At 49.6% G+C, this 72,089-nt stretch overlaps 1 protein-coding gene across 2 annotated transcripts; it reads right to left on the reverse strand.

The window, feature by feature from the left end:
• Positions 1 to 6,341: 6,341 nt before the first annotated feature.
• Positions 6,342 to 39,874, reverse strand: LOC144933391 (ETS translocation variant 1-like). Of its 2 annotated transcripts, XM_078858111.1 has the most exons (13): positions 39,446 to 39,874; positions 37,424 to 37,482; positions 36,603 to 36,666; positions 36,421 to 36,468; positions 33,862 to 33,915; positions 28,966 to 29,095; positions 28,364 to 28,678; positions 27,359 to 27,681; positions 22,666 to 22,731; positions 21,051 to 21,119; positions 19,870 to 20,048; positions 18,472 to 18,573; positions 6,342 to 9,511 (listed from the first exon to the last, which is right to left on the reverse strand). In XM_078858111.1, exons 2-13 carry the CDS (start codon positions 37,466 to 37,468, stop codon positions 9,269 to 9,271), a joined length of 1,638 nt encoding a protein of 545 aa, XP_078714237.1. In that variant the 5' UTR covers positions 37,469 to 37,482; positions 39,446 to 39,874; the 3' UTR covers positions 6,342 to 9,268. The 2 variants fall into 2 exon arrangements, with proteins under 2 accessions (XP_078714237.1, XP_078714245.1); XM_078858119.1 differs by lacking the exons at positions 36,421 to 36,468; positions 36,603 to 36,666; positions 37,424 to 37,482; positions 39,446 to 39,874 and adding an exon at positions 34,578 to 34,876.
• Between the last annotated feature and the right edge of the window lie 32,215 nt (positions 39,875 to 72,089).

The following is a 72,089-nucleotide window of genomic DNA, read 5'->3' on the forward strand; positions in this document are numbered from 1 at the left end:
TTTGCATATCCCTGGGGTGCTTTCAGCGTACCGGATGACGCCGCATGCGGCTACAGGATATTCGCCGTTTTTTCTAATGTACGGTCGTGAAAACGTACCGCCGATTAATGAACAGTTGGGAACCGGAGCGAGGGGACCTGTCAAGCCTCTTCCTGATTATATTCAGGACACCGTTCGTCGAGTCACTGAGGCGCGGGTGGGGGCTCGCATGGCTACGGCCAAAGCCCAGGCTCGGAACGAGCGGTGTGCGCGACGTTCAAAAGGGGAATGCCCCTGGAAAACGGTGGACCTGGCCTGGCTCCATTGTCCACAGGTGCGGCCAGGTACCTCTCCTAAATTACATAAGCCATGGCAAGGGCCGGTTCGCCTCATCGAGGTTCCAAACCCACAGTCGGCGCGTGTTCGGTTTGGTTCTCGGCGTTGGTTCGTCCATACATCTCGGTTGAAACCATACGTGGCCCCTCGACCGGATGCGTCATCTCCTGAGGTTGCCTTGCCGGGGTCTGTTGCTGCCGACTCGCCCTTGCCTGTGCCTGCTGACTTTGCTAGAGCGCCTGTCGTGCCTTTCCCAGACGAGCCGGCCGTGACGCGGCAGGGGAAAGAAGACCCAGCTCGGGGTGCGCCTACTACGGCTGCGGAACCTTTGAGGCCCGCAGCCCTTCCAACCCCGCCGCGGACCCGATTGCGGGACGCCTCTGATGCTGCGCCTTCGAAAATAGGGGACCGGGACGTTGCCAGGCCTCCAATAGTGACAGACGAACTTCAGCCTGTCGCTCTTAAAACCCTGCCACGTTCCCGCTCGGCGGGAGGGCCACCGACCGTCCGGGACGGCCCGGCGACCCGCACCCGCTCGAAATCCCTCACATTTCGTTAATTATTGTGTTGTGTTCTTGTTCTTTCGGTATATTATGGTGTGTTCTGTGTCCTTTTTCGTATTCGGTCGTGTTCGCTCGCATTGCTTATTGGAGTTGTGTTCAGCCGAGGTCGGCTGGATTTTCTCTACGTGGGAGGGTGGTGTAATGCGGGCGTAAACGACCTCCCGGAAGTGACGTCATGGGGGGAGGAGTTACGTCACGTGGGGGAGAGGGTAAGGGTCTATAAGGGGGGTAACCGGAAGCAGTCGGGAGTGATCGGAGACTGGGAAAGTGGGAGGCCACGCAGGGCGAAGGGTGAGGAGAGAGTGGCGAGATCGCCACACACCCGAGCCACGAGGATCGGCACCGTCGGCCAACGGTGACCGACCCCCGGGCAGCAGGAGCAGCGAGGAGGCTGCAGAGAGCAGCGGGTCTGCAAGGGAGGAGTCGGGCAGCAGGGGTCTGCACGACGAGACAGCAGCGGGTCTGCTAGGAGGGAGTTGGGCTACGTGAGCGACAGCAGCCTGGGGCTGCAGAGCAGAGAGTATATAGGGGAGTGCCGTGAGGGAAAAGAGATCGAACCCAAATAAAGGACACAGGACAGAGAGAACCGTCCGAGTCTTTTATTACACTCGGAAGGATTTCCCTTAATAATCAATGCGTATTCGATCAGAAACAGGAGGACATATCGAAGACTCTTGTGGGCTGTGCTACGTGATGGCCAGCAGAGGACAGCGACATATATACATTGTTGTTGTGTACTTCTTGTACTCCCCCCGCCTTCACAAAACACCACGGTGACCAGCGTGGTGCAGTTTGGTCGAACACCAGCCCCACGTCACGCGCACTGCGCGTGAAGGCCCTTATCCAGAAATGGATTTGGCAAACATGACTGTATAGACATACTGTACTCGCCAGTACAAACACAAAAATCTCCCGTATAGCTTTAACAGACCGGTTCAGATAATCGTCACTGGTGTTTGCCGTGAGCGGGAATCGAACCCGGGTAGCCAGGTCCGTAGTGCAGCGCGCTAACCATTGCACCACCGCTCCCCACGCATTCACACACACGCGCACGTCCACATTCGGGTTATCGCCCGTTCGTTTGGGAGCTCGTGTTGACGTGCGATTGAGGCTGCCCCCGGCTGACAAACATTACAAACGAGCGAGCCGCAAGGGGGAAGACAGGAATGTTATCTAATCACAAATCCTTGTCGCCCATCATAACAAACATTGAGCCAATTCACCCGCTCGGGGTGAGGGATGGAGGGAAGTTACGGGTGGGGGGTGGGGAAGGTTGCGTGGCAAGAATTGAAAAAACAAATAACAATCTCTCCGATGTGTTTTCAGGTTGTACTGCGTGTTGTTTGGCAAAATGTCCGACGTTTTGCTCCACTTGCTGAGAGCCTTCTGGAATTCAGTCCCGACAGTTCTTCAGAAACTCAGCTCGCCAAAATGCTGAGGCTTATTTCTTCCCGAACAAGCTTCCCAGCACGTGGAGCGAAACGTCGAACGTAGTGCCGAAAACAACGCACAGCCTCTGAAACACACCGGAGAAGCTGTGCAGCACGATGCGAAAACATCGACGCACTAAAAAGTGCAATTATTTCACTCTAAACGAGTGAACGAAAGCCGTGTGCGTTACAAATTCAATAAGAATATCATTATTGCGAATTGCACCACCTTCACCGGTGTTGTTTTTTTGCTGGCCGCTTGGCGGCTTTTGTGTGTGTGTTTTTAATACCCAGTCACGGCAACCACGTTGCGCATTTACGCCGCTGTGAGTGTCCGCTCGACTCTATACAACAACAAAAAAAGCCACGGCGAGAAGAAGACTTCCTCTCGACCCCTTTGACTTGCAAATGAGCCATCGCGACCGGAGAGACGCGGCGCCGCTCACCCCAGTCTCATGCTAATGGCTGGAGACACAAGATCGCTTTCCTGTCGCCTTCGCTCGCCCATCACCCACGGGGAACGGGCGCGGGGAACAACCCCGAGCCACCGCGGGGGGTCCCCTCCGAGTTCGCCGCCGTGCTGCCGGGCAGAAGAGGCTTCCAAACGCATCTTGTTTGCTGCACCTTCCTCGCTGCTTGCTCGTCGTATGGCCGACGTTGACGCAGAGGAACAGCTGCAACTTTACATGGTGATTCTTTTTCGCGTGCGAATGATGGCAATACGTTCCAGGGACTGCCAATGTCACAAGGTCTGCTAAGCCACGACGAGAGGGCTACAGGAAGGAGAGATGGTTCATACTCGTTGGTTCTTTCTGTAAAGTCACGTAGGTATAAGATAAAACGAAATAAATTATATCACGACGTTTCGGGCGCAACACAAGCGTCCGTCACCAGGTGGGACAACCACAGCAAGAAACAATTGCTGAAGTGGGCATTTATAAAAAAAAAAGGGATCTTTTGCCCACTTCAGCAATTGTTTCTTGCTGTGGTTGTCCCACCTGATGACGGACGCTTGTGTTGCGCCCGAAACGTCGTGATTCAATTTATTTTATTTTCTAACTACGTGACTTTACCGAAAGAACCAAAGAGTATGGATCCCTGCAGTCACGAAAACTTCAGATCTAGAGAGATGGTTCGTGTCTTGTTGCTGTTCCTGCCTCCGCTGAAGGAGCGCATGCTCCAGTGGTTTACTATATGGTGCATTCTAGATTTTAAATTTTTGTGACTGCAAGAATTCATACTCTTTGGTTTTTTCGGTAAAGTCACGTAGGTAAAAAATTTAATAAAAAAACAACTAAATTTAATCACGACGTTTCGGAGGCAACACAGACGGAAGCAGATAATTGCGTCAGGAGTCGTGGAGTGTATCGATGTGATGCCTCCTCCTTTCGTATTTGGGAATCGGGCATCGAGTCGTTGTTATATGTCCCATTGTCTGGTCAGGAAATAAATAAATATTACACATTCGTCAATAACACTCATGCCTTGAAAGGGAAAAATATATAATATCCAATGTTTCTACCAATGGTCCTTCATAGCACGTAAATAATTCACGTGCTATGAAGTGTCATTGAGCGAAATGTCGCCTATTATATATTTTTCCTTTTCAAGGCCACAGTGTTGACAAAATGTACAGTTTTTATTATTTGTACTTGTGCACCACTGCTAAATCGCAGTACCACCAAACACTGCAATCCACAAATAAAATGTAATTAGTCGGAACGCTGATGAGATACCGACTGTCAAAACCAGGCCAGAGTTTAACTTGAATCGATGCGACTAATATTGTTTGCGCACTCCCAGAAGGCCGCATTGCTGATTTGTAAAAAAAAATTTCCAGTGGAGAGACAGGGAAGGCGGCTTGTTGTTTGCTTATTTAGTCATTCATAATTTACAACTGTGCTGTGCACTTTTCGTTCACTCTCAGAGAGAGGGAGATTACAGGAAGTGGACAAGCGGACCGGCCCCAAGCAGCGCAAGGGGATCCAGATTCATTAAAAACGGAGCTGCATAAAATAGTAACATTCTAACCGCGAATAAACTAACAAAAAAAACTATAATTAAAAACAAAAACTATCAACATAACATGAAAATTATTCCGTCTTGTCATCTCACGACATCTCTACTACGTGTGCTAGTATCATATTGCAATACATCTATGGCTCTTGTCTATGGCCTTTCATTAAGATTTTATTAAATGCAACGGCGAGGGGTGGGGTGGGGTGGGGGGCCGGGCGGCACATGATAAGGCAACTTTGTTGAGCTATCATTTGTGGCCAGGTCGCTTCTGAATCATAAGTTAATGCCTCACTGGGCTTTGCCTGGTAGGATGGAGATGGTTTCGTTGTTTTTGTTTGTTTTGGGTGATTTGTTTCCCTTGCCTGTACGTTGCACTACGATCGTGTTTTCGTACTGTTTGATATTGTAACGTTCTTACCCGCCCCTACTGTGAACAAGAGCTTTATAGCTCATCACATTCCTCCTGCAGTATAAATATTCGGATTCTGAAAACACAATTATGCCGAGTACCCGTTCCACAGTAGCCTATTATAGCACCATCACTGATACAGCCATGCAAGTCACTAGCACTGGGTTTCCCCATTGGTGCTTAATCCATTGGGCCAAACGTTGGCTTATCAGTAACTAAGTGGGGTGGGGCAAAAGCTATCGGCAATTTTTCTTAAGGCACTATCTCCAGATGACGAATGTGCCATGGAAAGGTCACCCGTGGTGTTTGATACCGAACATGGTTTTGGAAATGATAAAAAAAAAACCGCGATATGAAACTACTTAATATAAAAATTAATATTAAACGTGCATAACATCAAAAAAGCGGGTATACACGCGAAGCTTTCCGCTCATGAGTGGATACTTGCCCACGGTGTATACTTGGGAGCATTTGCCACCGCAGGTGGTTACAACAAAGCCCCCTTGGCTCGTGGGTGGTACAAGCAGAACCTGGCACTTAGTCATGCCCCGCCTTGGCTCTGTTTCCAGGCGCTGCCTTTGCGTTGGTCGCCTGTCAGCGCGCGCGCGCCCCAATCGACGTCGAATATCGTGTCCGTTCACTAAAACTGCGTTGTTTCTCTGCAGTGACCGCTCCTGGAGTCGTGTGTGTCGATTCACGCGTTGTTTTCACGATTCGAAGCATTTTTCGATTTAAAGCTTTCGTGACTGCAGGGATTCATCTTCATGGTTCTTTCGGTAAAGTCACGTAGAAGGGATATAATAAAATAATTAAAATAATACAATAATACAAATACATCCATAAATATGATAAATTCCTCTGTTGATATGCAAATTCCTTTGTCAAGGCGCTCTTCCTCCCCTAACCCAGCTTAAAATAACGCTGCCAACCTTGGTGGTGTTCATTCAGACGCTGTCTTTCCGACAGACCTGTTCTTCACCTGAGGACAGCTGCTTGCGTTGTGGCCAAACGTCGTGAGAATTGTATTTTATTATGTTTCATTTTTATTATTTTATTATTTCCCTTCTACGTGACTTTACCGAAAGAACCAAGAAGATTCGAAGCATCTACGATTAGATGAGATCTGTTACGTGCGGCTTTATTGAAATGTAATTTGTTGCATACTTAAATTTACGCCGCAGATTATACAATACGTGTGCACAGTTTGGACCGATGGACCAAAACAAAAATGAAATTTTATTTAAAAAAAAAAACCCGAATCAGGTGTTCATTTTATTTTGGTACCGCATTATCCAATTCGACACACATTTCTCTTTTTAAACAAACTATGGGGGGCAGAGGGTGGGGGGTCTTTATAATCCATTCGCCGTGTGTGATACCATCTGTATAACTTTATTGACACGGGCACAAGTTTGGGTGGGTGAGTCTTATTTTCCAGTCGACTGAAATCCGGGAAAATATGGCAACTCACGATTTCTCCACGTCAAACGGTTTCTGTTATTCTTCAATGGCAATTGGAGAGAAAAAAGCCCGTGCGAGGAAGAGAGGAGAGGGCCCTAGCCTCGATCACAAATCGCAACCAATAAAACCACAGAGACGATTCGATGCTGCGTAACTCATACTTTTTTTTACTGTAAAACAAATGTACGGAATGAACAACAGATGTACCCAAGGCTACACAACAGAAACGATACAACGCACTCGCATGTAATGCGGAGTGTCTGTTAATCATGTATGTACAGAATACAAAACAAGCACTATCAGTAGCATCATTATGGAATATGGTCAGAGTAAATATAACATAACGCGTACATACATAAAGGCCATAATGCCGCTGGTTATGATTATGCTGTTAATACGCAAAAGCCAAGGAAACGCAAGCAGAACAGATATCAACGTCGTGGAATTTAAAACAGGACAGCTATGAATTTGGTAATTTTACGTTGTTGTCGTTATACGTATAAACTTGATAAAATATTGAGGATGAAAAGCGTCGGCGTAGGTGTATGTACAAAATTACGAAACGTTATGTTATATATAAAAATTAGAAAACAGTACAAATATTTCAAACATTCCAACGTACCTCAAAACAAATTACACTTTTTTTTAAACGTCGGGCAATAGTGTAAACAATCGAAATAAATGCGGAAAGTATACACACCACCCCACAACGCTGCGGACAACCGTTACTGCCTGACCCCTCACCCTAAAAGTCCATGGGGCCCAGGGAAGCTTTAAGTGAATGTTGGTCTCACACTCGGCGAGGCAACTTGGACGCGTTTTTGTTTGGTCCAAATCCCACAGATGAAATTTAGATGTCATTCACCAAATGTGTGTGGGGGTAGAGTGATCACACAGTGGCGAGCACACCGTGCTACAAATAGAGGGACCCAAGTTCGATTAGATTCCTGGCCCACGGCAAACAGCGGAGAGTAATATCTTAACCGATTCTGGGTCAGGCCCCAACTTTCCTCCCTCCTAACTTGACCAACCCACATAGACCAACCTCGTCGAGAATGGTCATACAGATCCATGACCGACACAGTGCGGGAATGCCTTCGACCAATGGTGGATTGACGGTTGAATGTTATTCGGATGATTTAGTCTCACAGGGCCCATGCAATCGTTTGCAAATTACATTTGCAAGGTTTGCAAGTTACAATGAAAAAATGTTAATTCAAAGGTTGTCTCGCAAATTCACTTTATTGTGGTTTTAACGGCCATATTAAGGCATAGGTATCATGGGACCTTAGTGTCAGAATCAAAGTATGAAAAATAGTAGATTTTACACTTTATGGCAATAAAACAAGTGTTAAGATGGTCAAATACCAAGGGTAAAACCTATTATAATTATTGATACTTTGATACTGGCAAAAGGGTCCCATGATATAGCTACTCACCTTAGCTATAAATGCTCTGATACATGCATTGTCTTTGTACTGTTTGCCTTTTTGCGTTCTCTGGTCTGACACAGGTGAGGCGAGGCCATAGAGAAGGCCATCTCTGATGTGGGCCAATCAGTTTCAAATACAATGCATATATTATCAGTTTGTTTGCATGTTCACCACAAGTACGTGTGATTCATACTTGAGTCCTTTATAAAGGAATAGGTATCACCACTAAATCATTACCAGTTCAGGTGGTACCCATCTCTGCTGCATCCAACGTTTAAACAAATGCTGCTGGTTAAGTCTGGAAGGCCAAGAAGACCACGAGATATTTAATATGCGGAGACACAGGAAGGCAATATATTACCCAGAATGCGTAGGTATTTTTAAATAAAATTCCGCAGGGCTGTTCTATCTTCATCATAGCAACTGTGAGGATACATGCCGACACAGCTGTCCATATCCAAGGGGTGGCAAAAACAATGATAACAAAGCTATTAAGTGGGCAAACGCCAACTTAATTTAGCGACTAAAAAAACCCAAACCTAAACGTTTATATATATTTTTGGGGGGGGGGGCGGTGGGTAGGAAATGTGACAATTTATCCAACCGTAAAAAAAAACGTGTTTAATAGCTACTTGAACTAAATTACAAACACTTTCTTCCTGTTCTTCGGTGAAGGCTGCGGCAGTTCCACCTGCTCGCTCGTTAGGAGCTTCGCGTTACAGCGGCCGCGACGACGACGTACAAAACGGGCGGGACTACAAAGTTCGCTTTACGTTCCATGCGCTATACAAAACAAACATTTTGCTCAGCAAATTATGCAACAGATTGTCGTTAGCTTTTATTTTATTTGCAGGCTGTGTGCAAACGCACACTCATTCAGTTGGCAGAGAGAGCGAGAGAGAGAACGAGTCGTCCTCGCGTCCAAACCCATCCATTCCGTCACGGTTAGCAGCCGAGGAGAGGGGGGGGGCGTGATGAGTTGAGGGGAACACGACGCACGACTGGGTTGGGGGTTTATTTCAGCGATCGCCTGAAGACAACACTGCAAGCCGCGTGGTGAAAGAGGGCAGGGTGTGCCGCATTAGCCAAGACACGCGTTCAGTTTATGAGCAATATATTTATTTATTCGGACGGCCGTCCCCCTGCTTCACCCCCTCTTCCCCCTCCTCGTCGTCCTCTTCGGTGGGTTACGCATATCGCTCCGCTAATCGTGCTTCTAGCGGTCACGTGAAGCACCGTGAGAAAACTCCATCGATGCATCGACGCGGGCGACCGTACCGTCTCCCCGCCGTGCCCCCCCCCCACCAGCAGTAGGGAGAAACCCTCTTTCTCCTACGTGAGTGGACGGGGCCGTAGGAGATAGACCAGTCAGGTGGCGGAGGGGTCGGGGTAGGATGGACCCACGGAGGGACCTACAGACCGAGTGGTTTAACGAAATTTGACGTGGGCCCTGATGCGAGGAATGAAATGGGGCCTCTCCCTTACTGTCCAATATCCCAGAATCTTCATATCCTGGCACCTGGGCCCCACCACCAGTGCAGCACGATGCGCCGCCTACACCGCTCGAGATAGCGACACCAAGTGTACGGAAGAACCTACGGACGGAGAGACCCATGGAGGGGACCCCCTGAGCGCATGTCAGTAGCTGTAGGCATCTGCGTAAGTGGCGGCGCTCGCCAACTCCCCGACATACGTGGGGAGGGGCGGCGGGGGCGGCGCCGTGGTGGAGTCGTCGAAGTGCGAGAGCGGCATGGTGGTGCCGTCGCTGGGTGCTCTGCGGCACTCCGACTTCACGAGAGGTCGCTGGCCGTCCAGGAAGGCCTGCGAGAAGACCACCTCCGGGTCGCACACGAACTTGTAGACATACCGCTCGCCCGCCACCTGCGATGGAGGGGGGGCGGCATGAGGGGGAGGGGCTTTAGGGGCTGCAGTACAGGTACTTGGAATTTCAGAATCAGAATCATTATTTAGGCAGGAGGAATCTGATGAGCTATGGAAGCTCTTATTTTTTTATATAGATGTCGAGTATGGGACTGCCCCCCCCCCACACCTACAAAATGTGTGTGTACTGTATATATACTTCTTTGGAATGGTTGAAATATAATAATGGAGCCCCCGTAATATATATCCTATTGGTAATTCGCGACGCTACGGCTTCATGTGTAATGTTACCAGTTATACAGCGAAATGAAATCGTTTGTTATTTAAATGTTGACTTAGTCTTACAATTCACATAACCAAGGTCACTTCATTATTATTAGTGTTTGTTTAGCCACGGAAAGCATCACGGAGCCTCATGATTCTTATTCAGGAGGGTGTTGTGGATTAATCGTGTACCTGAGATTTTGACAAATTAATAACTCATGAATTTTTCCTTAAGCCCAAATTAGTAATCTAAAAACCAGTCATACATTCATTGTTATTCTTGGAAATGCTTATTAAAAGTTACGTGCTTAAACCGAACAAACGTGCTCTGGTTAATCCGAAATTCACGTGATCGCTCTATAGTACAGTAGTTACATATCTTTACAACAGTGGGTGGCGTTTGATTGATGTTCATTGGAGTGGCTCTTCTTTAATCCACTTCGTGGGCCAAGCCTTCTGCGTGGGAGCAGGAAAGTGTTATCACTGAGCACGCGCATCATAGACCGGCCGGTCGTTCGCATTCGTTCTCAATCGAAAGAGTACCAATCGAAATCGTCAGTTGTGCTTCATTTCGAGTAATTTATCCGATCAAGTTTTAATTCACGAAGCTGCACGATGGCAGAGAAAAGTAAACACTATTGATACCTACATTGGGAATTTGGCATAGAGAGATCCGCGGAAAATAAATAAATAAATATATATTTGGATTGTTCGTGATTTTTAATTATTCACTGCAGTCCTCCTCGTCATTCGTGTGGACAATCGAGTCAACTGCACTAATTAAGCACAGCCTACATTATTATTTAAGCAGGAGAGGAAATAAACCCATTGAGACACGTGGAGCAGCATCGGCCCTCTTTTTCAAGGGAGCGAGATCCTGGGTCAAGACATTTTAAGTACAGGAAGCACTTGCAAACGTCTTAAATGTAACCAAGCTAGTCCAAGTGTTGCCAATAATCTCATACACAATTTTAACAAGGCAAAGTAAAGAAGGGGCCAATAGCACTTCAATATTATGAATAAAGAATGGAAGGCAACTTGTGGAAAGGAAAGTTACTCGATGGGACAATTAGGAGGTAATGACATTTTAAGAAGGTTCTGAATCTACAAAGAGACCATCCCTAAAACGGTAACACCCTCGGGCCCCCCCCTTCTCCACCCGCTCCTCTCCCCTCCATAAAAAGTAACATGGCCCAGTGTGCAGGCACGACGCGTTTGAGCAGTAATCTCGCGGGAACTTTCCAATTACGAACACGGAGTGCAAAAAAACATTTAAGCTGAGAATTACAAAATATGTATTACAAGTCGACATTTTGCACAAGACGAAAAGGTGCCGTAACAACTTCTAATTAGTGATACAACTTAACCAAATCACAACAGAATTATCATTATCATCGTCATTTTTTATGAAAGTATTAGTGGCAGAAAAATAGCGGAATGCCTCTGGTGTCGCCGTCAAGACGCACTGGGGAGGGGGGGGGGGTTCGTATTCTCACCGAACATATTCTGGGTCGCTAACACTCCAGGTGGTTGGTGACTAATAACAGCGGTCTACAACTTTTTAGACGTCGTCTGCTTCAGAGATGAAATGTGCTGTTTATTATGGATTTTGACTTGCTGAATTCAAATATGACAATTAAAACAAATGATTGGCTACTGTTCCCAAGATATTTAAGTTTTTACATTTCACGTTTATGTATATTTTGTAGAGTTTTACTCATAAATTGTAAACCTAGGGCTTTTCATCTGTTTATGCTTTACATGATAACATGTCACCTGTCCTATTCATGTGACACTTTAAAAATCAGCAAAAGGGTTATATAAATGAAATGTATGATGAAACAAAAGGCAAAAAACTATTATGTATATGTAGTGGGTTCGAATTAGGTGCACACACACGCAGCTTGGAGGCAACACTATTTATTAAACGGTAAGTAACATAACGCTGTACATGAGGTGGTGACCACCTTCCTCAACTCACTAACACTCTGGAACGCGACACAGACTGGACCAGGCAGGCAACGGCCTGCCTGGCCCAGGACGACGACTCGGGACTTGACGACCGATGATGTCTTCACTTTGGAGTACAGTACAACCCCTAGCACGCGTTCACACCACGCTTATATCTGCTTTGGCGTGGCCGGCTCCGCCCAGGCGTGGCTGGCTCTGTCCAGGCCACGCCTCCCTTCCCAGGCCACGCCTCCCTTGGGGCCCCCAGCCCTCGTACGGGCCGACACAGTAGTGACCATTCTATGTCACTACATCACCCCCCCCTGTATAAACACACAGCCGTCCCCGGCTGTAACACAACTGTGAAACATCGAAAAGGTGTGCCTCCGAACCAGCAACATCAATAAATGACCGGCGACCGATAAGAAATACAATCACGTAATATATACAGAATCGACGAGGGTAAAAGGGAACCGCATAGAAAACGGGGAATTAACAACAAATATACATGAAAACTGGCTAACCCACTTACGCTCCAGCACAGCCTCCCCGTGAGAATCACTCATGCACCGACATGTGAGTGTGGCCATTGGAACGACGGCGTAGGCAATGAGCAAGGAGTCTGAGAGGCATGTAGAGCAGCCAGTCTTCAACGGCCCAAAAGGGCACGGCCCCTCCCCCCCAGGAGTCAAGAACAGGAGGAGCAGGAGTAGCTGACGCAGGCTCCACTCCCTCCCCCCCCAGTCCGTAGCCGGTCGGCATAACCGGCGACTCCAAGGTGCCAGGTAGATACTGCCTCCTGTGACGAGAACAACTCCTCCTGAGGCATCACTCAACGAACACTCGCATCCACTCTTCGGACATGACAGTCACCCGTTAGCACCCCCCCGCTTTTCCGACGTGGCGTCTCTATCCCAAACCCATGCACGTCGGCCCTATCGTGGGGGGAAATTCCATGTTACCACCCCACCGCCTTTCCGACGCGGCGTCACAACCAGTAGCACGCATCGGCCATATCGAGGGGGGAATTTCCATGTTACCACCCCACCGCCTTTCCGACGCGGCGTCACAACCAGTAGCACGCATCGGCCATGTCGGGGGGGAATTTCCATGTTAGCACCCCACCGCCTTTCCGACGCGGCATCACAACCAGTAGCACGCGTTGGCCATATCGGGGGGGAATTTCCATGTTACCACCCCACCGCCTTTCCGATGTGGCATCACAAACCAGTAGCACGCGTCGGCCATATCGGGGGGGGGAATTTCCATGTTACAACCCCACCGCCTTTCCGACGCGGCGTCACAACCAGTAGCACGCGTCGGCCATATCGAGGGGATTTTAACCCAGTCTCTCTCCAAGACTCGCATCGCAGCATATAGCTGTACCGACCGAGCTGAGACGACCCATCGTTCACTCACTGCACAACATGCACCCTAACAACTGAGGGATACAGTCCCAACGTAACGGGACAACTCCACCTGAACACTACGAATCTCCAGCTCACTTTTTAAACGCGCCTCGGAGTGTCTCACTCTCCGGGCTGTCAGGTCAAGCCATCAGACACAGCATGATGGGACCACACTCTCTGAGCCATGTGAGCGCACAGCACACTAGGCTAGACAAGCCACGGAGTGTCTCGATCTCCGGGCTGTCAGGTCAAGCTGTCAGGTCAAGCTGTCAGACACAGCATGACGGGACCACACTCTCTGAGCCATGTGAGCGCACAGCCCACTAGGCTAGACAAACCACGGAGTGTCTCGATCTCCGGGCTGTCAGGTCAAGCCGTCAGACACAGCATGACGGGACCACACTCTCTGAGCCATGTGAGTGCACAGCCCACTAGGCTAGACAAGCCACGGAGTGTCTCGATCTCCGGGCCGTCAGGGCGAGCCTACAGCTCCAGACGCACCACGGAGGGTGTAAACCTCCGGGCCGTCAGGTCAAGCTGTAAGCCATTACATGACGGGACCACACTCTCCGAGCCATGTGAGCGCACAGCCCACTAGGCTAGACATGCCACAGAGTGTTTCAATCTCCGGGCTGTCAGGTCAAGCCGTCAGCCATTGCATGACGGGACCACAATGTTCGTGTTAGACACGCAACACTCACTGGGCCATCCTGGTCAGGATCTGCGCCCCAAGATAGGTAACAGCCAGCACCACAATTCCAAATCCCTGGCAGCATGTCACCATCGCAATTTAACAGCATCACAACACACAATTTGAATTATGATCCCCCACTGAACTGATCCAATGCCGAACAGGTACGCACAATTTGTGACGATCCCGAATATTCAATGGTCACAACAATACACCTCACATCCCGTATCCGTACACATCATCTCCGAGACTCGCATTGCAGCATGAAGCTGTACCAACCGAGTTGAGACGAGCAACGCAATTTGACGGCAATTAACGGAAACGCACCCCCGATCCATGTAGAACACAAGGGGCATTCCCGCACAAAAGACATCATCTGTGCAACAACGGACAGGAACCAACCAGTGAGTTTGAAACACACCGAACCTGTCATTTCAAAATCCCCTTCAACATTAACCATGGGACTCAGGGCATTCGAATTTTGAGAGCAAAAAACTATACACAAACCCCATCGCCGAATTGATTCATACAGTATATGCAGTATACGAAGTTCGTACAGTCAATCATATGGAGCAATGCTCCCTCCAGTCCCCACATGGCAACACACCCAATCAATACTCCAGACAATCCGTACATAATAAATAATTACAAGCAAGTACCCAACAGTCCATACACTGTTAACAATTTCAAGCAAAGCTCCATTCGGTCTGTACCTTGGCAACAATGATGATTAAAGTTTCTGACAGTTACACGTGACAATCACGAGCAAAATTCCATACAGTATACACAATAACAATGGCGATTTCGCAACAAAACGATGTAACAACACGAGTCATTAACATGGCCACCTACAGGATATCAACGGAGCTCGGGACACCCAACAACGAATTAATCATTAACTACACCCAGAAGATACCGATCTCGACGCCGTAATTAACAACACTGTTACAAGCAGACACCCGCATGGAAGCCGCGTCAAATTATCACGCACACAACCGGACGAACACGCTCCGCAAACCAGCGAGTTAAAAAAAACACCCGCGATCGCAACCCGGCGCACGCAAGATGGGTGAAGTTATTATTATTTTTCTTGGGGCCGGGTGCTCGTCATGTCACGACTCGCCTGGCAACTGTGAATAGCGGAGGGCGGCAAGGTGGAGCACTGGGACGGCCCGAAGAATCTTTCATGGTGAACACGGCCTGCTCTTGCGAACCCATCCACCTCTCGCGCTCGAGCAGAAGACTGGAACTCCCCCTCCGCAGGCGTTGATGTCGGCGGGAGCGGCATTTCGGCAGCAGGAGCGGCGTTTTGGCGGGAACCGCGCCCCAACCAGCCGCCGAGTTGGCGGGAGCGGCGTTTTGGCGGGAACCGCGCCCCGACCAGCCGCCGAGTTGGCCGGAGCGGCGTTTTGGCGGGAACCGCGCCCCGACCAGCCGCCGAGTTGGCCGGAGCAGCGTTTTGGCGGGAACCGCGCCCCGACCAGCCGCCGAGTTGGCGGGAGCGGCGTTTTGGCGGGAACCGCGCCCCGACCAGCCGCCGAGTTGGCGGGAGCGGCGTTTTTGCGGGAACAGCGCCCCGACCAGCCGCCGAGTTGGCGGGAACAGCGCCACGATCAGCCGCCTAGTTGGCGGCCCCACCGCGTGGCCCGCATGCCCAGGCCTCCCCCGCCAGCCCCCGCAGAGACGACGGTGTCCTCTCCCCGCGGCTCCATCGCTCCGTTCCCGATGGCAGCGAAGCAGCGGTGCAATGCCAGTCCCGCCCCTCCGCGTGCAGCGCCATCTCTCTCTCTCTGTCACCGGGGCTGCCATCCCCGGGGCTGTCCGAAGGATGGTCGTCACACCGTCCCCGTCGTACGAAGGCGTCCAGGTGAGTTTTGTATTTGTTTTTCGTGTGCCCATTTTACTTCCCTAGGATAACACCTAGCAATATTTATATTTCCACAACTTCTGACACCAAATGTAGTGGGTTCGAATTAGGTGCACACACACGCAGCTTGGAGGCAACACCATTTATTAAACGGTAAGTAATATAACGCTGTACATGAGGTGGTGACCACCTTCCTCAACTCACTAACACTCTGGAACGCGACACAGACTGGACCAGGCAGGCAACGGCCTTCACTTTGGAGTACAGTACAACCCCTAGCACGCGTTCACACCACGCTTATATCTGCTTTGGCGTGGCCGGCTCCGCCCAGGCGTGGCTGGCTCTGTCCAGGCCACGCCTCCCTTCCCAGGCCACGCCTCCCTTGGGGCCCCCAGCCCTCGTACGGGCCGACACAGTAATGACCGTTCTATGTCACTACATATATATAAGTACATAGTTTAGTCCTTATTCAGTGTCTACTCGGCACTTCTTGGCTTGTCTCTTGTATTCATTAAATGGAGCATCTCTTGTTACTGTCCTGTAATAGTCTGCAAGCATTGATAGGCTCCATTTGCCCTGATAGCGTTTCTCCATTGTTGCAATGTCCCGGTGAAATCGCTCGCCATGCTCGTCGCTCACTGCTCTGCAGTTCGGTGGGAAAAAATCGAGATGAGAGTGCAATAAATGTATCTTTAGTGACATGTTGTAACCAAGGCTTTTGTATGCATTGAGGAGGGTTTACACCAACTCCCTGTAGTTGTCTGCCTTGTTGTTTCCGAGAAAATTTGTTGCCACTAACTGTAAGGATTTCCATGCCGTCTTTTCCTTGCCACGCAGTGCACTGTCAAATGCATCATCTCGAAGAAGTTCACGAATCTTAGGACCAACAAAGACACCATCCTTTATCTGAGCTTCACTTAAGCTTGGAACTTTTCAACGGAGGTACTTGAAAGCTGCTTGTCGTTTGTCCATGGCTTTGACATAGTTCTTCATCAGACCCAGCTTGATGTGTAACGGTGGTAACAAAATCTTCCTTGATTCAACAAGAGGTGGATGCTGAACACTTTTCCTCCCAGACTCCAATTACTGTCGGAGTGGCCAATTTACTGTGATGTAGTGGGAATTTCTCGCACAACTATCCTATTCGCAGAGAAAACAGCAGTACTTTGTGTATCCACTCTGCAGACCAAGCAAGAGAGCAACAACCTTAAAATCGCCACATAGCTGCCACTGATGTTGATCATAGTTTATGCACCTCAAAAGTTGTTTCATGTTGTCATAGGTTTCCTTCATATGGACTGCATGACCAACTGGAATTTATGGCAAAACATTGCCATTATGCAGCAAAACAGTTTTAAGACTCATCTTCGATGAATCAATGAACAGTCTCCACTCATCTGGAGCATGAACGATGTTGAGGGCTGCCATCACACCATCGATGTTGTTGCAGGCTACACGATCACCTTCCATGAAAAAGAATGGGACAAGATCCTTTTGACAGTCACAGAACATGGAAACCCTAACATCACCTGCTCGGAGATTCCACTGTTACAGTCTGGAACCCAACAGCTCTGCCTTACTCTTTGGTAGTTCCAAATCCCTGACAAGGTCTTTTAGTTCACCTTGTGTTATGAGGTGTGGTTCAGAGGAGGAGGATGGGAGAAAATCTGGGTCATATGACCTTGATGGTTCAGGACCAGAAGTTTCATCCTCTTCCTCTTCCTCGCCTGACTCAAGTGAGAATTATTCTGCTGCATTAGTCCTTCTCCGTGGGGTACTGGGTGTATAGTTGATGGAATGTTTGGATAATGCACAGTCCACTTTTTCTTCTTTGACACACCTTTCCCAACTGGAGGCACCATGCAGGGGTAACAATTGCTGATATGATCTGTTGGCTCTTTGCTAATCATTGGCACTGCAAAAGGCATAGATTTCCTTTTCCTGTTCAACCACTGGTGAAGATTTGTTGCACAAGTGTTGCAGCATATGTGTGGGGCCCACATCTTGTCCTGATCTCCAATTTTGCAGCCAAAATAAAGATGATAGGCTTTCTTCACCATAGTGGTTTTCCTGCGCTTTTGTGATGAAAACGTCACTTCACCACAAACATAGCAGAAGCTATCTGCTTTGTTCACACAAGTACGAGGAATCTCTGCTCACTTTGGCTAAACAGAAATGTGTCCCTTTGCAAAATCAAACACTGACAAATAAGAGAGCACGACACTGCATGATTTCTAGAGCTGATATAGGGCAATTTGTTCAGCAGAGGGATGTAAGCCTAGTTATGATTGCATCATCCATGACTTCTAGGAATAACATGATGCAATTCATATCATGTATGACACAATACCAGGTTCAGATTGCATCATTCATTGTTTTGCTCAAAAAGCAAGTACTGTCATAGATTTATTCATAGATCCAGTCAAAGATATATTTTAGTCATTTCTGGTTGAAATTGCGATCCCTTCCCTTTATAACTCACTTATTCTCCACCATTCCCAAGTTAAGGGTCGTATATCCTGACCCAGTAGCATATCCTGAAAACTAGAGACAATCAACAATTTTAAGCATAATTTTCATTCTTAGTGACTCAGAATGAGTAAAGTTGGACTACATTTATTTCGGAAGCAGTTTGGCTGTAGATCAGTGTAAGTAATGGGCGTAGCGCGATAAATGCGCTGGATGACGTGTGGTGGGTGTGTAAATATTCTCCGGGTTCCCGAACCCCGTGAAATGAATCTCTTTGATGAGGACGCGTGTCGCCTGTGCTTGCACGTACCTTCTGCATGATGCCCTTCTCGTAGTAGTACCGCAGGGAACGGCTCAGCTTGTCGTAGTTCATGGCTGGCCGATTCTTCTGGATGCCCCACAGCCGAGCGACCTGTGCAGAATAAAGCCGTGTTTATTTAACTGGCCACCAAGCTTTCGGGGGGAGATACTAACATCTGGAAAAAATTAGCTGCGTTTACGAAATATCTCCTTGCTTTAATCGACTCTTTGTCAATACTCCGACCGCCCCTTCGTCGGAAAACAAATTCCTTCGGAAAAATTAAGCACGCAACAACGAATTTCACCACGCACGAGCTGCCCGGGAGGCCAATGAAAGCTTGTGTGTGCGTGCGTGCGCGGGCCAAAAGAGAAAGCAGCAAAGTTGACGAGAAGAACAAAATAATTCACATCGGGGACCGCTAATTGAAATATGCCACCATCTGAAGAAATAAAGAGCTTATTGAAACGGCTCGTAATTACAGTGAATGTTTCAGTTGTTTTTTGGTTACATAAATTCTTAACACGAGCAAGTGTTGCTAGGAATAAATTAATAAATACTCCTGAAAGGAAGTCAGTGGTTCTGTGGTGGATTATTTTTTGTTTTAACCGACTTGAGTCTAGGGGCCGGAATTCGCCCACGGTGTCTCGGAGACTGTGGTAACACCCAGTGGAAGGCATTGGCAAAATGTTACCGCCAATCCGCTCATAATTGGGATCAGAAATTGTTACGGGCATAGTTGTGGGGGCAGAGGTAAAATATTCTGTATTTAATCTAATTCATGGTCAAGAGCGCGACGAGAATTAGCCAATTTTGTGGTCAATGTTTTACTGTCAGTCTTGCTGGATGTGAAACAAAACCAATTCAGCCAGCAGCCAGGACAGCGGAAGCCCCCTTTGCACTCGTGGTGCTGTAAGAAAATTCAGCTTCACAAAGCCACAATCAAGGCTCCAACCGTGGGGTTTGCCAAACAACCCAAGATAGGGCCCACAGGGCTTGGGAAATTGTTGGTGCCAGTTCTGTGTTTTCCCACACATCTGTGCGAAAAGTGCGTGCATTACATATTCTGCAGAATTTGGAGATGCAATTGTTGCTATTGAAATGTATTCTTTAAAAATATATTGAAAAGATGCATTTTTGTTTAAACATTTTGAAGGAGCAATACTAGTTACTCGTAATAGATATATGAAAATATAAAATATGTATATATATGGAAAGCGGTAGACAATAGATCTTGCAAATGAAAGAGGATCTAATTTTTTTTGTTTTACGAGGTGGAGCGGTAGCGTAGTGGATAGTGCATTGCGTGTGCACTGTGATCTCTCTGGGAAATAGATCCGGGTGTGTATCTATTTCCTAGACAGACCTGGCTGAAGTGAAGAAACCCGTGACAGCGCTAGTAGCAGTTACCTCCTCCGGGTCGAGCAGCTTGAACTCCATGCCGCGCCCAGTCCACACGATGGTGCCGGCATGCGCCGGGTCCTCCAGCAGCGCCACCAGGAACTGCCAGAGTTGCAGCGAGCCACGGCGTGGGTACACGGGCGGCAGGCTCTCGCGGAACCCACATACCTCGGGCTTCACGTCCCCACCTGACACGCCACAGCACCAGCAAGATTTAGACTGGCGCGCTTTAGGCCACAGCCCTATAGGCCAGAGCCCTTGAGGCTGGAGCCCTTAACGCCAACGTGCACATCAAAACATCTACATGCTGCGTCTTTCCATGACCCGCACAGAATGTGAAGGACTGCCCTCTGACCAGACTGCAAGGAGGACTGAGAGCTCTGAACACTGCCTATGACGATGATGGTGGGTTGCCTGGCCAGGCCAAGTAAGTACATGTGAGAAGAAGAATGTTCTACTTCTGGAGTCCATGGGCCCGTGCAGAATTTGGTACCCAAATTCGGTAACTCTAGAGGTGTCAAATGATTGAGTGACACCAGTTTGTGTATGTGGCTAATTAATGTGGATAATTTGCTTGCTTAATTGTTCAATAAAAAGTATTTTCATAATTCAAAGAAGTTGATATGACTTAAGCTTTGCCATCGCAGGTAATACTAAGTGAACTATTTGGTTTGGGCCCCTGTGGACTGACACGACAGCGCAGGTCCTCGCGTTCGTGCCGTACGGCTCCCCCGGATGTGTTTTCCCGGTTGTGTTGCATTGCTCTTGTTGTTCGGCACGACGTCTGACGCTTCGCTCCTGGGAGCTTCTTCGATCGAGTTCGTGAACAAGCGCCCAGCCCGTGGAGCAAAGCGTTGGAGATCGTGCCAAAACAACATGCAGCACAATCCCAAAACCACAACAATGAATATCCCTCGCGCTTTAAGAATCTACGTAGACACGCATGCACGCACGCGGAGAGGTAATGCCACAACACATAACGGCAAAAAATACATTTGCCCAAGGAGTCTATGTAGGTTACAATCGGGGATCTTTGTTTTTGCATGCCGAGCACATTGTGGGTATTGCGCATGTGAAAGCCAGCACAGCTCGTGAGCGGTGGTCATCCTGTGTACTTGAATTTGTTTTAACTGTGCATTTTGAAAGCAAATCTAGAATTAAAAACACGAAATACGATGCCACGGACGCACCCTCAAACCGGTCTGGTACGACACAGGCATCGTCGTAGTACGACCTCCCTTCCTTCTCGTACACGAACGCTGCACGCAGACACACACACAACAGTAAGTGGAGGAGACAGGGTTAGACGCGTCACCGGTGAGCACAAAACAAAGACACTCTTTGGTTATTTCGGTAAAGTCACGTAGGTGAAAAAATAAATAACTAAATTTAGTTATTTTCATTTTAATTTTTTTTCTTATTTTTCTTATTTAAAATTTTACCTATGTGACTTTACCGAAAGAACCAAAGAGTATGGATCCTTGCAGTCACGAAAACTTCAAATCTCAAGACAAAGATCCCCCGTATAGCCTTAACATACTCTTGGGGCCAGTGCTGTTAGCAAGTAGCACCTATGAAGGCCGGATCGGTACACGAGGCAGGTGGCCAGCACCACGCCCGACCGCCTTTGTCTCCCCAGTGGCGATTTTTACACACCAGGTACTCATTTGAGGCTGAGGCGACCTATGGGAGGCCCAGGACCGGTTCAGATAATCGTCACTGGTGTTGGCCATGAACGGGAATGGAACCCCGGGTCGCCAGGTTTGTAGCGCAGTGCACTAACCGCTAAACTACCGCTCCCCACGTTAGTGTAGCACACACACATACATTCCTCCTCTACACAGACAACAATTACGAGCACACTGGATGACTTGAGAATTGCTCGAGCGGGGAGTGGGGGGGGCGCCCCAACGATCACCGATTCCAATTAGCCGTGTTACGAGCGAGCCTCGGATGCGCCGCCGCCGCCGGCCGGAGTTGTCGCACAAGACACCGCTATCCGCCGCCGCCGCCGCACCGAAGCAGAAGCACTTTATTCCCAAGTGTCAACAACTGCACTAGAGTGGGGGACCGCGGAGGGGGGGAGGGGTTCGAGGCACCGCTTTTCTGGTCACCCAATCCGGTGGTCAAACACGCGGCGCGGGTTCTGCACATTTAATACGACGACGTAAAGCTCTAAAAATAACCTGCCGACTCACTGACGCCAGCGAGTCATTCGTTTAGATTTTAGAACGATGACTCAAGAGCCACGGCGACGAGGGCGCGAGTATTTTTCAAGCAAGAGCTGCCACCTACGCCACCCTACGCCAGTGCGGTGATCATCAGAGGCGTAGCCCGGCGCAGCCATCGGCGGTCATGCTGGGTTGGACCGCACATTACTCGGCAAGGCGAAGACGCCTGCCGGCACGGGCAGCGAAACGTCGAGCATCGTGCTGAACAACACGCAATGGTACCGTCACAATAAAAAAAACGTCAGAGGCAGCTGCCACTGGTAACACTCCTACCTGTGTTGCTGTGAACAAGGCACCATTGCCAAAAATGTCACCGGTGATATACATTTAAGGCAGCGTTATTGCCGAATGTATGGTAGGCCAATGCTTTAATTAGCAATTTATTATTGCCACTTCCCATTGTGGGCACGGGTGCAAATCTTGATGCCCGTCGCCGCAATCATCGGTGCCAACGGAGATTAGCAAAGGCAGCAACTATCGTGAATTGGAAGCCAAGGAGCTGTAGGTGGGGGGCAGGGGTTGGGGGTGGTTTACAGGGGAAGGGGTGAGCAGCAGCTCAGTGCCGCCGACCGACCTTCGCTGTGTTTGGAGGTGGTGAAGCCGTCCCTGCCCATGTACATCGGTGGGCAGCTGGGCATGTCTGTGCAATTGGAAGGGGTGCCAGGGAGAACAGACATCATTATACGAGGTCGCAATCATTAAACGCAAAGTACGTGCCACGAATGAACCACAATACCTTGGCGATCTCGTCAAGGAGCATAAACCATCACGCGAACTCCCGTCGTCATCCTCGCAGCAGCCACTTTTGCCTGCCCATCGAACAAAGACGGTCACCGCATCGCGCGCATTCAGATGCGCTTCTGTGGCTATCTGGAATGCTCTTTCTTCCGATATTAAGAAGCCGCTGAAGCTAGGCACCTTTAAACTAATCTAGATTGAAAACTAATTTAGATTGAAAACTAATTTCTTTAGAACTGCTTTTTGCGTTCAGTTTGTTGTCCTTCCGCCGCACCTCCGATTAGAACGGATGGCTACGTATCGTGCAAAAGAAGTTCAACATACATACATTATGTGTCTGCAAGTCTGTACGCGTAAACATGTACAAACATGCAGGCATCGGTGGTGTGTCTGCAAGTCTGTACGCGTAAACATGTACATGTACAAAGGCGGTGGTTAGCGTGCTACGCTCTGGGTCGACTCAGCTTAAACGTGAAGCTGTTGCGGCATGTACACATGAGTGTTGGGCAGGCAGAGGCGGCCGGGGCTAACAGCACTTACCTCAACAGCCCCTCTGGTTACAGGGGGGACGTTTGTCTCTGTCCTTTGTCTTTCGATATGCAAAGACAAAGATCCCCATATAGCCTTAATAGACTGGTGGGACAAGTACTGTTAGCGAGCACGATGAGGCCGGCATGGCACACGAGGGGGTAGGTGGCCAGCACTAAGCCCAGCCGCCTTTGTCTCCCTAGTGGCGATGTTTACACATCACACCAGGTACTCATTTGAGACCGAGTCGACCTATATATATACACACACACGCTGTAAACTGAAGTTGGATCCAGTCGTCGTTATAATAAACGCAGCAGCGATAAACGTCACAGAGGAGCGGGCACGCTGCCCAGCATGAGGACATCAAGAAAATCACAGGCAAATCGATGATGCGCGCTGGTGACGTTACACGGCTTAGCTGCGACACAACGCTTATCTCATGATCCGGAGATCGCCGAGTTAAAATCCATGGAGGAGAGGGGTTGGGGAGGGCGCGGCTTAATAATACAAAAATAAAATGAGCACTAATTTGTAGGAAGTCAACAGCTGTTGTTCTGTGGATGAAGCCGGCCCCCCTCTACTATAAAAACGTGGAAGTGCCCAGGTTTGCCAATGGACACGATGCAGTGTCCCCGTGTTCGTTTTCGCGCAGGAAGAATAATGCAAAATCATCGTGAAGGTCACTCTTGACAGTCCCGAGTCGTCCACAAAGGCCGATGCAACGACTGGAATTGGAGGAGTCGAGCGTGTCGCCAACGGTGCCACACATCATTACGATGGCTGCCCGTTTTTCAAGTAGTGGCAGAAGGGTGGGGGAGGGGGGTTAACGTAGCCTTTGGCTGGGGAGGGGCCGAGGGTTAATTTATTTAACCAAGGCGGAGGGAATAGGGGGGGGGGGCAGGGGGGTATGAAAAAGACAAGGAACAAAATAACAGACGAAAGGAACAAGAGAACCACACCCATCTGACTCCGTCATTGTTCTCGACCGTCTGCCATCCGTCACCCCCGTTGTGCGATTCATTTGCACAAAGTCGCCAACGAGCAATTCTATGTGCGCACCGTCGCGAGGGTGAGGATCGATTTTTGTTAAATCGACGAGTTGCTTGCACGTGTTTTGGGCGCCGTGGTGGCGTGATGTTAACTCCCCTCACCTGGAGTGGCTGATAATGATGGTGCTAACTGATGTAAAAAACACGTGTTGCTGTGTTCGAATAATTATCGGCACACGATGCTGCCACGGTATCTAGACTTGCAATCGAGATGACGCCATTTTGATATCCCGAAGCGGCAGTTAGAACGACGGTGCAAGTTTCTAAATCCCTTCGCCTCTGTCCACCCAGCAGCAACAGAAATGGTTACGGCATAGCAGGTCGATGGGCAGGTCACGTGCGGGGGGGTAAAAATTATGGTACTTGCACCGATTCGATCCCGACCCTGACGCCTGTATATTTTGGAGTTTGAGCGTTCTCCCCGGGGTCGCGTGGAACTCTCTCTTGGTCCTCCAGTTTTTTCCCCTTCCACATTTAGAATCAACAATAATTTAGGATATTTGGGAAAAAAACACGTTTGCAAATAGCGCATTTTTTTCTGTGGCATTCGTCCCAAGTTTTGGCAAACCGTTTTATCAATTTGGTCGGTTTTTGATTGGCCGAATCCCGAATAGCAATACCTTAATACTATAGTTTTTTTGATAATATCCCAGTGGCGGATCGTCTTTAGGAGAGTCATGGCGCCCCTCACGCACACCCCATGCCGCATTATTGACCGATATCCAGACAGGGCTAATGGACGCATAGAAACTCGGCAGAAAGTGTCATGATATCAAACGACAGCGGTCATCCACGAAGTTGATTTTCCAGGTAAGCAGCCTGCAGAGAGAAGTGTGCACAGAGGGACGTGGAGCTCTCCATTATTAACAAGTTGCTTGCATTTAGAAATGTTCCGAACATCAGATGGAATAAGCCTAACGCATGAATGGAAATGCACTCGGTGCCGCTGCCTTGCTCGGGAACAGATTCCCACGTCTTGGGCTGCTCTGCCAAGCGAACGCTGAAACCACGTTTTTTTTTTTCTCCAAAACAGCTGCCCCCCCCCCACCTTAGGTTAGATTTAAAAAAATGGCACGATTTTTAAATGAGCTTCACGAGGCCAGATAACGCACATCGCCCCTCTCTATCCGCCATTTCCACGCAAGCGACTGCAAATTGTTTGGAAATCGGTGATCGCTAACGTTGCGCCAACCGCTCGTAAGTGGGAGTGCAGTCATTACGAGCTTCTTTCGCCCAGTGCCACTGGCGCACCTCCTCGCTTTGAAGCTAACGAGCTTGACGGCAAGGCGCCCCCCCCCCCACCACTCCCTTCCCCGGATACTTTTTTTATTCAGCGAGACAAGGCGGATCAATAAGAGGCCCTTTTAGGACATTTGAGCGGTTTTGCCGGGGGAATCCGATATGCCATCAGCTAAGCACTGCGCCGTTTCATGCACTCGTGAGCAAGATGCATCTCAACCAATAGAATTGACCAAATATTGGGTGGGGGGGGGGGGGATTAACGATGCCAGAGAAATCAGCGCAGCGGTCAAACCCATCCGGCCGCTCGCCATTCCGCGAGCCGCCAAACCAGCCAACGCCCGCCCGCCGATCAAACGAGGTGTGGACGGCTGAGGGGAGGGGCCGAGGGGGGGGGGGGAGGGGGGGTAAGGGAAGCTGTGGGGGGGTGGGATCGGTGGAGAGTGGACCCAGAGATTTGTAACCCACCGAGTAAAATTCTGCACTGCAACTGTGCTTGACGATGCAGACATTCGATGCTCTGCTCTCCCCAGCACGACACGGGCGGAGTGGGGGGTTGCATCTCGATGCGAGCAGCGATTTTCTGTTATCAATGTCGTTTGTTTTGACCCTCTCGTTCGTATCGTTTTCTCGCAATTCCTGTCGTCAATGCAGTTTTGCTCACTCCAAGAGCACAAACATTCGTGGGACGTTTGCATAAGCAGCAAGCGACCAATTCTTAAACGTGTGGTTCGACGCTTGTTATTCTGGACATTTATATTCGATTTCGATTGAAAAATCTACCCGCCGTGATGTGGCCACTCGTCGCCATCACAGACGTCGCCTGGTGTGCTCCAGACCGGTGGGGAGGGTGCCCGAGTTGCTTGGGCGTGATACTCAGAAGCCGTTGCCACGCGTTCACTGTCACACAATCTATTACTATTTTTTATTTTACCAGGTAAGGCCCATCGAGCTAGATAGCTCTTTTTCAGAAGCGACCCTGGCCACAAATTATCGCTCAACCAAGCGGTTTATGACGTGGACACTTATAGAAGCCGAATACTCTCAAAGCAAAATCTAGAGGAAAAAAACGGAAGATCCACACGACGAGGGTTAGGATCGCTTGCGAACATGGTTTAAATGCGCACGACCAAGTCATGAATAGGGACTCGGCAAATCGTTTAATGTCTGAAGTCTGCAAAGTAGGGGGCTTAAGCGACGTTCATTTCCACTGGCAACAAAACTGAAACCTTTTTACAAGGACTCATGTCTGCATTAACCACAATACTTGCAGTCAAAATGCAAACAAGTGTGTTTTTTGTTTGCATTTTGACTGCAAGTATTGTGGTTAATGCAGACATGAATTCTTGTAAAAAGGTTCCAGTTTTGTTGCCAGAAAAAAGGGGAAATACCCTATTATTGCAAACTCTTCACCAATGAAAGTGTCTATTTCCGCCTTGTTAAGGACCAAGTCACAAAACCACTTTCATATGCATTACCTTCACGAATACAAGTAACAACAACAAAAACTATAACGGCAGCCATCAACGGAAAAGCTGTTCTAAGCACGTGCAACGCACGCACGCACGCACAGACAAACGGTCAAACCAAACTGGTTGCACAGCAGTAGCCCACCTCCTCCACGACGCTCGCAGCCAATTACGGAGATGTTGTTAAACACTCGCGATCTCATTAGCGAAGCAGCTGCTAATAAGGCACACGCTCGCTCACCCATCTGGTAGGGGCACTCGTTCCTCTCCTGCTTGATGGAGACGGGAGGAGGTGGTTGTGGTTGGAAAGGGGGGGGCGGTCCCCCCCCTAGCGTGTGGTGCGTGTGGCCGTGGGGGTGCTGGTGGGGGGCCCCGGGGTAAAGCTCCTCCCCGGGGTATCCCTGCGGCCCCACGTACTCCTGCTTGAGGCCGCCTGGGGGCCCCTGTGGGGGAAAGGGGCCCGCCGAGAGTGGCTCCGATGCCTGGCGGTGGAACTGCGGGCAGCCGGAGCGTGCCACGTGCAGCGGGAATGGAGGGCACGGATCCGACAGCTGTCGTTGCAGCCTTGGAGGTCGGGGGGGGGGGTAGTGGGTCAGAGGGGGGAGGTGGAAATCAACACCGAGGCATGAAATATGCGGATTTAATTATTTAACTTATTTTCAACAGATGCTCGGGTAATGATATTCTGTTACCCATCTGCATTATCATGCTCCTCACTATCGACAGGTGTCGATGCGTAAATTACGCGTGGAACCTGCTGGCCATTGGAACATGTGAACACGTTGGGCCGTGAACAAGCACGGTCCTCCCCATAAATCATGATTCACCACTCCAGCGATTCGATTGTCATGATTACAGTTATGAAAAAAAACAATTATTGTCATCGATTTTCCACGTCTCCTTTGTTTTTTTTCTGGTTTTTCTCCGTCTCCTTTTGTACAGAATTGGTCTCCATTAGTCTGAACGTAATATCAACAACTCATTTGCGTATCGTATTGCAAAAATCGTATATAATACATTCTCACATGCTCAATTGGCCACACGTATCGTGAGCGACGTGATGCATTTCTCATCGCCGAATATTCCAGCGTCAATTCCTCGACGACACTCTAACCCCAAGTTCAACGATTCGCCACGGGAGACCCTCGTTCTATCCGCGCCGCGACTGCGCCCTGCAACCAGCATCCACTCACGACCCCTGACCCCCACTCTCTGCCCTCTGCCCCTTGGTGCGGGTGTGGCTTACCGGCCGTCCTGGTAGAAGGCGCTCTCGGCCGGGTTGGGCAGCGTCGCCGCCACGTTGCTGTAGCCCTGTGACGGCACCGACGAGGATGAGAAGGATGCACTGGGCTTGGAGCGCGTGGGCGACGGAGACGGCGCCGCCCCCGCCAGCCCCGGGGGCCGGGATGGGGGCCCCGACACGGCCGCTAGCGCCACCGGCCCCAGGGCCGCCGCGACCGTTGCCGGCGGCGGCTGCAGGGGAGACAGTGCGGGCGTGCAGGCCAGCGTCGGGGTCCCCCTGAGCTTCAAGCCTTCGGCACCGCCATTCTGCATGTAGGCGCTAATCGCGGTGGACACGTGGGGTGGGGGGGGTGATTTGAAAGGGGAGCGAGTTTGGAGGAGGTAGCACGTTACTAATAGCCACAGCCGTGGCGAGAGATATGCTGTACGTTGTATGCTGGGTGCTGAAATAAATCAATATTTTCGGGATTCTTGACCCGGACGGAGCAGGTGTGAATGCAGTGGCGGTGGGATGTATGTAGGTTGAACTTCTTCCGCACCGTATGTAGCCAACCGTGCTAATCGGAGGAGGTGCAATGGGGTACGGTGCGACAGGACGCTCCTCACTTTGGACTGGCGAGGTGAGCCGAGGGATACGCGAGGCGCGGCGGTGGCCCCTGGCTGCAGGCGGACGCCGGCCCCAGGCACTGGCTGGGAGCCTCCTTCTTCACCTTCACGAACGGCGCGTGGAACGCCACTGGCGGGGAGAGAGGGTCATGCGAATGCCACTCAGGGAAGGCGCCACTCAGGGAAGGCGCCACTGGCAAACAGGTACAGCGCAAATGGTGTGGGGGGGGGGGTGGCGCGGGAGCGGCGGGGAGTGGTGGGGAGCCCCCCACAATCGTGAGGAATCTCGGTTTGCCTTACTCTGTTGATTTTTTTTTATCTGCCGTGAAGAAAATTTTATTTTATCTTTTGGTAGAAACAAAAAAATGCTCAATTTTTTTAAAACTATATTTCTCTGGATGTAATGACAAAACAATATTGCAAAGACAAGCCGGCGTGGCAACATGTAATTGAGTCGTTTTACATTTGTCACTCAGTCATTGCTACGTTTGTATTCTCTCAAAATAAATCTAACGAGCAGTTTCAAGCTCAAAAAAATATGCCACGGCGTTTGTGTGGCTTGCAAGAAATTATTCGGTGCATGAGCGATCAACGATCAACTTTTCCACAGGTATCAAAACAATTGCTCAGTGAGAAACATTCATTTAGATAAAAAAAAAACCCAATGAAACCCATTTAACGGCACTAATTTCCAGACTTACAACAACAACAACAACTCTCCTCACGCATGAACGGACGCTCTGTGCCGACACCGTGGCTGCCGTCGCAGCTCCCTCGCACGGAAAGGGGAGGTGCGCGCCTGTCGACTGACGTCGAGACAAATCGCTGGTGGCTAGCCACCTGCGCGGATGAGCCAACTGAGTAAACATTCTGCGCGGTGTGGCACACAATGCCGCGCACACGCACCCAGCGACCGCGCAGCCTGGTCATGCTCGCTTGTGCCCACTCGTGCTCCGGTTACTTGGCAGGGGCCCGTGTTTAATTTTGCATCATCGGCGTCAATTGCTGTCTCTGTGTGGCGTGTCGTGGCGGTGCACGGAACAGATGTTTGCCAGCCTGTGTTATTAATCCGTGCCCCCCCCCTTCCACCCTCCCCCGTAAAACAAAACGAACTGGGGTGCGATTAACGGAGAAGTAGTATGGCAATTTGGCGAGGGGCCATGGCTGTAGGCATTCTGCACCATTACTCATTGCCTCGTTAGCTTTCCTCTAATCTGCGCTCTAATAACGCTCGTTAGGCCGTACAACGGGTCCTGCTGCTCTGTGCAGACTCGCGGGACAGGAACAGAAGCCCTTAACCGTGGCCAGGTCTGGCAAAAGGCGAATGCATGCCATTATCTGTTGCGTGCGCAATCCATTATCTGTTGCGTACACAATACGTTGAGGCCTATCTGAAGTGTCTCCAGTTCAGCAATTTTTTTTCTCCCCCCCCACCCCACTGTGGAGATTACATGAAAGTTTGTGGGTTCTTTGCTACTCGATGTCAGGAATGGCACTCATTTGGCCATGGCATTTAGGGAGACGTAGTCGGGACAACACCACCAGACAGCGCTTTTATCTGAGAGCCTTTGCGAGCGCCATTATGATGCTGTTAAACGCAACCTTCTGCTACCCGATTTGTGTTATTTATAACGGAACATTTATAACGAAGCCATTGATCCTGGCCGACTTAAAAAAACGTGAAAATGCCAAAGATAATGTTTTTGTCCGTGTCTCACAGTCTCTCAAAACCGTGGCCATGTTTTTTTGTTTTTATTTCGCAAGGTTTTTCAACTCAGAGCACCGCACCACACCGCGCCTACCGGCATGGCAACAAAGAACGACCGGCAGCAGCATCAGCGGCCGCAGCAGTGGCAAGAACCCAAGAGGGTCGGGCAGCAAACGGCGCAAACATAACGTGCACCACATTGAACACGATGGCAAAGTTTGTCAATAGTACAGTGCCGCTAATCAATGTCATCTCTTACAAAAGAAGAAGAAAAAAAACCCTTCAAGGTCACACGGCATGGACCGATGATGCGGCTGTGCCAGGAGGACATCAGCAGCACGAGTTCCATAAATGGAGACGCGGCTCTCCGTATCTCCGATCTTAGCCGGCGGGCGATGACGCGCAGGATGTTTACAGACCCCCGTAACCGCAGCGTCAACAGGGCGGGCTTGACCTTTACGGGGCAGCAGCGACTGAAAGCTGGAGCTTCAAACGCAACCTTCTCTCTCTCTCCTCTCTGTTGGGCATTCTTCAAGCCCCAGCGCTGCCATCGCCATCGGATCCGTCTGCTTCAGCTGCTGCCACCACCGCCAACCGGTCTGTAACCATTTAATAAAAAATGCTACCGAACGGGTTGTAGCGGTGGGGTGCCATTGGCTATAGGGCTGCGCTACGAAGCCAGTGGAGCAGGGTTAGATTCCAGGGCCACGGCTAACGTCGGTTGGCGAGCAATGTTTGAACAAGCCCTGGGCACCCCCTTCTCTGGTCCCGTTCACCGACCGGCGCGTTGGAAAAAAAAGAAATGGTTTCCAATCCAAGGGGGCAAAAAAAGAAAACAGAATGCTACGTTTTTGTTTTCGTTTAAATAATAAATGTTGCCGCACATTATCCAGACTAATTATACTCCCTCTCCCCATCTCGGCTGGTTGTGGAAATGTTCCATAATGTATTCCCTTTTGGGGAAACGCGCTTAAAAAAAATAGTTTTACGACCTTCAGCCCAAGCCTGCAGTTTCTTCGGTTGACTGAAACCAGACACGTGAACCCCCCCCCCCCGCCACAAAAGACTTCATTCATAAAGTGGGCGCAGCGTGCCGCGGCAGGCTGCGAGCCTCCGCAGCCCAAAGTCCATTCACAAAAATCCCTCCACCCGAAAGCTCACTTCCCGTCCTCCTCTTCCCCACTCAAGCTGTCAGCAATCAAAAACCTCCTGGTGCTGCTGCTGCCCCCTCCGAAAACAAGCAGCGCCGGTGCGGCCCAGGCAGGCCTCGCTCACACACGTGGTGACACAAAAACACGCCGGGGATGCGTGGCCCCGGCGCGTATGCAACAACGCTGATGGCTGAATTTCTTTCAAACGTCGCACCGCGTACACATTTTGTCCCGCCGTCCAATCACAGATAGAGAAGGGATGCCGTGCGCATGCATGTGGGGTGCAGAGGCGCAGTGGTTAGCGCACTTTACTACGAACACGACTACCAGAGTTCAATTCCCACTCCACAGCCAAGACCAGTGATGATTATCTGATGAAAACGATGAAATGCTGTTCATGTTTAAGTGAACGGAGGGAACAAGAACCCCTCAAAACGAGAAGAAAATGTGAAATGATGCAATTAGGATGGCAAAAAAATAATAACTGGACGCCCGCAATCGTGACATTCTGCTGAAGCGCTCACCCCGTTCAGGGTCAGGGGGCGAGTCATTATGTGCCCCGAAATCAGCGAAATCCAACGGCACACAAACGAAAATGTGGAATTTGCACCACTGGCAGACTGGTCGCTAATAGCGATGAGCAAGGCACTAACAACTAATTTAAGAAAGGAGACACTCGAACTTTTGGACTTTTCTTCTGCACTCAGAGATAGATGCATCTACACGCAAAATAAACGGGCATGTGTAGGTGGAGGAGAGATGGAGAAGAGAGTTGTGGAGATGCCACCGGTGAAGGGCAAGAAAAGTAGAGAGAGACGGGGGGGGGGGGGGGAATAAACGAGGTGGATGAACGAGGAATAAGGGCAAAGAAGAGTAGCAGCACATTGTAAAACAAAAAATTCTGAAAACCTGCCTCTCCCCCGGAGACCGAGCGGCCGCTGCCCCCCGCCTCTCGTGATCCCCCTCCCCAATCGATGGTCTTAAATCGTCGTAACACGCCTTGTTTCACGGTACGGTCCACACGCTCACCGCGCGTCCACTTCAAAGACTCGGGACGCATTTGGACCAACGCTCGATCGTAAAAGTGACAACGAGCGCGCGCGTTGCCCGAGGAGGTAGACATCCACCTGGCAGCATTGGCAGTGGGGCCGCGTGGGCAAAGGGACTGGGCGCTCATCAATTGGCGACAGTGCCACGGACAAGAGAATGGGCGATCGACAAGAGCCCTCATCATCGTCACCACTGTTGGCACGTGGTCATTAAACACAACGAACACCAAGAGAATGGAGACGCAGCGGTAGGAATTGATGCGTGAACTTAGGATAGCATAAAAAAATAGAAAGTTTCCAAGGCAACCGACAATATCGTGCACACGCCGGCGTGTGTCACGATCTAATGCACGGCGTAGCTCGCGCATATCCTTAACTAATGAGCGTTGCACTTCGTCGCCTTATAACACTTCAGCGACCCCGGATTTGGAAAGGGGAAGTGAATCCCAGTGTTTCTCAACCGCACCCTCCATCCCCCGACCCCGACAAAACCCCTTTCCCAATCCCGCCAGGGTCCATGCTTTCACGATTGCCAAAATCGTTTCTGTTCACGTTCGTATTAGAGCAAGCCAGCGCACAGCATACGCCTTTGCCAGTTGGTAGTCGTGTAAATACGCGTGGAGGTGGCGTTGAGAAACACTGCCCTTAAAACGGCAGGGGTGTGAGGATGAGCCTCCATGACGGCCGGGTTAAGGTGGCACTAAGCAATGAGTAAAGTCAATAAGGATGTCGCATACAAGGCCACCACACACAGCAACAATCTGACGTAGCGACGGTACGCCAGGTGAATTCGCGTGGCATGAAAAAAATAACCCACACACGCAGCATCTGCGGATTTTTGCCCGAGCGCTGTCCGCTATTTTTTTTTACTATACAAAACAGTATGGAATTAAATGGATGAATAACATTTGTAGGTGGGAGGAGAAGCTTCGGGAGAGGCACGGGGAAAAGGTGGTGCAAGTTAAAAAAACTAATCTTGGAAACTTACGGTTCTCTGCTTGGAAGTCTGGCACAAACTGCTCATCCTCATCTGGGACTTTGGCTGCAAACGAGAACACCCCAACGGTCAAAAAACGGAAGAAGAAACGCACTTACATCATCAGCGCTAGCGGCACGTAAGTCTGACACATTACAGTGCAATGAACATATAATGCGCCACTTGTGAACACCGTCACTGAAGGATATAATGACAACAACAATTTAATCAACATTATCATTTCAAAGTATATACATGTACAACAAAATGTAGTGTTGAATATTATGAAGATTTTGAAACAAAGTGCTTTGGTCAACTAACTTGACGAGCCATAAAAAGCTTGGACTTCCCGAGCACAACAACAACAAACATCCACTTCAATAAAAAAAAATCACCCAAATCCATTCAGCAAAGAAATATGAAATATGCATTAATATTGAAAGGGCGACTGATCAATTCGGCCTCATCGGAAGAACTGCCACGGCGGCAAAAAATCATCAAAGTGGCCCCCAACACAGATGAATAATGAAGGAACGCGCGGCCGTAATAAATTCACTGCTCGCCAGGAAAGGCGGCTCAATGCGAAATCGGGTGGCTCCAGAGACGAAACTCCCAGCAGGACGTGTGGGGCTGAGCGGTGGCGCCACGCTCCGGGCCAGTATGCACCGTCACACGGGCACGCCCGCACGCGCAGCGGCCACCCACCCCCCCTTCCCCCGCAGGCTCACCGACAAAACCCTCCACGGGCACGGCCGCTGCCGTTGTTGCGGCCGTAGCTTCCGCTGGCGGCACTGCAGCCCGCTGCGAATGCCACGCGGTTCTGCTGCTAGCGCGGGTAGATTGACTGCATCGGAGCCTCTATCCCACATCCCTCGCCCCGTGCGCCCCCCCCCCGCCGCCGTCAGCCGAGGCGAGTGGCAGCGGATGCGGCAGCCCGAGAGTAAAGCGCGCAACGGCACTGGTGCGGCGGTGATGACAACGACGATGATGATGATGATCGGTGTCATGCTGCTTTGCCTGCCTGCTGGCTTGCAGGCGGGACAGCAGACTCCCACCTCACCCCACCCACTCCCCCTCCAACCCACATCCCCCTCCACAAACACCACCACCCATCCATCCATCCGTCACCGCCTCCCCCCCCCCCAATGAATGCGCAGTGCAGCCCTATAGAAGCGCGAAGCCGCGATCGCCATTCACGACGTGAAGAAATGATCAACATCGTCTGCGATTATTAATCTGCTGCCGGATGAATACGTCAGGGCATCACCATCCGCCGTCCGTCAAGATGGTGGCACGATGACGGGGAGTGACAAGTAAACATCGCGAGTGCTTGAGGGGGTGTTCTGGAAAAACCCGAGAAACCACAAAAGTTCGTTTCAGAAAAGTCGTTCTCGTTGAGAAGTAGATGAGGCAAATGAATGAAAGTGAATTACAGTATGAAGTTCGTTGGAATACCAACTGTGGAGAGAGAATATGTACTAAATGAGTGGACCGGAGTGTGTTCCAATGGACCTAGCATGGCTTATAAAATACATCTGCGGGTTACCAAGATCATTCTTAAACACCTCTAAAATTATATGGACCGGTTTATCATAACAACAGATTTACACAATATCTGAGAGGAAGAGGACACAAGCGACGTGTGCATAAGAGTAGAGCTCCACTGCACATTGTCTGGCCAAAACAATCAACACCGTGATACGGAGGGGGGAAAATCATAAAACTTAACTTTACAATGAAATATTTTGAGAAGTCAAATTAAATGATACGGCACAAAAAGATGAAGACGCATTATTTGGGAGTTACAGGCCACACGGAGGAATTGTTTACGCATCACCGTTAATGACCGAGCGGCTCAAGTGGATGCTGAACACAAAGTTGCGTGCTCAGACCATTATGAGATTGTGGGACCAGACGTACACAAATTTGGGTTTCCAAGAAACAGCAGCCATCGAGTTCCCCTTTCTCAAAACGAAAACGGGACACACGGAATCATGCCTTCTTAAACGCTCTCCCGCTGCACATACGCAAAGCATCAAATCACCACCTGCCTTCAAAAAGCAGCTCAAGGCCCTCACCTGTTTAGGCAAGAGTTCTGGCTCCGTGCCTCCGAGCTCTCGATCGAACAATGCGTCCGATTCGTAGAATATTTACGTGTTCGAAATTGTGTTTATTATTATTTACTTTAAGTCAATGGAGAATAGCAAAAAAAGAAATCACATATATTTTTATTGTACAAACAACACATGCCAATTCTTGAAATGATGTAATTAGCGACAAGAACGGCAGCGCTCACGCCAGCCGCGGAGGAAGTGGTTTGTCCAAATAGGGTAAAAGTTCCTGAGCTCAACAAAATATTATCAAGTTTTGTTCCAAGTGGATCGTCGATAGGAGAGTTCTTAAACATTCCCCCCCTATAACTCCACCCTTGCATCACAGTCGAGAGACAGAGTTAATGCATTAACGGTGTTAACCTGTACTTAAAAATGTTTTATCCCGTGAAACAACAACAGCAGCAGCAGGTACCGCGAGCGCACAGCTTGGAGAGAGAATCTAGGCTGAAACCCTCACCTTCTGCGAGCCAGGCCTCCTGGAGCTGACGGAGGTCTTGAAAAAGTTCTGCAAGAAATACAAAAACACGCCACTTTACAACGATTTGGTGCGGTCACTGCGAACGTCAACGCCACGGGGAAGTCTCACGGACGTTGCCGGTGAGACGCCAGGCTGGTGTTCGTATATCTTTCAGCCCATACCTTCAGACTCCTGTGCCAAACCCACAGCTCCTTCCAATACGTGCTTGACCAAGCGATCTGGCGGCTGGAAAAACAAATCGCCAGCGAAGAAAACAACAGGGCGCGAACGTTACTTAAACACAACCATCTCATTTGAACGTCAACTTAATTGCATAGTACACATGAAAATACATACGAAAATAATGGAAATAGTTTACCCGTGCAAAGCCAGACTCTTTTTAGGCGGGTCCTTGCACAATTGCGATGTTTTTGCCCACTTACATTCATTAGTGTTTGGCTCCCCACGGGAGGAAACGGAAGTACCCGGAGAACACCCCACCCCCTGCATTGCGATGTTGCGGCACTATCTCGGCGAAGCCATCTCCTGGCTAACCTCGTGAGCCCCCACAACCTACCACACCTTGGTAAGCCCTGGCGGCGGTCACCCATAGAAGAGACACTCGGGCACAACATTTGCCTTACGTCCGAGATTCGACAAAATTGGGTGCGCGCTCATGGCGATTTTTTTATCTCGTCAAAAGGAATTCTATTGACCGAGGTTCTGTTGAATGTGAAACCTGCCAAATGTGAACATTGCGAGCACAGCGAACGAGAAGGTTCTCGCTCGCTAAAGCAAAACTGGCCAAAGATTGTGATGTGGAAGGCAGGACCCTCCTGAAAACATGTGTAGAGACTCCAGGTGAGGGTTAACATTTACTCGTATTGTTACACACACACACAGACACACGCCACTCGTATACCAGTGCACGGCACACACTCGCTCGTTCCCTAAATGACACATTCGAATGTGAACACTGCGTATCTATGTAAATAATACTTACGCCACTGGCCGTGTAAGGCACTTCTTGGTCGTAAAATCCGTCCATCACAGCTGTCGGTTCTGCCGGCAAGAAAACAATAAAATGTCACACATCCTCAATCACAGGTCCGTCCTCGTGTCACGTACGTACTATGCAGTTGTCACGGCGGCGCTTATAATCTATGGGATAGCGCCTTCTTTGGTCCTGTATCTGTACGTGCGTGCGCCTCGGTTTTTATGAATGGAATCAGGCGGCGCGGGCTGAGCTCCATTCACAAACTCCCCCCCCCCACATCCCACCATCAACTACAGCAGCTTCAGCAACTGCAGGAGGACCCTCCCCCCACCCACCCTCTCCAATACTGCCCGTGGGTGTGGGGGAGGGGAAAGCGGAGTTCGCCCCGACACACTGCTCGGACAACCCTGACTTGTGCTATAACTATGGCTTAGGGTTCTGGCTATACAGTCCTCCCAGCACTGGACTAGCACCAACAACAAGAATCAGAATCTTTATTTAGACTGGAAGAATCCGATGAGCTATGAAGATCCTTTTTATTTTTTACAGATATCCAGTATGGGCGGGTCAACAAGTGATAACTTACCAGCCTCATCAGGCCACACTACGAGAGCCGTAAGCCATAAGCCCCGGTGGTATTTGGCCTTAAACGCCCCTAGTAGTATACAGTCCTAAAGCAAACCCAGCCTGACACTCGCCCTTCGTCCTAAACCATGAAGCTCACAACACTACCCCCTAGAGTCTCAAGTCGTCTCATCACAACGTCATGTCCTAATAGTCGTAAGTACAAGTAATTCACACGAACAATTATTCGAGAACTATAAACCCAGCCTAGACACCGCCTCTTAAATATATCCCTCCATCATGCCCCCCAGATCCACCAGTCCTTAAGGCCAGTCTTCTCTCAGTTGTAAGTCCTATGGCTTTTGGGTCTGTAGATTGGTGCCGCTTTATGTCAAATTAGGAGAAAATGCCACCGATCGTTTCATGCCACCGGGCCAACGAACCCTACCTCCTCACTCTCATACTTCTCTATATTTGTATATTCTTAAAACTCAGCCTATACCACAGATGTAGTCCAAAACCCAGCTTACACCACACAGCTCGTACTAAACCCAGCCGATTCCTAAACCCAGCTAATAACACACACACCTGACGTCCTAAACCTCGCCTACGCCTCACGACTAGTCCTAACCCCAGCCTACCTTCACGAATGTAGTCCAATACATCTAAACTCAGCGCACACCACTCGCGTAGACCAAAGCCGAGCATGTAGCGCCAACCCTTGCAGTGTTCTCTGGTCAGTGAGCCCAGTCACCACGCAGGGGTTATCATCCATCCACCGCGCATCCACCAGGAGCCGCCCCCCCCCCCCCCAAACAAAAAAAACCTCAACACAACATCCCGTTCCTCACTCACTCACGACTCGCATCCTTTCTCCGTTACTCCCCTACACCACCCGACTCAAGGAGCGAACTCATCCCCCGAAGCATTCGCCGGTAGGATAATGGCGATTGTGAGAGTTGCGTCCCTTGCGGGCCCCTGCGACACCCAAAAGACGCCGTCTCACCCGGGATGGCAATTTCATCCCTCCCGTCACGGTGTCGTCCACCTGTTATCCGTGCGTTTGTGTGTGTCCCACCCCCATCTGTGTTCGAGTGTCTATCCGCGTCCGCCTGTCCGTTCCGTGTGTCCATGTGACCGACCGTTCGCATGCGTCTGATGCGTCCTCCACACGCACGGCGTGTCCTTCCATTCGTGCCGTCCGTGTATCCATGCGTCTGTTCCAATTGTCCTTGTATCCGCACGGCGTAAACGCAAATGTATGTGTGTGTGCGCGCGTGCGTTCGTCCACGTGTTTATCCATGCCGTCCGTCCGTCCGTCTGCCCCGTCCGTGCGACTATCCGCGTCGATCTATAATATAATCCACGTGTCGGTGTGTCCATGTGTGGGATTGTCCCATCGCCGGAGCGTGGTGGGACAGGAGGGACAGGCAAGGCATAAAGACAAATCCCTCGCTCGCTCACCTCTCGTTCGCGTCTTTGTCTCAAATCACACGGAGCCACCCAGCGCCGTGTCCGCTCGCGATCACGTGGGCCCAGAGCATCTGCTTCAATTGTAGTAGCACCATCAACAAACACCGCTGTCTTCTCCACACTTCTCGTTCTGCTGTCACTGCGTCGGTAGTTAATTATTTTCCGTCGGTATCATCGAGGTCCAATTCTTTTTAACAGCAGCAGCAACAGCAGCTGCAGCAGTCCGCTGTGCCGGCAAACGCTGTAGCGTCTAATTTAGACGGTGCGTGTGTGCGCCCGTGAACGTGGACGAATTAAAAAAAAGGACTGAGCGACTGCGTTGGTGTCGGATCAGGGACAGCAACAGCAGCAGCTACAGCAGCAGCAGCAGCGACAGCAATGTCCGAGTGTTTGTGTGCCTCCCACCTCCCCGCGGCTCCCTCCCGGCACCCCACCACCCCCTCCCAGCACCCCACCACCGCCTCATTGGGCCCGGGGTTTGACGAGTGGGGAGGGAAAGAGAGTGAGGGGGGCGGTGGTGGAAGTGAGAGAAGGGGTGGGGGGGTAGAGTGGAGGATGATCGAGGGGAGATTGGGGGGGGGGTCTAGAGGCGGGAGGAGGAGTGGAGGGCGTGCAGAGATGGGAAGGGAGACAGGGGCAGGTAGATTGGAGTGAGCGATAGAGGAGGGGAGGGTGAGAATGGAGGAAGAGAGTCCGAGAGGGCGTGCGAGACGCGAGCGGGTGGGGGTGGTGGGGCGTGAGAGGGGGGGGGCGAAGGGGAGAGGAAGAGGCGGAGCGTCACTTCGCCGCTGCGGGTGATTGACGGCGCGAGGGGTTCATTCATAAAAAAGCAGGGGGGAAGGGGATAGGAGGGAGGGGGATAGGGGGGAAGGGGATAGGGGGGAGGGGGGTAGGGGGGAGGGCGATAGGGGGGAGGGGAATAGGGGGATAGGAGGGAAGGGGATAGGGGGGAAGGGGATAGGGGGGAGGGGGATAGGGGGGGAGGGAGATAGGGGGGGAGGGTGCGCATCGCCCTGGCCGAGTTAATCGCCCGGCCGCGAATCGCCACCGTTCACCAAAGCCATTGTGTTGCGTGTGTCTGTGTGCTTTGTTTGGTAGCGCCTCAAGCGGCGGCTGAAGGCAACACACATGGCCGGTCGGGCTGAACGATGAATGGATTTCAAATGGAAATCGCAATTTGAAACAATGCGATCAGCAAATCGCAATCCTGCGATTTGAAAAGTGCTATTACTTTCTTATTGGAATTGTTTTATCTTATGGTATAACTTTATTTGTTTAACTTAACAATTGTTCTATGCTTGATTGTTCTATTTAAATTGACACATTTTAATAAATACATGTTGGAAGCAATTCATGTCTTTAAAGTTTTCATCCTTGCATTATAATATATAGAGCTGTTCATATTTTGATGGTATCATGTGGTAATGCTCCATCACATTCTAGATTTGAAGCTTTCGTGACTGCAAGGATTCATACTCTTAGGTTTTTTCGGCAAAGTCACGTAGGTAAAAAGAAATAATAAAATAATAGAAATAATAATAGAAATAAAATAATAAATCACGACGTTTCGGAGGCAACACAAGTCTCCGTCATCAGGTGGGACCGTCACAGCTAAATTTACTGTATCAAGTGAGCTCCATCACATGTTTTAAATCTAATACACTGTGAATATTGAACTGAAGCTGGAGTTATATTTTTTTTATCGCAAATCCAATCGCAATATCTGTTTAACAAAAAATAAATCGAAATTAGATCTTCCCTCTAAATGGTTCAGCCCTCCACACGGGATGCTCGCGCGCGTTGCCGACAGCGCAAATGGAAGTAAAACTTTTCTGACACATCGCGCTCTGCCATTGCCCGTTTCGTGATGTTTAACACTTCCATTCTAATGCGACGCAATCGATGTTGTCGCTCCGCGCGTGTTCGCCGCTATGCTGTTAATCTTTGAGAACAGTGGTTCTTATCACATTTACTGCAGCCTTGCACGCCTTTAGTTCTCAATTGTAATAAAAAAAAAACTATGTTTATATGTACATCGGTTTAATGAAACAAAGTAGTTGTGTACTTAACAGTGCACCCCAGGTGAAGGAACCTCGCGTTTCAAGTGTGGGTGACGCGCACCACTGGCGGAGTATATACACTGCCTGGAACTCTAGAACGGATAAGAGAACTAGAATGAGACATTTAAACAATGTAATCATTAGCCTCGCTGTGGGAAATATAAATCACAAAGAACACGTGATATATCAGGAGTCAAAGCAATGTGTCTTCTACGTATAATACTCTCCACGTAAAAAGGTATTTCTTCCACGACAATAATAAAGTAGACGGAAAGACAAATATGCTATTAATATACCGTTGGTTATAATCTATGTATTATGTAGAACTTCTTTCCCACAGTATGTAGCCAACCGTGCTAATGGGATATCCATTTACTAAAGTAAACGATTTACTCTATCGATTACTTAATGAATCGGACAACATGTGTCACCTCTGTTCCCACGTGCGCCGCTGGACGGGAGGTGAGGGGTATGGCTTGATGACGTCATCGGCATCAGGCGCTTGTGGAGGCGGCTGTCACTGTTAAGTAATTGACCACAAAGTGATCGATTATAATTGTTATCGATGAATCGTCCACCCGTTTATGTTCTGCCATAGCGTTCACGTGACCCGTCCAGCGACGAGAGGCGTTCACCCACGATGCCGGTCTTGAATTAAATAGCCCTCCGAAGCCCTTATTCGATTACAATCGAATCGGTAAACTGCAGACTGACAGTGCTTAGGTGCCGGCCTTTCACAAGACACATTACCAGAATGGACCTTTGACCACTGGCTACCACGAACGCTGGCAATACCCCTAACCAGGGTATATCGTATCACGGCTTCACGGGTCGGTGGTATGCAGGTGACTAATAGCCACAACCATGTCGAGAGAGAGGTATTCTAGATGTGTCATGTCACGTTTCATTATCATGATTCCAAATGTTACGTTTCATTTCTCGGGTTCGGATATTCATAACCCATTGTATTTGGTACGGCTCTTTACACTGCCCCATTGCCCCAGAACCGAACCAGACCAGCCACACATTGGAGCCAGTTTGGCCACTTCGACCAATTTGAAGAGTCGCGGTCTTGCATCACTGTACGGCACATAATGAGCGAATCGCGCGGAATGCTCCAGATCATAACACGCATTTCTGGAAGCTAAGCAGAGTTGAACGTGGACAGTGCTTGGATGGGTGACCAATCAGTGACCACCACATCGCACAAACAGGTTGTCATAGGATTGCTTATATAGCTAGGGTTGGAATGTATGCTCTTCGTAGCCTGGGTTCGGTTACCAGCCACTGGTGACACGTGCATTAAGTGGTATGCGAACTTTTCCTGGACATCGCTTAGGTCGAGACCTCCGATTAGCACGGCTGACTCCATACAGTGCGAAAGAAGTTTAACATACATACAACATAGTATGAAAAAATAAGAATACGTTTTTTCTCTTTCTGGCAATAAAACAGGTGTAAAGATGTTCAAACACCAAATACAACCCTTTTTCAAGAAATCAAGTTCGCATTAACCACACGTACTTGTGGTGAAAATGCAAAAAACATGCTCTGATAATATATGCATTGTCTTTGAAACTGATAGGGCCTGGTCTCACCAGTGTCAGACCAGGGAACGCCAAAAGGCGAACAGTCCAATGACAATGCACTATCGGACCGCTTATAGCTCGTGGTGAGCAGCAAAAAAATGGGAACCTTTTTATGCGGTATCAAAGTATGAAAAAATAAGAATAGGTTCTACCCTTTCTGGCAATAAAAAAGGTTCCATTTCATACAGACGACACGCCGGTGTGTGATGTGTGAGACAAACGCGACCCAGATGTGCTGCTGGCCACATCATTTGTGTACCATTCCGGCCTTAATAGCTACTTGCTAACAACACTTGTTCCGAGAATGAGTGCGGCTTGACGGTTTACCGATGATAACATCGTCTGTTGGGGGTAATCGCTGTTATCGAACAGTGATTAAGGCCGTTCACGGTGCATGGTGGGGTGATTCCATCAGCACCAATATTCTACGTACCGCACAAGTGACTCATTTATGGCTGAGTCGACCTAGGGAACGCTCAGGACCGGTTTGGATATTACATGCCACTAATGTTAGCCGCGGCCGGGAATCAACTTATGTTTTCGTCAGTTTAACACGTAGGCTTTCGCGACCAATATCATCCATAATATAGATGTTTTGGGTTAGATCGCGTAAATATGAATGTGTCGTGAAACCCGCCACCACCTGACACACCCAATTAGTAAGGGTTGTCACGTAAACAAAACATGCCAATTCGTTACTAGTACAGCACACCGATGTGTTGGAGAACAAATTCACAACATTTACAATCTGAGTACGACGTTTTGCCAGTAATTAGCATCATCAGGCGGACAGCCAGATTTGTGGGAACAAAATATATTAAGAATTATATTTTCACGTTCATAGCGCAGCGCATGAACCTCTGCGCCACCGCTCCCCACACACACAGGCTCTGTGTCAATGTACCACCTCGACGATGATGATAATCATGAGAGCATGAATTTTGTGGTTGCTGCACTTTTAAGCAACCCAAGACCAAGGATTTCTTGTTACGCTTCCGATTTGTGCAATCGCTTGCACGCAGATGGGACATCGATTTCCGATAAATGGCAAGGGCATATTGCAGAGCAGTTCTAGGACGCGCTTTTATCTCCAGAAAGTGCACGCACGGGCGTCTTACAGGAAGCAATTCCTTGTGCAAGAGGGCAGTGGTTACCCAACGACACTCGTGCCCAAACCGACGTGACGCTTTTCGAAGCTCGCTCTGCGTGCCCCACATTCTGCGGTCTGACGCAAGACATTGCAATAGGCAAATTAGATGCCAGGGTACACACGACGTAGCGAATCTCTGTGTGAGCTCGAATCCTGGGCCACAAAAGACAGGTTTCTAAAACGCTATGGCATTGGCATGGCAAAAATCTTCTGTCACGGTTTTTATTGACCTACTTTAAAAATGCACTCTTTGGTTCTTTCGGTAAAGTCACGTAGGTAGAAACATCAAATAAAAAGTAATATATCACAGCTCTCTCGCTGGTTCAGCAGTTCCACTGCTGGATTTTTTTTTCTGATATATATTTTTTATATTCTTCTTCTACCCACATGACTTTACCGAAAGAACCAAAGAGTATAGATTCCTGCATTCACGAAAGCTTCAAATCTAGTTGTATACAATTAGCTCATCATCATTGCCCTACTTCACTGGTTACTTAAGATTTGTATTGAGCACCGATTTGACTTGATGAAGATTACTCACGTTCTGACTCACAGATGCACAAATATATTTTCACGTAATATAGTTTCCACAAAACCCTATATATGTGTGTTTCAGTGAAGGTGTATCCGTGCTTGTGAGTGCTGATTCAGCGTTGCAAATTACACATTCGTATGGCTGGCACCATAGCATTTACAGTACTATTTGTATTCGGGGTCCACTCGCAATTCGCTTGGCTATCTTTGTAATCTTAGCCTGGTCCCAAGTGATGACGCAAAAAGGAGGCATTGCACTGCTTAGGTAACACAAGGGGGCATGTACTGCTTCAGTAATACATGGGGCAATGTACTGCTTCACTCACACAAGGGGGCATGTACTGCTTCACTCACACAAGGAGGCATGTACTGCTTCAGTAACACATGGGGCAATGTACTGCGTCACTCACACAAGGAGGTATGTACTGCATCACTCACACAAGGGGGCATGTACTGCGTCACTCACACAAGGGGGCATGTACTGCTTCACTCACACAAGGGGGCATGTACTGCTTCAGTAACACATGGGGCAATGTACTGCGTCACTCACACAAGGGGGCAATGTACTGATCGGGACAATTGTTTTGTCTCAGTGACACGATACTGGTAGCACAAAGCATGGCTGTTAAAGTTAGGGCGGGGGGCAAGAGTGTCGATCTGCCTAGGTCCTAGGACCTCGGACCTCACACAAAAGAGGAATCTTACAATAGGCCTGCGGATAGTGGAATAGTTACAACGCGGCATTCTGGCCCCGGCCGCGGCTAACCTCCAGAATCCTCTGGGCTGCGCTGGCACGAGTAAAATAAAAATGGGAAAAGCACATATGAAACGTCAAGATTTGTATTTTGTTGGAGATGCCTGTCTTGGTCTTTCCCGCCGCAAAGTCTGCCCCGGTGTGAGTTCACCGCTGCCAGGGAGCCTGGTACAATCTTTACGAAAGCAAGGAAGTCGCAAAACAAACAGAGTTGCCTCTTTTCAAATGGTTATTTTATTGAGCTGTGTGTGTACCTTCTTGTGTCTCACGCTGGTTGAATGTGGCCATATACAGAGACAAAGCCCCCACCCCCACCTCGTATAGCCTTACAGACTGTAGGGGCAAGTGCTGTTCGCGAGCACCTATGAAGGTCGGAACGGCACACGAAGGGGTGGGTGGCCAGCTTCACGCCCGGGCGCCTTCGTCTCCCTAGTGGCCAAGCTTACACACCGCACCAGGCACTAATTTGATGCTGAGTCGACCTAGGGGAGGCCCAGGGACCGGTTCAGATAATCGCCACTGGTGATGGCCGTGAGCGGGAATCGAACTGGGGTGGCTGGGGCTCGTAGCGCAGAGCGCCACCCGCTGTTCTACCACTCCCCATTTATCACACTGTAACGACAACAACAAAAACTCATTAACATGCACATCAAAGTGAAAGGCTCTCATAGTTTACTTCTGAAGGCTCTTAAGAGACAAACACGTCAAACACAAATTCTGAGTGGCCGCGGCATCTCTGCCCGTCTCAGGGACAGTTTTAACGAAGTTGTAAACACAACTGGGCTGGATTTCGATTTAAAGCTTTCGTGACTGCAGGGATTCATCTTCTTGGTTCTTTCGGTAAAGTCACGTAGAAGGGAAGTAATAAAATAATAAAAATAAAACATAATAAAACAATTCTCACGACGTTTCGGCCACAACGCAAGCAGCCGTCCTCAGGCGAAGAATGAGAACATTATCAAGCTAGGAGCTTATATAGGTGTAGCGAGGAGGAGCGCCTTAACAAAAGAATGTGCATATGAAGAGGAATTTAGCATACCAATGGACAATGCGTAGGGGGTGGGCGGAGGGGTTTCAAAGTCCCATTATGCCCATGCATTATGCAGGATCAACAGCACCACGGGGGGGCGCAAGGAACAGCGTTAATAAAGGACAGGAATGTTAGTGATATGTAGCTGCATTTACCAAACAACCACGTAGAAAACCGAAGTGAAAACTACATAAAAAAAAAACTAAAATATAAACTGATACTTACTATACTCTACAATAAGCTGAGTTACTAACAACAAATAATAAAATTACAATTCTACGTCGTAAGAAGTATATAATATACTTCCATCTAAACTTTATTCTCTTAGCATATACAGTACTATATACTGCCATAGATAAACCCAACATTAAATTATATACTGTATTGCTGTAAACCACCCTATACTTTATACATTTTAATATAACACTATGTATTATTCAACTCACCCTAATGTGTATCGAAATGGTTTATTACGTCCTTCCAATGATTGCTAAGCCTGAATCCATCTTCTCGGTTAAAATTGTCTCTGTGTTTGTATATGTGGATCGCCTCATGAACGAATCTCTCATGATAGCCAGATGGCTTGCAGAGAACCTCCGTCTTGGAGAAGTCAATGTCATGTGAGCCCACTGAGTTGTAACAGTGGTCTGCCACGGCTGAGGTGTTTGTCCTACCGTGTTTTAGATCAGCTTTATGTTCACGAATGCGGTCTGAGACGTGTCGTTTGGTTTCCCCAATGTAACTGCTACCACAGAGGCAACTTAGTTTGTAGACGCCAGGGTACTGTATGTCTGGAATCACATCTTTTACAGATGGTACCAGATCACGGATTTTATGTACTGTGTTGAATCGGACCTGGATCTTGTGTTTAATCAGGATTTTGGAGATCTTTTTTGTGACCCCAGCAATGTAGGGTAAGGTGATGGTCTTGAAAGGCTCCTGAACAGGATCTTTCTTGATGGTTGGAGTGATGGCTTTGCGGATGGCTTTGCGGATTGTGTAGTCGGAGTAACCATTAGCCTTAAGAGCTTGGCGTACGTGTTTGAGTTCACTGGAAACTGGGCTGGGGTTTTTTTTCAGGTTATGCCGTACGCAGAGAATTCCAACGTTGCGAAGAGCGAGGGAAGACGCGGGCAGAGAGCCGTTTTGACCTGTAATGTGGTGGTGAGCGGTTTGAACACAGCGTGGCTCAGATGAAACAGTCTGGACAGGGGCACAACTCCCTACTTCAACGGGGGGGCTAAGCTAGATCCGACTGTGTGGCCCCGCTCCTTTCTCCCGACTCACTTTTACTGGAATAGCTACGGATGTTTTTAACCCGTATGAAATAATATGTAGGCTAAAACTATATAGTTATTATTCTAGTTCCACCGTGTATTGGGTTTAGAGGAAGACAGTGTCACAGTGACAGTATTAATAAAAACAAATATGAAAAGTTCTCGCAATTAAGTTATCGCGTGTCTTTCTTTCATGGCGCCCCATCGGTCTAGGATTTCCTCAACGTTATGCTGCTCGATTAATACGATAGCGAAATGCGTTCATCGGGCTTGGTCCATGATAGACTGCAGGTAATTATTAATTTATTTATATTTAAACATAATTTTTTACATGTTTTCACTTACATCATTAGACCTCCTTTGCCAGTACCAAAATATAATAATAGCGGGTTTCCCCTTTTTTCTGGCAACAAAACTGAAACCTTTTACAAGGATTCATGTCTGCATTAACCACAATACTTGCAGTCAAAATGCAAACAAAAACACACTATGATAATATATGCATTGTCCTTGAAACTGATTGGTCCACACCAAGCGACGACTTTCTTTTCAGCCTCGACCCAATTGGTGCTCGACCACCAAGTATTGTGGTTAATGCAGACATGAATCCTTGTAAAAAGGTTTCAGTTTTGTTGCCAGAAAAAAGGGGAAACCCCCTATTATTATGTTTTTACTTGTTTATCCGTTGATTCGGGGTCCCCTTGTGGCCGATTCTGCCTCTGCGCGTCGCATACGCTGCCACATACCCCATAGTTGCGCCTTTGAGTCTGGATGTCAGTTTCTGTGAAAATAAACCTCACCCTATCTCACTCGTTCATTCACTTTTGAATGCACGAATTGCAATAAAAAAAACCCTTCTGTGTGCGACTGTGGTGACACAGAAAAGACCGCATGGGACGTATAACGCCTCGGTGCCCAATTCCCGAATACAAAGGAGGCATTACAGTAACCTCCTGATGGAATCATCTGGCTCAGTCACCTCGGTGTAATACCATCGCTGTTGCTTTAGAGCAGTGGTTCTCAGATTGTGATCCCCGCACCCCACCGGTGGTCCGCGACGGTCCTCCAGGTGCGCCGCGGGGCTGTGATGCAAATGTAGGTTTAATTTGGACAATAATGACAATTGTTTCGGACATGAAACATTTATTTTACGTATATTTAATAATAATAATATAAAAAATGAAGTTAGATCAATTACCGTGATGAAACTACCCGAACCCCAATAGCCAAATGCAACTCCCTCCTCCCAAAAAACGTTATAGCTGCGTTAAAAACTACAAACTATGTTCCGGTTATATGAATAAATGTTGTACGAGTGGTATTTAGAGAGAGAAGTGAACTCGTTTTGTCACCGGGGGGGCTGCATGGAACGCGGAAATATTTGCATCGGCCGAGTGGTTCGCGGGCCAAAACAAGTTTGAGAAACACTGCCCTACATCAAACATCATCCGTGCGAAGAATAAGATTCACTTATACATCCGTTCTTGCCATATTTCACGCGAGTGCTATCTTACCCGAGTGGATGGGAAACTCTATGAACGTGATGAACGCGTCGCTTTGAGCAGTACAACTGACCGAAGGAGGCGAAAAGGCAGTGGAGGATGCTCACTTACACGGGGCTGTGTAAATATCCCCCAGCTAATTTGCGCGTCTTTCTTGGCAGTGCAGGCATTGAGTCGGGGGGGCGCTCGTTGCTTTTTTTGTGCGAGGACAAAAAAAACCCCCACGGTGGGACAGCCTCAGCCCGGCCTCGAGAGAGAGGCAATCGGATGTGCGCGTCGCTTTGTGGTCAACTTGGGGGGGGGGGGATGGGCTAGATTTACATTACAATGTAATTCACTTTGGGATGCTGTCGTGCCGTAATGCATCGCTCACTGGACTTGCAATCATCCACAGGTCTCGATAGTTGAGAGTCGATACCCCGGTGCGGCAGTTGACACAAAGGGGTTTCTTAACATCCCCCCGGAACGCCCGCTCCTCCCCCCCACGCCTTCCCAGCCTATGTCCATCCAGCAGTGGTGGAGTAAAATGTGGGTACTTCCACTTTTTCCAAGAGGTGTCTGGTTAGTGTGTAAGGGGCGCCGTGGTGGCAAGATGTTAACTTAAAACGCATGGTATGCAGGATGTCTACATTTGAAGTTTGCATGATCTCCCCGTGGGCTTTTGTTTTTTTTCTTCGGGTCTTCCGATTTTTTCTCTCCACATGTAGAATCAACACGCGTTTAGATTATTAGGCTGCTATAAATTACCACAGGATAAGCTACTTCGTCGAGCTATCATTTGTGGCCAGGACGTTTCTGAAAAACAGCTATCTATGTATGTTGAACTTCTTTCGCACCGTACGTGGCCAACCGTGCTAATCGGATGAGTCATATAGCTCAGTGGGCCTTATCTGGTAAAATAAAAATATAGTTTAGTTTATAGTTTAGGTTAAATGCCTTCTAGAGGAGCTCTCTTGGACTGCCCCTCGTGCAGGCGTTTCCGCCAGCAGCGACGTGAGCGAGACATCGCATGGCCGACTCAGCTGCCGCTATTTGCCCCACAACCGAATCTGTTGCTGCCTTGACAGCTGAACACAAATGTGACGAAAGAACTCCTTTTGATGAAACACCAAAGCCACGTGTCCTGGCAGATGCTAGTTTTGCCTGGGGAGCTGAATGCTTTCCGTCGCGCATTCATAAGATGCCCATTTGAACTGCAGTGCTGTTGAATTTCTTAAAATTTACACAAAGCGCAAGAAAGATGCATGCTTGGAATTAGAACTGTGTTTCAAGTTCGTTTGTTGTCCTTCCCCCGCACCTACGATTAGGACGGTTAGCTACGCACGGAGCGAAAGAAGTTTAACATACACACACTGCACCGAGAGGCAGCATAAGGAAGGCTTAGATCGGAGAGATATATACGCAAGCTAGAGAGATCGTGTTGACTGTTAATAAAAGTAAGAGGGCTTTGCAGGGACAGGCCTCAGCTGGAAGGGATGGTGGCCAGTGTTCGAGGCTAATGACAGAGTGGCAGCCGACGGAGGCAACACGCCTGAGAATCCATCCACTGGGAAGATGGAGCGATGAAATCAGCTCCATGGATTGTTACACACCAAGACCACGAGACAGGGTGACGTCCTGCGTATGCCTTTATTCGGCAGTGGGCGAGATCACGGCTAATTGTGGAATGCTTTCATGTTGTCTGCCGGGCCGAGACGCCCTTGAAAGACAGCGTCTTAGCTCAATGAGCCTTACTCATTGTGTAATACACTTCTGATTCTAATGATGATTATGAAAGGAAATACTCGACATGTGTAATACTTAAAGTATTTTAGTCTAAAAGGAATTTTGGTGAACTCCTCTCCGCTGACCAGGCGTCTTTATGTTCTTCTTGAGGCCTCAAAATAAGAAACAAGCCATTCGGGAACAAATTAGTTAGGCAGATGGCTCAGCTTTTGTGTTCATGATGGCGATGTCAAAGCACTGAACCAGCCCCATTGCGATCGTGGGTTTGAATCTCGGTTTATTTCCCTTCTACGTGACTTAACGAAAGAACCAAGAATAAGGTTCTCAACTGTCGGCAGGTCGATAGTTTCAGCGTGAGCGACGAACCGTGGTTAAACCAATTCTACTGCTAGGTGGACAGAGGCAGGGGTGAGGATTTAAGAAGCTCGCCCCCAATGTTTCAACCGCCACACCGCAAGGTCGAGCCGGCGAACTCCGAATTGCAAGTCCAGTGTGCCGAGCATTGTTACACCCACGTATGTTGAACTTCTTTCGCACCGTACGTAGCCAACCGTGCTAATCGGGGTGTCCCGTGAGGGAACCAAAACCTCCCGCTCAATTCCGGCCGATTGATTAAGAAAAGCCCAAATTGGTTTAAATACCCGCTCTTTGCTTCGGCCCACGATTGTCCCAACAATCACAGACCCTTAGGTGCTACAGTTTCCTTAATTCGAAGCAGCCAGAGCTAAGTGAATTGCATGTAAGTGAACAAATGTGCGCATGACCAAATTGCCTGGAATGCGCTTGGATCTGGACAAATCTCGGAAGCTAAGCAGAATTTGCGCCCGGAGAGTGCTTGTATTGGGTGACCACAAGGCACACAAACAGGTAGCTGCGGCGCGATACCTTGTCAGGAGACTGCAGTGCAGGGAGATCAACTGCTCGACCAGGGGCGGTTTCTTCATTAGGGCGATTGGGCGACGCACCACCAACGTCATTCAACCACAGAGTCACGCTAGCCGTCATTGTGCCTCTGGATATAGTCCAATCAGCGTCATGCTACGTTCTGTGGAGTAACGCCTCTTTTTGGGTGATTTCCCTCCAGCTGAGAATCGCCCCGAGTGGTCCCATAGACTTACATTCAAAGATGTTTTTTTTCGAACGGGGGCGCTGCAATGCATTCTCTATGGCTTCCGGGAGGGCTCGCCCTAACGGGCTTACGTCATCATACGTGCTTACGTCATCATACGTAAGCACGTTTCATCCAACAATATAATGTGTCGCCACCTAGTGGAATCTTTAATAAAATAAACTTGAGTGGTTTGTTTTAATAGTGAGTATAGAAACAAACAAGATGTATTGTAAGAGTCACTTTATTTTTCATTAATATTAAAGATGTGAAGTTGCCTTTACATGCTTAAGCTGTTAATTTATCCATTGCATGGGTGGACCTTATCCTTATCAATCATCCAGACATTTGCCCCCCCTGAGAGATTTTGCAGGAGCCGCCACTGTGCTCGACTCTACTGATATGCATCAGAGTCTCTGCTTGCCTGCCTCGCCTTCAACCAACCCGCACTGACCAGCGTGGTGACATATGGTCAAGCAGCCCCCCTCCCCGCTCGCCCCCACTACCCACGAGAGAGCATGGCTCTCCCTCAGGGCAGCAGTGGAGAGAGCGCGGCTCTCCCTCAGGGCAGCAGTGGACGGAGCATGGCTCTGCCTCAGGGCAGCAGCGGACCAAGCACGGCTCTGCCGCAGGGCAACAGTGGAGAGGGTGCGTCTGGCTCCCTCACGGCAGCAGTGGAGACAGCGCGGCTCTCCCTCAGGGCAGCAGTGGAGAGCACGGGGGTCCCTCAGGGCAGCAGTGGACGGAGCACGGCTCTGTATCACCCTCACTCACCCGCCTTCTCACTCTGACTCACCCGTCTCCTCTGAGCTGCATGCGATTGTGTGTGAGTGTGAGTGAGCTGTGTGTATGAGTGAGCCGTGTGCGAGTGGATCGACCGTCAGCTTTCCGTGGCTGCGTCTCCGGCGCTGTGGCCGTGATGTTGCTGCTTCTTGGGGCTCCGAGGTGCGGGACGCACCCACAACATCACGAAGTGGGCAGCTCGCGGTCACGTGACGCACTTCAACCAATCCGGGGGTGTACATGTTTGGGAGGGGCTCACCTCTGTTTGGCTGCTTGCTCGTCGTCACGTGACGCACTTCAACCAATCCGTGCCGCGTTAATCACAGTCACAGAGTGACAGAATGACAGAACTGGGTGTTTATATATATTAGTATGTAGCTAGCCTCGATACGGCTGCGTGCCACGTGGTGATACAGAGCCGGGGAGCTCTGTTAATAATTATTGCCTTATTCCCCGGATTATGAAATGCCATAGAATATGATGCACGCCACACCTGTTCCAGTGTCAATAAAGTTATACAAATCTGGTCACAAACACACGCATACCGGATTATAAGACGCCACCCCCCCCCCCCCCCCCAATGTTTTACTTTAAATTATAAGGGTGTGGGTGGGGGTTATAATAAAAAAAACATTTAGGTGACTTACATTTAAGCCACCATAGCGGTACACTTTAAAATCTGCAGTGACGTCTGTCTGGAATGTACATGAGAGCCCAGGTGACATTGTCTGCTCATCTATTATATTAAACATTAACAGAGCTTGAAATTGGCGTTGCGCAGCCTGGCACGCACATCCCATAGACGACGATGATGATACAAATGTACAGCCCTTAGTCAATCCACAAAACTCACTCCCGCCATAAGAATGTGGAATTTCCACCACTGGCTCAGGGCTGTATTCAGGAGATGAGAAGCGCCTCAAATGCTCATTTGAGAAAAAACAATAAATAACTTAATACCTTTCTTTTTTATTTAATCAATCTACTGCTGGATGAATGTCCAGCCGCGCCACGCCTTGTCGACCACGTGAGTTGTTTGACCATACTTCACCACAGCTGGTCAGTGCGGGTTTGTGAGAAGCTGGGCGCTTTTGGATGGAGTGGGGTGGGATGGGGCAGGCCCCACCGCGGACGTGAGAGATCTCCTGGCCGTCATTCGCGAGAGGACGCCGTTGTGTGCCGGCGTCAGGTTCCCGATTTCTAAAATGACACCACTAATAACTCAATTTGGAAATATAGACTGCGGTCATCGCCCCCTACGAGCAGACTACTACTACCCGAGGTCACTGTTGCGAGTGAGACTAATCCTGGTCCCTTGAGTGCTCACCTAGCGAATGCAAAATCAACTCGAACCTGTAGCTGTCGTTAGTCGTGGCTGCGAATCGAACTCACGTGTTCGAGTTCGTGGCTCAGGAGTGGTGGTGGGCGCTAACGACGACTCCGCAACCCTCTTCAAAATCTGTGTCTGTAATGTGTTTCATTTGATAGCTCTGCCTGCTCTCGCACACACGCCCCCCCCACACCCCAACGCCTATTTTGTTGCGATTAAGTGCAAATTGTAGCCGTGCGTCGGACGTACAAACCAAAGAGAGGTGTTTGCCGTAACGCTGTCGGCTTACGCTGTCACTTGAAGTACTCATCAGAGAGCCAAGTGTTGCGTGGACAAACACAGCACAATAACGACTGCGTTGTGTGCGCGTGCGGGAGCGATCGCGCGCTACTCAGCGCGCTGCGACAGGAACCCGCCGCCCCGAGTTCGATTGCCGCTCACGGCTGAAATCGGTGACGAATATCTGAACCTGTCCTGGGTCTCCCCTAGGTCGACTCAGCCTCAAATGAGTACCTGGTGCGGTGCGTGAACATCGCCACTGGGGATACAAAGGCGGCCGGGCGTGGTGCTGGCCACCCACCCCGTCGTGTGCCCTTCCGGACTTCATAGGTGCTCGCTAGCAGCATTTGCCCCAACAGTCTGTAAAAGCTACATGGTGGATCTTTGTCTTTGTGTGCAATTACAACAAATATTGTGCAATACAAAGGCATGTGTGTTGAGGAGCGACACCGACGATGCTATTATAGCAGGGCTATGGAGATGCCGATGCTGGGCACATATATACAGTATAGGGAGTTACGGAAACCGCGGAGATGAAGCGGTGAAAGCAGATGGACGTGGCGACGGCTTGGTGGAGAACCAACATCATCATCATCATCCAACTGCGGTTTGATAGTGGCTTATGGTGACGACGATGATGATGATGGGCACCTGATCGTATAGGACCGGGGAGAATTCACGTGACGTCCATCCCGATGAAGAGGGTGAGAGAAACACTCTCTGCTGTCACGCACTTTTGTTTGTCCAAGGCCATGCGCGTATCTGCTCCTTTTGAGAGGGCGAGCGAGAGACGCGGCTATGAGGTACAGTGAGGGAAACAAGTATTTGATCCCCTGCTGATTTTGAACGTTTGCCCACTGACAAAGAAATGATCAGTCTATAATTTTAATGGTAGGTTTATTTGAACAGTGAGAGACAGAATAACAACAACAAAATCCATAAAAACGCATGTAAAAAATGTTATAAATTGATTTTCATTTTAATGAGGGAAATACGTATTTGACCCCCTCTCAATCAGAAAGATGTCTGGCTCCCAGGTGTCTTTTATACAGGTAACGAGTTGAGATTAGGAGCACACTCTTAAAGGGAGTGCTCCTCATCTCAGCTTGTTACCTGTGTAGTGTTGTACAGACGGACTCTTCAACGTCTTTTGTAGCACACACTTTTATTCGTCTTATGAACACAGTCTCTATGCACTGAGGGGTATACGGTCCCCTCACCCGTTACACTCAGAACGTACAAGCCTCCGCACCCTACAGGCTACTTAATATCCCGCTCTTTCAGTGTCCTCTGACTGGACCTAGGGGATGTCTCCCCGACCACTGGTTACACTGAACCCTAGCCCTTATAAGGGCTGGAGGGCTTGGTCCAGGGTCCTAGGCTTCTTCGCCGTCTTGGGTCTTCGTGTAGTCGAACTCTTCCAGAGCTCTCAGCGCTCTGGCTTTATACTTGTTCGTGGCCGGGTTGTCCAATCCCCGGCCACCTTGTGGAACCCTGTGATTGGTCGTTCCCAATCTGCTTTTGGATCCCAATTCACCCTATCTGACCCTGACCGTTTGGTCGCACGGGAAAACCTTGTTTACGGTCAGCTCTCACAGCTTGTGAGACCCTGACCGTTAGTTTGAGCGGGAAAACCTTGTTAACGATTTGCTCTCCCAGTTTGTGAACATCGAGTAGTTAACTCTACTATATCACCCTTCCCTTTGGAAGCCTCAGCCGTCCCGGCTGTTACAAGCAGAAAAATCCCCAACAATGAACCAAAGTGTGTGCCAAAACCAACAAGAACAGGAACACCCACTATAAATACCCCCCCCCCCCCCCATCAACAACGCAACATATGTACATGGTCAGAACCAATCACAAATAACAACATTCGCGACGCACAACGCATGCAGCATTCAGCTGCCGCAAAAAAATTATGGGCAATCAAGAAAACCTACGCGATCTAGCCCGTGTGTATTTCGCGGGCCCGTCGTAGGGGATGGGTGCCCTTTTCCGGGCTGCAGGCTGACCAGGCATCCTGGCAAAAATGTCAGCAGGGGCAGGAGGCCTCTCTGCGGAGACCCTTGGAGCAGACGGGTCGGGCAGCCTGGCAAACATGTTGGGCGGGTCAGGCATCCTGGCAAACATGTTGGGTGGGTCAGAATTTCTCTTTGCAGAGACTCTTGGTGTAGACGGGTCAGGCATCCTGGCAAACATGTTGGGTGGGCCCAGAGGCCTTTTTGCAGAGACTCTTGGCTCGCACGGCTCCCTCAGTCCCGCATCATCTGCGGGAGGAATGACACGTCTGCGCTGTGGGTTAGGTACCAACGGGGCGACATCTGGCTCGTCGGGCATATCACACGCTCGGCCCTCGTGTTTTGAGTTCTGACTCAGAGCCGCGCAGAGCAACAAATTGCTTCAGACGAGAGGGGTGCATGAACCAGCGACGTCGTCCCCAACGGATTTTAACACATTGTGGGTGCATTATCTCGACCACCTCAACCGGACCTCGCCATGGTTTAAGGAGTTTAGCCGATGTGGACACCGGCACCTGGGGGAAATGAAGCCACGCCATATCACCTGGAGCCCACTGATGCACGGACGTGCGAGGGGCTTGCAACCTTGAATTAGCCCACTGGCGGGAGGCGGAATTTTCGATCGCCGCATCACGAGCCTCAGACAGCTTTTGTAGGTTGAACCGCAAATGGTCAGTGAGCTTCGATGACCGTGGAAGCTGCTATATCCCGAGCCGCACGTCAGCAGGGGGGGATGGCCTCCCTGCCATACATTAGGAAAAATGGGGAGAACCCTGTCGCTGCAAGTGGCGCCATGCGGTAAGCAGCGAGGACCCCTGGGATCTGCAGGTCCCAGTCTACGTGGGATTCGTCAACCTGATGGCATAGCATAGAGGTGAGGGTTCTATGCAACCGCTCCACCATGCCATCTGTCTGGGGGTGATAGGGCGTAGTGAGCACCTTCTTAGTGCCCAACAGGCGGCATACCTCACTCAGCAGGGTACCTAAAAAATGTCTTCCCTGATCGGTCAGCAACCGTTCTGGAGCACTCTTGTCCAGCACATAGCCTTGAACAAAGGCGTCCACCACGTCTGCTGCCGACTGGTTGGGGAGGGCTCAGGCCATATGCTACCGTGTAAAATACCTCACCCCAACCAGAAGGTACTTGTTACCACGAGGCGTTGTAAGGAAAGGCCCCAAAATGTCGAGAGCAACCAGCTCGTTCACACGGGATACCGTGATGGGCTGCAGCAGCGGGCATGCCGGCTTCGCTGGAGGTTTACGTTGCGCACATTGGGTGCAGCCCGTTAAAATATCAGTTACGTCGCGAAGCATGCCCGGCCAGTAAAATTGTAATCTTAGCAACCCAATGGTTTTGTGCACACCCAGGTGCGACAATCGCTCGTGTGCCGCGCACACAGCCGTACACCACAAAGCCGATGGCACTAGAATTTTGTACTGGCAAGAATCAGCATCCCAATGCATGAGCAGACCGCGGCGCATGGCAAAAGAGTTCGATTTACTTGAACGTGAGGACGAATCACATGCGCGACGACGCAGAGGCAACAATGACGCATCGTTCATTTGGTGCCGACCCCATTCGTCCAACGTTATCCCCAGCAAGTCGTCACTTGCTGGCGGATTTTCGTGGTCCGCACCCGGCGCAGGATCGGAAGGAAGGGCAGCAGAAACCGTTTCAGGAGGTGCAACCGGGCGTACTATTTGCGGTTTGCACCGGCCAAAACCCGTAAAACAGGCGCATTCTTCTGATGGGAGGCGAGATAGCGTGTCTGCATTATTGTGCTGTGTACCCTTACGGTAAATCACCATAAAATTGTAGTCCTGGAGGACTTAAAGCCATCGGGAGAGCTGGCCAGACGGTTGGTCAATGCGCAAAGCGTATTGTAACGCAGAGTGATCTGAGCGCACGGTAAACCGTTGACCATACAGGTATGGCCTGTATTGTTGTATGAAGTAAACAATGGCCAGCAGCTCGCGTCGGGTTACGCAATAACGTTGCTCTGCAGGGGACAAAACCCTGCTTCCATAGGCAACCACCCTCTCAACGCCATCAACGATTTGGGACAGCACCCCGCCGATCCCGGTGTTACTGGCATCGGTGTCCAAAATAACGGCTTTGCGAAATTGGGGTAAGTCAGGGGCGGTGCTGCTACTAGAGCGTTCCGTAAGGAGTCAAATGCGGCCTGTTCCGCGTCTCCCCAATGAAATTTTAGCCCTTTCGCTGTAAGAGCGTGTAGTGGCTTGGCGATCGTAGCGAAACCAGCCACAAAGCGTCGGTAATACGAGGCAAACCCGATAAAACTGCGAACATCCCCAGCAGAGGTGGGGTAGGCCATTGGCTGACACATTTAGTCTTTTCAGGGTCTGTGGAAATACCCGAGCGGCTGACTATGTGGCCTAGATAGCGCACAGACTCACGCAGAAGGTGGCACTTCTGTGGTTTGAATTTGAGGTCCGCAGCTCGCATCTTTTCGAAAACAGCGCGTAACCGTTCAATGTGTTCGTTGAACGTGCGGCCAAAGACGATAACGTCATCAAGATAGATAAGGCATGAGTCCCACTGGATCCCAGCGAGGACCAGCTCCATGAGCTTCTGAAACGTCGCTGGGGCCGAGTGGAGCCCCATGGGCAATCTATTAAACTCGAAAAGGCCCTGTGGTGTCCGAAAAGCAGTCTTTGGCTTTGACGCTTCGTCGAGGGGGGGTTGCCAAAACCCTGACAGAAGGTCCAAAGTGGAAAAATAACGCGCCCCTGCCAGAGCATCCAATGACTCATCTATACGTGGAAGAGGATATGCGTCAGCCACGGAAATTTTATTTAGGCGCCGAAAATTTACATAGAATCGAAGACTGCCATCGTGCTTTTTGACCAGCACTATCGGAGCACTCCAGGGGCTGTTGGAAGGAGAAATTATATCAGCCGCCAGCATGTCGTCAACTGCCCATTTAACATGCTGTTTCTCCGCAGGGCTGAGCCGAAACGGGTTTTGGCGGATAGGGGCAGCATCACCAGTGTCAATGTGGTGACGCAGCAGCTTGGTGCAGCCAATATCAAATTGTGATTTGCTGAACACATCCGAGAATTCCCGCAAAAGAGCTCGCAATTTACTCTGCTGTGACACGGATAAATCGCTGGCATCCGCGCAAAGAGCGTCAATCCATCCCTCGTCTATGTTATGAGGGCGAGGCTGCTGACTGTTCGCTACGTGTCCAACAACCCCGGTCCCCAGGGGCGCCACCATCGCATGAGCGAGCACTGTCCCCTGTGGAATGACGGTGTCGGACAGACCGACATTCAAAACTTGCATAAATGGCTCCCTGTCGCCCGCCACAAGAGTCTGTGCGGCCATCAACGATAAGCTCTTAACTGCTGTGTTGGAGGGTCCCAATAAAATGCCATTTACCGAGGCGGTGGGAGCGAGCGGTTTCTTTAACCGCAAGGGTACGAGCATTTGTGCCCCTGGCAGAATGCGTACGGCGCAAGCCGCAAAAGCCTGTACGGAGGCATTTTCCGTACGTGAATGCGTGGTTGCGGGTAAAAATGCCATCCGCCGGCCCGACGGAAGTTCAATACATCCCTGATCGATAAGGATTTTAATGGGCATTTTGGCAAGAAAATCGGTTCCCAGAAGGCACGGCACCGCAAGGGAAGAAGACACAAAAACAGGGCCGGCCAATTTAATATCAGCAATGGCAATTTGCGTCCGAATTTGCCCGAGAATCCCTAGCGAACTTCCATTTGCGGCAAAAAACGGAACGGAAACCTTTTCCATTGATCGACATCGCACGGGCAGTATGTTGTAAATTAACTCGGAGATGATAGTGGCCGATGCACCGGTATCGACAAGCACGCGCACTTCTACCCCCTCGATCGAACCAACAACCACCGAGGAACCCGTCGTCGCTGCAACCATTCTATGGGCCAGCTCTGACCACTGCCCGGGTCGTAGTGGTCGCGAAAAGTCGGCCGAACGCCGCGCGTCATACGCCGTATTCCGAACGAAGTCAATGGTGTGTTGTGGTGTGTATGAGGACCGAGCGTGAGGGGTGGCGCGACTCGCCTGGTTATGCTGCGCCGCTCTGGAAGCTCTGTAGTCTCGGTCTCGGGATCCGGAGGAGCGGCGGCGAGGTGCACGGCAGTCGGAAGACATGTGGCCTCGGCGGCCACAGTTGAAGCACGTCACGTCGCCGCGGGGGAAGAACCGTCCCCTCTCCCGGTCGTCGCGGCGTCCGGTGCGATCCAGTGATCGCTGGAGCGTCGTGCTGAGCGTCGAGAAGACTCGATCTGGAGAGCGAGCGTTGTCCCTGCTGGCAAGCCCCACTGTCGTAGCCGATGTGGTGATGGTCTCGTCCTGGTCGAGCATCAAGTGAGCATGAATGCTCCGGGCAGCTCGCAGTGAGCACATATCCTCATCATCCACGGCCTGGATGACAAGGCGCAGTCCACTCGCCATCTCCAACAGCTTCTGTAGGACGAGTGCGTCGATAGCCTCATCGTCCATGCGGGGGTAAGCCGCTCTTCCCATGGCGAGTAGCGCGGTGCAGAACGCCAATGGCGACTCCCTTGGCTTGCACCGTCTCTCGTTGAACTGGTGGCGTGTGGCGGAAGAAGGTCCGTAGACATCGGACAGCCGCCGAAGTGCTGCTTGTAGTGTCGCTCTTTGTTGCTTGGGAATGGAGATGAGTGCAGCGAGAGAATCGTCGTCCGAGGTGGCTGGCAGTGCACGAAGGGCTTGTGCATCCGACCAGCCCACCATCTCCTGGTGGCTGAGGAAGCGACGCTGAAATGCCGCCCAGTCGCCCCCTGTGGACGAGAATTCGCGAAAGACAGGCAGTCGTTGCTGTAGAGCAGCTGTGTCGTCGTCTTCATCAAGGTCGGACTCGGTTCCAAACGCGGCGATGGCTTGGTAGACAACATGTACTGTACGGCGTCGCAGCCGTGATGACGCGGTGTTGCTGGAGCGTCCTGCAGAGGCTGCGTCATGTTCTGATGACGCGGTGTGCCGTGATTGGCCCCCGGAGGTCCCAGCATGCATGTGGCTTCCGCCTCCAGTGGCACCACGTGACCCATCGGCGGGAAGGTCGACCTCTTCCGGGTTTGCGATGGCGGAAATGTTCGCTGTCGGCCGCTCCTCTCCGGGTGGCCGGGTTGTCCAATCCCCGGCCACCTTGTGGAACCCTGTGATTGGTCGTTCCCAATCTGCTTTAGGATCCCAATTCACCCTATCTGACCCTGACCATTTGGTCGCGCGGGAAAACCTTGTTTACGGTCAGCTCTCACAGCTTGTGAGACCCTGACCGTTAGTTTGAGCGGGAAAACCTTGTTAACGATTTGCTCTCCCAGTTTGTGAACATCGAGTAGTTAACTCTACTACACCTGTATAAAAGACACCTGTTCACAGAAGCAATATCAATCAGATTCCAAACTCTCCACCATGGCCAAGACCAAAGAGCTCTCCAAGGATGTCAGGGACAAGATTGTAGACCTACACAAGGCTGGAATGGGCTACAAGACCATCGCCAAGCAGCTTGGTGAGAAGGTGACAACAGTTGGTGCGATTATTCGCAAATGGAAGAAACACAAAAGAACTGTCAATCTCCCTCGGCCTGGGGCTCCATGCAAGATCTCACCTCGTGGAGTTGCAATGATCATGAGAACGGTGAGGAATCAGCCCAGAACTACACGGGAGGATCTTGTCAATGATCTCAAGGCAGCTGGGACCATAGTCACCAAGAAAACAGTTGGTAACACACTACGCCAGGGGTCGGCAACCTGCGGCTCCGGAGCCGCATGCGGCTCTTTTGAACCTTGACCGCGGCTCCGGGGCGGATGCTAGCGAGGGGAGGAGGCGCACTGTGACACCTGCTCTGGCGTTGCCGCTGCTGACAGGTCGCCGCTCCGCTCCACACTGCCCGCCCGGTGACAGGCAATAACGTTGCCGTTGCTTTGTCACATGTTTGGAAGAAGTAAAAAGCTTCCTGGGCAGCAAAGAGCTCACCTTTGCTGAGCTGGAACAGCCAGAGTGGCTGGAAAAATTACATTTTATGGTAGACATGACAGCACATCTAAACACGCTAAATACAACCCTTCAGGGGAAAGGAGGCACAGCCCTGCACATGCTGGAGGAGGTTTTGGCATTCGAGCACAAGTTGACAGTGTTTGTCAAAGATTTACAGAGAGGTACACTGTCTCACTTTCCCTCTTTGAGAGAGTTCAAACAAAGTCATGATACAATAAATTTGGAATATTTCAAGTCTGCAATCACCACAATGCAAAGTTCGTTTGGGAAACGATTCTGTGAGTTCAGAGAGGAAAAAACGACATTATCCTTCCCTGTCACTCCCCTGGCGATCGATCCATCCCTATTGAATATGACTGCATTTGCAGGTGTAAGTCAACCTGATCTTGAGATGGAACTGGCCGATATAGCCGACAAAGATATATGGGTGTCCAAGTTCAAATGCTTGACCGCTACTCTTGAGGATGTTGCCCGTCAGAAGGCCATTCTGGCTCAGAATCATAAATGGAGTGATATTGAAAACCTTCCCAAACAGGACAAACTTGTATTCGAAACATGGAATGCCATCCCCAACACTTATATAAACATAAAAAAGTATGCATTTGGAGTCCTGTCGATCTTCGGCTCCACATATGTATGTGAGCAGGTCTTCTCCAACATGAACTATATTAAAAACAAACATCGATCACGCCTCACAGATGACAGCTTGCAAGCCTGTGTGAAAATGAAGGTGACGTCTTACAGCCCTGATGTGCAGACACTGTGCACTGAGGTTCAGGAGCAAAAATCCCATTAACCAGGTAATTTAGCTATTAATTTGCAAAAATATATTTTACATTGTTAAGTGAAAAAGTCATTTTTTTATTCAGATTGACAGCTGACTGCACGATCATGTATATAGCAATAAGGTAAGAAACAATATATGCAGTGTTATATTTGTTTTAAATGTTGCAATGGTTTTGCGGCTCCCAGTTTATTTTTTCCTTCGGAAACGGGTCCAAGTGGCTCTTTATGTCTTAAAGGTTGCAGACCCCTGCACTACGCCGTGAAGGACTGAAATCCTGCAGCGCCCGCAAGGTCCCCCTGCTCAAGAAAGCACATATACATGCCCGTCTGAAGTTTGCCAATCAACATCTGAATGATTCAGAGGACAACTGGGTGAAAGTGTTGTGGTCAAATGAGCCCAAAAAGGAGCTCTTTGGCATCAACTCAACTCGCCGTGTTTGGAGGAGGAGGAATTCTGCCTATGACGCCAAGAACACCATCCCCACCGTCAAACATGGAGGTGGAAACATTATGCTTTGGGGGTGTTTTTCTGCTAAGGGGACAGGACAACTTCACCGCATCAAATGGACGATGGACGAGGCCATGTACCGTCAAATCTTGGGTGAGAACCTCCTTCCCTCAGTCAGGGCATTGAAAATGGGTCGTGGATGGGTATTCCAGCATGACAATGACCCAAAACACACGGCCAAGGCAACAAAGGAGTGGCTCAAGAAGAAGCACATTAAGGTCCTGGAGTGGCCTAGCCAGTCTCCAGACCTTAATCCCATAGAAAATCTGTGGAGGGAGCTGAAGGTTCGAGTTGCCAAACGTCAGCCTCGAAACCTTAATGACTTGGAGAAGATCTGCAAAGAGGAGTGGGACAAAATCCCTCCTGAGATGTGTGCAAACCTGGTGGCCAACTACAAGAAACGTCTGACCTCTGTGATTGCCAACAAGGGTTTTGCCACAAAGTACTTAGTCATGTTTTGCAGAGGGCTCAAATACTTATTTCCCTCATTAAAATACAAATCAACTTATAACATTTTTGACATGCGTTTTTCTGGATTTTGTTGTTGTTATTCTGTCTCTCACTGTTCAAATAAACCTACCATTAAAATTATAGACTGATCATTTCTTTGTCAGTGGGCAAACGTATAAAATCAGCAGGGGATCAAATACTTTTCTCCCTCACTGTACATAGTAAGCGATTTCTATTCTCATATCTCGGTAGTGCGCAAACAGAAATGTGAATGGCTCTGTGCACATTCCATTAATGCTCGCTTACACAAGATCAGCCGTCAATCAAAACGCACAATTGGGACGCGGTGAGTCGGTTGGGGTCCTAGATTAAACGCGTTCGCGCGCGCGCACACGCACACACAAAGACAAAGACCCCCCGTATCGCTTCGACATACTTTTGGGGCAAGTGCTGTTAGCGAGCACCTATCAAAATCTGAATATTTATTTATACTGGAGAAACCCGATGAGATGTAAAGCTATTTTTCACATATGCCCAGTAGTTTTCGCAGATGTCCAGTAGACATTTGTGCCACACGAGGGGATAGATAGCATGCATCACCATCGGCCGCCTTTGTCTCCCTAGTGGCGACGCTTACACACCGCAATAGACACTGATTTGAGGCTGAGTCGACCTAGGAGAGGCCCAGGACCGGTTCAGACATTCGTCCTGATGTTGATGGCCTTGAGCGGGAATCGAACTTGGGTCGTCGGGATCGTAGCGTAACGCGCTAACCACTACACTACTGGAGAACCAACATCATCATCCAACTGCGGTTTGATCGTGGCTGACGGTGACGACGATGATGATGACGGGCACCTGATCGTTTAGGACCGGGGAGAATTCACGCACACACAAAGATCGCCCGTATAGCCTTAACAGAACTGTTGGGGCAAGTGCTGTGAGCGAACACCGATGAAGGCCGGAACGGCACACGAGGGGGTGGGTGGCCAGCACCATGCCCGGCCGCCTTTGTCTCCCTAGTAGCGATGTTTACACACCGCACCAGGTACTCATTTTATGCTGAGTCGACCTAGGGGAGGCCCAGGACCGGTTCAAATAATCGCCACTGATGTTAGCCGTGAGCGGGAATCGTCCCCGGGTCGCCAGGTTCGTAGCGCAGCACGCTAACCGCTACACCACTGTACAACAACAACAACCGCCATTCGCCACTAAGTGGCGGTGACGTCACCACGACACTTGTGCCAGGCTATGTGCATCTTGAGGCCACGTGAAGTGTCGAATGCCCGCTGGCAGGAGGTCACGGGGCAAACCCAGGTGCTACGGGTCGACTGACTGAGATGACTGAGATGACTGGCTGATGCACCACCTGTGCCCCCTACTGTGCCAACTTGCTGTGCTTTAGCTACCCGGCGCTGCGCTCGTTGTTGTGAGCGTCGCTCCTCCGCCCTCCGTTGTTGTTGGAGGGCGACTGCCTCCAACTGCCCAGCAGCGTCCTTCACGAGCCTCCTCCACAGAGGCGGATCTTGACACCGCTGGTACCAGTCATCAGCAAGTCCACTCAGCTCCACATTCTCCTGTACCGCGTCACTCCATCTCTTTTATAGCCCGTGCAGCTCCCGTTTAGTCCCCTCTATCCAGCCGAACAAAAGCTGTTAAGGCATCTGGTGACTGGGCATGCGGGCTACATGATCCAGCCAATGCAGCCTTGCCTGCCGGATGAGCTCACCGATGGGACTTTGCCCAGATCTTTCTAGGATGTGTGAGCTCCTCACACAATCCAGCCTGGTTAAACCCAGGATGGATCGTAAGCAGGCCAGCCTAAATGTTTCCAATCTGCGAAGATGCTCCATTAGGGGGGTCCACGTTTCGCAAGCATAGAGAAGGGATGGAATGACCGTGGCCGAGAAGACTTGAAGCTTCGTGCGGAGCGACAGACCAGGTAGCTTCCACACAGCGTTACGCAACCAAAGAAAATATAATGCCGCTCGAATGATTCTGAGTGAGACCTCTGCTGTCAAACCGGAGCCAGTCATGAGCACACTGCCCAGGAAAGGGAAACTCTCCACTCTCTCCACAACTGCCCCATCACCGATTGGGAGTTGTGTGGGTGGGATGCCCGATGGTACAAAATACCCAGGCAGGTACTTAGTTTTGGTAGGGCTGATGGTAAGGCCCCACCTCCTAGTGGCACGCTCCAAGTTCAGCAGCAGCGCCTCCAACTCCTCCTCTGAGTGAGCGGCAGTTACCAGATCATCGGCATACATAACATGGTTGACCAATAGGGAGCCATTCCTTGACCGCACCCGGGCATCGATCAACCTCCCATTGTATCTGTACCAGATGGAAATTCCTCTGGTACAGCCATCAAAGGCTTCACGGACTACGTGGTGGAAAAAGATGTTAAATAATGTGGGAGCCAGAGGACAACCCTGTCGCACCCCAAGGTGAACAGGAAATGACTCCGACTCCCAGCCAAGTAGTTTTACCCGAGCCGGCTCATCATCATGAAGGTCCTTAATGATCATGAGCAGAGGGTCAGGGACTCTGAAAGCACGAAGAATAACCCAGAGCCCAGGCCTACTAATGGTATCATAGGCCTTGACCAGATCAATAAAGCAGAGAGTCTTGTTGGAATTCCCTACACCTCTGCTGTAGCAAACTGACAGAAAATATGGCATCTGTGCAGGACCGCCCTTTTCTGAAATCACATTGGGGCTCCGCAAGCATCTCCTCAGCGTGCCTGGCAAGGCGATGTTGAAAAATCCTTGCCAGGACCTTTCCCGGCACACTGAGGAGTGAGATGTCCCTATAGTTATTACAGTCTGTGCGGTCCCCCTTCTTAAAGAGGGGGACCACCAGGGCATCCTTCCAATCCTGCGGAACCCGTCCAGTGGTCCAGACTGTTGTTATGATGTCATATAGGGCAGTCTGTGCACAAACGCTATCCTCCCTCAGCATTTCGTTTGGGAGATCATCTCTGCCCGGTGCCTTTCCTGGTCTCAGACTCTGGATCGCCTTTAGTACTTAACAGATGACACCTCAGCCAGCCACTCACAGGGGGTGACTTCTTCAAATATTTGAGGCACACATATGCACATACACATATGCACACCCCCTTATATTTTGACTCAACCGTGTGAGAACCCAACGAGACCAGAGAATACAAAATACATCAGCGTCGTTGTGGAGGAGTATATATGTAACACTTTATGTACGCGGTGAATAATATGATACGTGTATACTGTACTTTCAATATTTCTCTCTCTTTGTGTCTCCACATCGAACGTGTTTGACACTGGACGATGTGGCCAATGGGATATGTAAAGAAAAACATCCACTGAGATTTGTTTTTTAATGACAAGAGACACATATTGGATTGTTTGCCAATGATCCACATGTGGTCAAAAGTCATCGCACATACAGCAGTATATAGTCAAATTTGAAGAAAAATAATACCCACAAATGATTGAATTTGCATTGACGTAGCAACTGTCGCCGCACCCATAAAACTCAGCCGAATAGAATTTTCTTACCAAGAATAAAAAGCTAAAGGCGCGGCCCGACAATTGCTCGGTCACGCCACTGCTGGCGTAAGGACCTCTACTAGAGCGAAATGAGGATATTTGGTATTCTTAGGTTTTTTCGGTAAAGTCACGTAGGTAAAACATCAAAATTAATGAAAATAAAATAAAATAAAAACAAAAATCACGACGTTTCGGAGGCAACACAAGTCTCCGTCATCAGGTGGGACCGTCACAGCCAGATTAGCTGCATCAAGTGAGGCAATGATTCAAGATGTAATCCCTTAAAAGCGAGTTGAGGGGGGAGGAGAGGGAGGGGGGAGCTCATCAGAATATGGTAGCCAATGAATGGAACGTATCGGGAGGGAGGGGGGGCGGGGCCAAAAGGGTGGGCGACGGCGTGGAAGCGATTGTGCGCAAGCGACAAACTACTGCACACGCCAACACAATGGACAGAGAGGGGGAGGGGAGGTCTGATACACATGATAGACAAAAGAACGAAAATGCCCATCTTTATACCAATGCTGGCTGAACAATGAAGAGAGTACTGTTAAAAAATAACTGGGGATGTTAACACTCGGTAAAGTAAAGTAAAATAGTGCCTGTCAGGTAAGATGGTCCAAACAATTGTAATTAAGTCTTTTTTGCGTGGTTGATAACATCTTTCCAATGATTACTAAGTTTGTACCCATCATCACGGTTGAAATTATGTCTGTGTTTGTATATTTGTATGGCTTCGTGTACAAACCTTTGATGGTAGCCGGGAGGTTTGCAGAGAACCTTGGTCTCGGAAAAGACAATTTCATGAGAGCCCACCGAGTTGTAGCAATGATCGGCAACGGCAGAAGAATCAGTTCTGCCGTGTTTCAGATCTGACTTGTGCTCGCGGACATGATCAGAAACATGACGTTTCGTTTCTCCAATGTAGCAATCACCAAAAATGCAACTCAATTTGTAGACTCCAGGATACTGTAAGTCAGGAACGACATCCTTCACAGATGGAATCAGATCACGGATTTTATGCACTGTACTGAATCGGACTTGGATCTTATGTTTGTTTATAATTTTGGAGATCTTTTTGGTCACGCCAGCTATTTATGGTAACGTGATGGTTTTGGTCGGAGTTTCATGTGGCTGTTTCTGTGTGGTGGGAGAGACAGCTTGGCGGATAGTACGGTCAGAGTATCCGTTCATCCTGAGGGCCCGATGTACATGTCTTAATTCACCGGTCAGGTGGTGTTTGTCAGAAATGCCATGGGCTCTGTGGTATAGCGTTTTGATGAGAGAATTATTTTGAGATGGGTGGTGGTGGGAATCCGGTTTCAAGTAGGAATCTGTGTGGGTGGCTTTCCTGTAGACAGAATGTCCCAAGGATCCGTCAGGCCTCCTCTCAAACAGAATATCCAAGAATGGTAGTTTACCGTCTTTCTCCACTTCCATGGTGAATCTGATGGATGGGTGTCTAGAATTGATGTGGTCCAAGAAGTGGTTCAATGCTGGGAGGCCATGTGGCCAGATGACGAAAGTGTCATCCACATACCTCTTCCACAGGGAAGGGGAGCCCATAGGGGTACCCTATGGGCTCCCCTTTGTCACCAGTTATAGCCAACATGTTCATGGAAAAGTTTGAATCAGACGCCATCCAGACATCCACCCTGCGTCCTTCCCTGTGGAAGAGGTATGTGGATGACACTTTCGTCATCTGGCCACATGGCCTCCCAGCATTGAACCACTTCTTGGACCACATCAATTCTAGACACCCATCCATCAGATTCACCATGGAAGTGGAGAAAGACGGTAAACTACCATTCTTGGATATTCTGTTTGAGAGGAGGCCTGACGGATCCTTGGGACATTCTGTCTACAGGAAAGCCACCCACACAGATTCCTACTTGAAACCGGATTCCCACCACCACCCATCTCAAAATAATTCTCTCATCAAAACGCTATACCACAGAGCCCATGGCATTTCTGACAAACACCACCTGACCGGTGAATTAAGACATGTACATCGGGCCCTCAGGATGAACGGATACTCTGACCGTACTATCCGCCAAGCTGTCTCTCCCACCACACAGAAACAGCCACATGAAACTCCGACCAAAACCATCACGTTACCATACATAGCTGGCGTGACCAAAAAGATCTCCAAAATTCTAAACAAACATAAGATCCAAGTCCGATTCAGTACAGTGCATAAAATCCGTGATTTGATTCCATCTGTGAAGGATGTCGTTCCTGACTTACAGTATCCTGGAGTCTACAAATTGAGTTGCATTTGTGGTGATTGTTACATTGGAGAAACGAAACGTCATGTTTCTGATCGTGTCCGCGAGCACAAGTCAGATCTGAAACACGGCAGAACTGATTCTTCTGCCGTTGCCGATCATTGCTACAACTCGGTGGGCTCTCATGAAATTGTCTTTTCCGAGACCAAGGTTCTCTGCAAACCTCCCGGCTACCATCAAAGGTTTGTACACGAAGCCATACAAATATACAAACACAGACATCATTTCAACCGTGATGATGGGTACAAACTTAGTAATCATTGGAAAGATGTTATCAACCACGCAAAAAAGACTTAATTACAATTTTTTGGACCATCTTACCTGACAGGCACTATTTTACTTTACTTTACCGAGTGTTAACATCCCCAGTAATTTTTTAACAGTACTCTCTTCATTGTTCAGCCAGCATTGGTATAAACATGGGCATTTTCTTTCTTTTGTCTATCATGTGTATCAGACCTCCCCTCCCCCTCTCTGTCCATTGTGTTGGCGTGTGCAGTAGTTTGTCGCTTGCGCACAATCGCTTCCACGCCGTCGCCCACCCTTTTGGCCCTGCCCCCCCTCCTTCCCGATACGTTCCATTCATTGGCTACCATATTCTGATGAGCTCCCCCCTCCCTCTCCTCCCCCCTCAACTCGCTTTTAAGGGATTACATCTTGAATCATTGCCTCACTTGATGCAGCTAATCTGGCTGTGACGGTCCCACCTGATGACGGAGACTTGTGTTGCCTCCGAAACGTCGTGATTTTTTTTTTATTTTTTTTTCATTAATTTTGATGTTTTACCTACGTGACTTTACCGAAAAAACCTAGGAATATGATTCCTTGCAGTCACGAAAGCTTCAAATCTAGAGGATATTTGGTTTACTCATCCATCCTCGTTGACCAGGCGTCATGGAATACGTAATGGGAGAGGTGTTGGGCGTACCCACACTATACCCCACCACACGCGGACCTGTGGTGGTGTAAACCATTTTTTTTTTAAATACTTACCGTGCCGGGAGATGGAATCGAACTGGCGACCTTTTTGATTGCCCCAGTGTACGAACCCATGAAAACACCACCGCGACTGCTCTTTAGTTTTGCTAACTCTTTTGTTGTCGTTCCCGTTGAAACCTCCCATTAGGAGCCATCCATTTAGTAGGTACGCAAAAATCTGTCAAAACTTGACCTTTCCCCCCCTCCCTGTACGCACGCGGAATGTTTACACCCCCCCCCCCCCACTGCGTACGTACGCTTAACGCACCCCCCTCCCCCCCGAATCCTATAGAACGGCCAATATTTAATCCACGCAGAAACGATCAAGGATTCATAATATTAACGTGTTGAAGCAAACAGATAGTCCATCACCGGACTATCTAACTAATTTAAAGGCGAATGTAGACAACTTATTATCGAGGCATCACCCCCCCCCCCCGTTTCCTATGCGTACGTACATTGCCAGTAGAACCCCCATACGCAAGCGTACGCATTTGGGTTAACCCCCTCCATGCGTACGTACTAAATGGATGGCCCCTTACTCAATGCTCACGCGTGCATGCCATACGGACATAATTGAGTCATGCGACGGAACGTTTTATGAAAGAATCTCGAAAAACCTTCTGACACAACGACTGTCAATTCGCTCCTCCTCGCCTTACCCCCGGATGAGCCTCTGGGCAGGAGCGACACGCGTGGAAGCAGGATGCCACGATGTGTACGTTACCGTGTGTATGTTGAACTTCGTTCGCGCCGGGCGTAGCCAAGCACGCTAATCGGTTGGCTACGTACGGAGCGTATCCAGTTGTGCGCGTGGAGCTGACGCGGTGGGATAGAGATACTCGAAAAGTATTGCACAGCCCGTTTGTCAATCCACTGCTGGATGAGAGCCTCCCCATACCGCGGGGGGCTGGGGTGGTTATTTGACCATACCCCACCCCGC

The sequence above is a fragment of the Lampetra fluviatilis genome, chromosome 1, assembly GCF_964198595.1.
Source record: "Lampetra fluviatilis chromosome 1, kcLamFluv1.1, whole genome shotgun sequence".
Classification (NCBI taxonomy): Eukaryota; Metazoa; Chordata; class Hyperoartia; order Petromyzontiformes; family Petromyzontidae; genus Lampetra; species Lampetra fluviatilis.

Excerpts from the sequence above, each read along its gene's own strand:
- LOC144933391 (XM_078858111.1), bottom strand. The coding sequence starts at position 37,468 with ATGGACGGATTTTACGACCAAGAAGTGCCTTACACGGCCAGTGGC. Across the intron at positions 36,469-36,602 it reads TTTGGCACAGGAGTCTGAAG|AACTTTTTCAAGACCTCCGT; the intron begins GTATGGGCTGAA and ends TATTTCTTGCAG. Across the intron at positions 9,512-18,471 it reads AGAAGGGCATCATGCAGAAG|GTGGCGGGCGAGCGGTATGT; the intron begins GTACGTGCAAGC and ends CCTCCATCGCAG.